Here is a 72089-nt window from a genome sequence, read left to right as displayed (position 1 = left end):
TCCTCAAGCCCTCTCTCAAAAGCAGTCTGTAATTTTAGAGTCTGAACGAAGATGGCATGTGGATATGAAACGCAGCTGCAATGATATAGGAGCTGAGCAGAGATGTGTGTTTTATAGTTACATTGCTTTGTTTTGTGGAGAAGTTACAGCCCCTATGCACCCAGCTACTCCAGAGTAACTTTTATCACCAACTAATCCTCTCTGTCCCTCTCCTGTAATTGTTCATGCTGGGGAGTACCAACCAGGCAAGCATATTTTTCCCTCCTCAGATCAGATCAAGGCTCCTTCTTTGAGCAAGGATAATGAGGGAGGTGTTCCACCTCCTCAGGGCTAACAATTTATTTGATTTTACATACTTTCTATGTAAGAAGGCTCTAATTGAAAATCACAGGCCAAGCAAAAGCTGAATGAGGGTCTTGAAGGAAGAAACATGGAAACTCTAATTAACTATTTATAATTCTGAGGACTTTACAAGTTTTTATTTAATGGAGTCATTTTCTTGAAGAAGTTTATTTATTTGACTGGGCTCTCTATTCTGCTGCTGTATCAAATATTCTAGAAGTGGTACACCTTGTGAAGGGGGTGTTTTATCTATTTGCAGTTTACTTTACTGTGCACATACAGTATGTTTTGTTTGAAAGGCTGCATCTGGGGAGGAAGGCAAACAGTTTGCCTTGCCATGGGTCTTATAAATTTAGGCAGGCAAAGCCCTCTGGAAAAATGTGAAGATAGAGCCTTCCCTGGGGGAAACTGAGCAGGGAGTTTCTGGAGTGCCATATAAGCACTGGCTGAGACTCCTAGCAGGAGTGGGGTACTGATAACAGCAAGAAGTGAACCCTCAGAGGAGACTAAGAAGTGAGAGAGAGGGAATATTTCCTAGGAACCTAGGGGAAATTGTCTGAAGATTGTACAGTGCAAGAGGACAGCAAAGGTTGCTGGACTGGAAAGCAAGACTGATGAGGAAAACTGCAAGGTAGACGGAGAGAAGGGAGTTAATTCCCATATTTTTACTTAATGTCTCCTCTGGCAGATCTCAGATTCTGCTATTTTAAAAGTTTTCTTGTGTTTACTAATTTACATTTTAGGAAAACCTTGCTTGAGAGAGAGAAGCAGGGAGTATTGCTAGGAACGCTCACTGTAAGGAAAAGTTAGACAGTGTCATCTCAAGGCTCTGCTCAGCCAAAGCTTTCATCACACACTTCTTTGAGGATATTGGGACTCAGCTTCTAGGTCACTGTGTGTGCACGGGCAAGCATTAATTAGGCTGTACCTAAAGGTTTGTTCTGCAGTAAGTTGTAAAAACACTCTCCAGTTCCTTACTAACTGAAAAATTACTTTTCCCAATCCAGAAGCTGGAAGAAAAAATGAGATCAGATCTTATCTTATCTTATCTTATCTTATCTTATCTTATCTTATCTTATCGAGAATCAATTCACCTCATAATTGTTTGGCTAATTTGCCAAGCATGAAAAGGCAATACTATGTAAAAGACAGTAAACCTTCCTTAAACTAGGGCTATTTTTTCAGTAGACCATATAACCTTCGCAATCTTTATTCTCCAATCTATTCTCTTATAAAAGTTTTTACAGCTGTGAGAGTATGAGCTGCCCACTCACACTGATTTACTAACATCAGTCTTCTTCAATCTATGAATAGCTGCTGAAGAAAGTGTTAGCCAGATCTTTTCCCATCTTCTGAATGGGTGGCAGATTTCTCCAACATACTAGATTATAAGGAAGCTAACTTTGTCAGTAGAGAGAAGTACCAGACTCTCCTAGATAGATTTTCTGTCCTGCTTTTGGAGATCTAGAGCATTAGACTTACAGAGGCTTCAAGAAGACCCTCCCTTTCCCTCACCAAGGCATTTAGTGATTTCCTCTGATCTTGCTCTTTGGCAGCCAGTGACCCCAGGCAGATACCCTAGTTCCTTACCAAAAAAGCTGATTCTGTTTCTTAGACTAGTTCCAGTTACTTTAAAGGAACCTCATACTTCATCACTGAATCCCTGAATTTCCTCTGCTTTTTGGAGAACAGATGCTATAATTTTCCTTCGCCTGATTGCAGTCACACTCTCCATCAGTAGGTGGTCCCACTCCTATAGTTTGCTCATTACACCATGTTTAACAAGCCTTCAGCTGGTAAATACAAATGGTCAGCCAAAAAGCAATACAGATGTCACATTGCCTTTGGACAGCTGCACCTTGATTCAGCCTCACTTCTGAGAGATTTAATTTTCCTGAGATTAATTACCTTTTATCCCAAACTATAGGCTAAGCAGGACTGGATTTTACAGTGGATTTACAGTGTAAAACTGTTCTTTTTGGCTACAATATGTGGAACAATTTCACTCATCCTGTCCTCACTTAGCCCAAAACAGAAGAAAGCAACTTGTTCTGCTTTATAGGGGACTCAGGTAATGGAGATGTAGATCTTTCATCATGACCATTCCTTGAGGGCAGCACACATATAAAGTAGTGACAGTATTAAAGCATATGGTTCAATCTCTGTAGCTAAGAATATGAGCTACGCACTCACATTGAGTGGTCTAGCAACCAATGACAGGGGAAATGGGAACAGACACTGTTACTGAAAGCCAAGGATTTCAGAGGAGATGTGGAATAGGTCAAGTAGATGAGAAGATTTTTCAAAGATTATCCAAATCCCATGTAGAATCACTGTGTAAAGCCTATGCTATTTATACATTACACAAGGGCTTAGTGTTCAGGTCTCCATACAGTGTCAGGCCAGTCTATCAGTGGATGAGTCTTCTTTGAAGTGTTAGTATCTAGTATGATGGAATTTTTTTTAAAAACTAGCTAAGTATATGCTTTGGATATCAGTTTTGCACCATCTACCTTCCTGTATGGTACAGAGGAGAAAACCCGTCTCCTAAACTCTTGACTTTTGTCTTTTGTACCCCAAAAAAACTTCTTGTCCCCAATCCTAAGATCAAAAGATCTTTGCAATGTTTTTAAAGAAATAAATTCATTTTTGCCACTCATTTCTAATACCCTGTTTCTCTTTAATTCCAAGACAGTTCTTTTTTATAGAATCATAGAATCATAGAATAGTTTGGGTTGGAAGGGACCTCTAAAGGTCATCTAGTCCAACCCCCTTGCCGTGGGCAGGGATATCTTCAACTAGATCAGGTCGTTCAGAGCCCCATCCAACCTGACCTGGAATGTTTCCAGGGATGGGGCATCTACCACCTCTCTGGGCAACCTGTTCCAGTGTTTCACCACCCTCAGCGTAAAAAATTTCTTCCTTATATCTAGTCTATATCTGCCCCCCCTTTAGTTTAAAGCCATTCCCCCTTGTCCTGTCGCAACAGGCCCTGCTAAAAAGTTTGCCCCCATCTTTTTTATAAGCCCCCTTCAAGTACTGATAGGCTGCAATAAGGTCTCCCCAGAGCCTTCTCTTCTCCAGGCTGAACAACCCCAATTCTCTCAGCCTTTCTTCATAGGAGAGGTGTTCCATCCCCCTGATCGTTTTCATGGCCCTCTTCTGGACCCACTCCAACAGGTCTGTGTCTTTCTTATGCTGAGGGCTCCAGAGCTGGACGCAGTACTCCAGGTGGAGTCTCACCAGAGCAGAGTAGAGGGGGAGAATCACCTCCCTCGACCTGCTGGCCACGCTTTTTTTGATGCAGCCCAGGATATGGTTGGCCTTCTGGGCTGCAAGCGCACATTGCTGACTCATGTCCAGCTTTTCATTCACCAATACCCCCAAGTCCTTCTCGGCAGGGCTGCTCTCAATCCCTTCATCCCCCAGCCTGTATTGATACTGGGGGTTGCCCCGACCCAGGTGCAGGACCTTGCACTTGGCCTTGTTGAACCTCATGAGGTTCACACGGGCCCACTTCTCGAGCTTGTCCAGGTCCCTCTGGATGGCATCCCGTCCCTCTGGAGTGTCGACCGCACCACTCAGCTTGGTGTCATCTGCAAACTTGCTGAGGGTGCACTCGATCCCGCTGTCTATGTCATTGATGAAGATATTAAACAGTACCGGTCCCAATACGGACCCCTGCGGGACGCCACTCTGTGGGGGTGAAAAGCGGCACGGACTCCGGCAGACACGGCAACCAAAGACCTTTATTGGTTTTTGTTAGCATCTTTTATAGCAAGCAGAAGTGTACACGCGCTACCTGCAGCTTGCAGATAGGTTATAGCCTTGTGTTCACGCGCATCTATGCTCTAGCAGATTGGCCCATTCTTCCTGATCATGCGAAATGCCTTCATGGTCTTTATCTTGTTTTTCTCCTTCCAGCTGCACATTCCTTTCTCCGTTATTTTGTGCTTATGTGCCTTGTCATGCCAGGTGGTACAGTGTTTGCTCATTAAAATCAAACTCAGGAATGTCCGTTAGTGAGATTCCCATCCCCACATCTCCCCCTTTTTGTTTTACTAGAAACACTGCTGAAACAGATCTTTCAATCATTTTTCGCATACCTTGTAACAGACGCAGCACACAAACCAGGATGCAAAGGAACATTACTAAGCATAGCCCTCCTAGCTTGGCTAGTCCTTTTAACCAGCCGCTTAGACCCCATTTCCCGAATAATTTATCCAACCAATTCCACGGGTCTTCCACTCTTAGCTTCTGTACTCCTTCCTTCAACATCTGAATGCTGCGGTGAATTGATTCCGAATGATCAGATAGGTTCATACAACACATTCCCTCCAACTCTTCACACCCATGGCCTTGCGCTAAAAGCAAAAAATCTATCGCTGCTCTATTTTGCAAAGTAGCATGTCGTATAGAATCTACATCCATTAGTAATCCCGTTAGTGCTTCAGAGGTTGCATTTGATTGTTTCGCTAGCCAACATCCTAATTTATTTAATGTGACCAAACTCTTTGCTGCTGCGACACCTGGAGCCAAGATTGCAACCGCAGCTATAGTGTTCCGGTTCCATAGGTCGACAGCATCATCACATTGTGAAGTGTAGGCATGTGCTCTGCGCTTACTGCGCGTCTTAGGGGTGCTCCTTCTGTGGTCTAGGATCATAGATGTGTTTGGCATTAGTAGAGTTAATCTTCCCAACGAACACGGCCCACCTTTAATATGAGAGGGAATGCCAGGCCAGGCCCGGTCTCCACATATTAAAAAGACCCCCCTGGGTAATCCTATAGGTGCATTAGATGATTTAGATATATTGCTGCTTGTCTGGTTACACCACAGTGATTCATTTTTATAGATTCCCAGGGTAGCGTTAACTGACCAGGCTCGGGAAACATTGGCCCCTGAATAATTGAAATACAAACACCAATCCATTTTTATGGACCCTAATAGCTCGAGTTCCTGAGGTTCTATTGGCAAGTGATTAAGATGTGGTAGGCATCCATCCCAATTGTCAGTGGTGTGTCGTCCCCCCCCGCAGGCCTCCTTGAAAGGACTAATCAGGCCCAAGTCCCAATTATCTAAAGGAAGCCCCACTAGGCAGGTAGAAAAGGGGTTACCGGGGGAAGATATCGACAGGCAGATGGAATCCTGTCCTGTCTGATTGGCCAGTTACCCAAACATTTTCCTTCGGCTGTGAGGGTGCCCATAACGCAGCAACCGCACACAGTGATACTAGCCACAAGACACCCCCCCATACTGGCGTCATGGTTTACGTTCTCTTTTTGTTCCGTTTCCACCCAAGTCGTTTGTCACACTGTCCTTTGGTACTTTCCCAGTCCGTTTCCCACACAGTCCACAGCTGGGGGACACCATGTGATCTCCCACACACTAGCTGTAGATTCTGTGGTTCGGCGTTCCCGGTGGTATTCCCTTTACACCTTGTGCACCTTCCCGCACGGAACTGAGAGTGACAATACCGGTTTCTTTCGCAATTATCACATTTGCACAAAGTCCATGCGTGATGTGTTGATCCGGGACACTGGAGGCAGGGAATTCCTGTCACCTCTCGATTATCCAGTTGACTGTTCTCTGCCGCCTGGTGTTCCTAGTCCACGGCTAATGGCAACCCACTTGGTCCCCTATATACCCCGGCACGGCCTGGCCCACTAGGTGGTTCCCCAAATATCGAATGAGATACTTTGTGTAAGTCCCAGTAATCTACTTCAAACCATTGATGCATCTGTGGGCTCCTTGGGCTCCTTGTCCAGATACGGTCGAACGCAGCGGGCAGGTATCCACCGGGGTCCACGATCTGTGGAAACACAAGCATATCCTCTCCCCCATGTTATAAGATCATAAGGGCCTTCCCATTGGCTATTTTCCAATGACTTGACCCACACCCGAGCCCTTTCTCCTACCGGAGAAGCTGAGTTACAAGATGTAAAGTGTCTCGCTATTACCGTGTTAGGGGTATCAACTGCTGTCCTGTCTTCCCTTATTGTAAGATGATTTAACACATATATTGCTTTATGGAGGCGGGCTTGCGGTGATTCCCCTAGCATTCCCCCTTTTTGTTTTTGTAGTAGCTGCTTGAGAGTGAGATGAGCCCGCTCAACGATACCCTGGCTCTGAGGGGAATAAGGGATACCAGTGATATGTCGAATGCCCCATTGTGCCAAAAAGGCCTGCGTTTTTGCACTTACATACCCGGGCCCATTGTCCGTTTTGATCTGGTGTGGAACCCCTAGAGCAGCAAAGGCCCCTTTCCAGTGCCGTAAAATATCTTTGCTTTTTTCTCCGGTCTCTGCGGTCGCCCATAGAGCTCCAGAGAACGTATCGATAGAAACATGCACATATTTTTGTTTGCCAAATTCTCCGATATGAGTAACATCGGATTGCCAAATCTGTAGGGCCTTTTCTCCTCGGGGATTTACCCCTGTTTGGGGTATGGGAACTAATTGCTGACAGTCAGGACACATTTGTACAATACTTCGTGCCGTGTCCCAAGTCAACCCAAATTGTCGACGCAGCATTTGGGCAGATTGATGGAAAAACTCGTGCGACAATCGGGCTTGTGTAGAAACGTCTGGTACAGGGACTGTCCATACGGGGGCAGCGAGACGATCAGCTCACGCATTCCCTTCTGATATAAACTCTGGGAGAGAGGTATGACTCCTCACGTGGAGCACGTAATACGGGTTTACGCGGCGATTCAACAAGTCCCATACCTGTTTGAACATTAAAAACACTGGTTCGTTATCAACTTCTTTGAGCCAAGCCTTTTCCAAGCGCCTGACAACGTTGGCGACGTACTGAGAATCAGTAACCAAATTTAATGGCATCTCCCATTGGCGAAAGACCTGAATTACTGCGTATATTTCCACCAGCTGAGGACTTCCTACAACATGGTGAACTTGATGTTTCCATTCCCCTTTTTCACACCACACTATAACTGCCTTACCTGTTCGTCCTGATCCATCGGTGAATAAGGTGGGTCCTTCAACAGGTACCTCCTTACTCAACGATTCAGGAATTATACTAATTTCCTCATTAAGGGAGAATAATTTGTGAGATGGATAGTGAATTAGAATTTGTCCCTTAAAGTTTTCCAGCGCTATCTGTAGTTCTAGGCTATTAGCCTCACACCAATTAAGGTGGTCTTTAGTCAGTGGGAGATAAATTGTTTTAAGATCTGTGCCCGTTAATTCCAAACATCGCACGCGTCCCTTTCGCACAAGCATCGAAAACATTTCCACCCTTGTCACTATCATTTTTGGTGCTTGATGCGGCAGGAATACCCATTCAATGATGGCTAAGGGATCCTGGGTACCCTTGGTGTCCCATTGGCCTAAGAGGCCCACTGCTTGTCGGGACTGATTTAGGACATACAAGTTAACTCCCAATCCTTCAATTACGCGTTGTGCTTGCCTTTCGGTAAGCGCCTGTGATATTTTTTGTAGCGCTTGTTTGGCCTCTGTCGTTAATTCTCGTGGAGATGTCAACTCAGGATTACCCTTTAACAACTTGAACAGTGGGTTTAACATGTCATTATCTATTCCCAGCAATGGGCGTACCCAATTGATAGTCCCTACTAGTTTTTGCAAGTCATTCAGTGTTTTAATGTTAGATTGCAAGGTTATGGGTTGGGGCTGTATCGTATGTTCTAAAATCTTCCACCCCAAGTACTTCCACGGGGCTTGCACTTGCACCTTTTCAGGAGCTATTTGCAAGCTGTATGTCTTTAACCCCTGCAACATATCTTTCATAACTGTGACGAGTTCCTTTGGGTCTCGTCCGGCGATTAAAATATCGTCCATGTAGTGATAACAAATTAAGTCAGGATATTTGTTTCTTATGGGCGACAACGCATGCGCAACATACATTTGACATATTGTGGGACTGTTTTTCATGCCCTGGGGCAACACCGTCCAATGATATCGCAACCTAGGCCCTTGATGGTTTACAACTGGGAGAGAGAAGGCAAATCTGGGAGCATCTTCCGGCGCTAAGGGAATCGTGAAAAAGCAGTCTTTCAAATCGATAATCACAATGTCCCATTGACGAGGTATCAATGTTGGCGAAGGCATACCTGGTTGCAATGTCCCCATATCTTGAATCACGGCATTTACTTGCCGTAAATCATGTAGAAGTCTCCATTTGCCACTTTTCTTTTTTATAACAAACACTGGGGTGTTCCAGGCGCTGGTGGTGGGAACCAGATGCCCTTGACTCACTTGCTCGTCCACCAACGTTCGCAACGCGTCGGCCTTTTCCTGTGATAGGGGCCACTGATCCACCCACACTGGCTGATCGGTGAGCCATGTGAGTCGAACGGTGGGCCGAGCGCCAGTGACCCCCGCTAAAAATGTTGATGCGGATCAGCAGTGCCAATCACTAGTCCCCAAGTGCTCAAGACATCTCGTCCCCACAGGTTGAACGGCGCAGGAACCACAAAAGGTCGAATAGTTGCAACCTGTCCTTCTGGGCTTACAATCTGTATTAAGTTGGCACTCTGCCTGGACGTCGACAGGCCTCCGATTCCCACTAGCCCTGTGTTGACCGGGATGGTTTCCCATGATCCAGGCCACTTTGCAGTACTGATGATAGTAACGTCTGCCCCTGTATCTATCATTCCCTTCACTACCAGTTGTTCCGGTTTGCTGCCTTTATTCTTTAGAGTGCAGGTCAAAGTGGGCTGAGTTCTTTGGACAAGCTGAGTCCAAAAAATATTTGGTTCACCTGTGGACCCAAATCCACCAGCTCCCCGGGAAATAGGATCCCGATTACGAACCATACTCTTAAAAGGAACTAGCTGTGCAATCCTACTTCCAGCTGGAATAAATACTGGAGGAGAGGGGGCCCATAGCAACGCTTGCAGCTGTCCCGTATAATCAGAGTCAATAACCCCAGGTAACACAAACAAACCCTGTATAGTAGCACTGGACCTCCCCACCAATAGGGCACTCAGCCCCTGGCCAAGGGGGCCTCTCACATTGAGGGGCACCCTGTGCACAGTCTGATCGTTTATAGAGAGGTTGGTGGCTGTGGAGACATCCACTCCGGCACTGCCGATGGTTCTGGCCTTGAGGTGATCCAGGCCTGCTGAGACAGCGGTCTCATGGGGTTTTGGGGTTGGGGATTTTGGGGTGGCATTTGTGTCGGTGCGCGCCCCCACCTCGCGCTCGACTTCCCGTTTCCCGACAAGGGTCGACCGCGGAGATCGTATTTCGACCGGCATTGATTAACATAGTACCTCCCCTTGCGGCAGCGTGGGCAAATACCAGGGGGCTGCTGAATTCCTTCCGATCCTCCCTTTTGTACAGGATTCTCAGGACACTGCCGTTTAAAATGCCCCGAGTTTCCACAGCGGAAACACGCTTTGTTACCGGGACGCAAGGCAGCGGCTAAACAGGCTGCAAAAACCTCATTCTTATGTGTAATTGAACCCACACGATTGCACGCGTCAAGCATGTCTATTATGGTCGGATTTCGCAATGTCTGTAAGACTCTTTTACAGTCCTCATTGGCATTCTCTATAGCCAATTTCATAAGCAATGCCTCTTTGGCTTCAGGATTTTGTATTTGTTTTTGAATAGCTTCTTGGAGCTTGTCGATAAAATCCATATAAGGTTCGTTGGTCCCTTGCTTAATGCTAGTAAAAGATTTTACCGGTCGTCCTGTATCAGGGACCTTTATCATTGCTTGAAACGCAAGGTCTGCTGATTGTCTTAATATTTCAGGCACCAGCCGTGCCTGCAGTTGCGGCGTATTGACAGGGTCCTCCCCCATTAACTGAGCGAGTCCCGCGGCCCGTAGCGCGTCTCCCGCTCGCCGCTCCAAGTTCTGTAAAGCTGTATGATTACAGAGCTCTCGCCAGTGGGCTTGCCAGAGCACTCTTTGTGTAGGGGAAAATATTACATCAGCTAACGCTTTGGTATCGAAAGGGGTTAACAAGTGTCCCTTCACAATATTTTGCAATAGGCTCTGTGTAAAAGGCGCTCCCAATCCACATTGCATGATGGTCCGCCTTAACTCCTTAACCAAATCCCATTGAAGGGGCTGCCAACTGTTAGGACCTTGTTCACTAATTATGACAGGGTATGCCACAGTAGAAAGGTCTCCTTCTGCCAAGGCTTGTTGTCGAACAGCCTGCCAGTGAGCAGCCGGATCATAGTTTAAGGGTTCATTGTCGTGGCTTGAGACCCCTCTGCTCTGTTGTTTAGGAGACTGTCCGAGATCACTTGATATCGTCAGGGCTGAAAGAGCCTCGGTCAGAATTTTTTCCCCTCCCTCAGGCTGATCTGTCCCACTCGGACCAGGCAAAGGTTCCGAGGGAGCCTGGTCTGGAGTGGCCAGAGTCAGTGGATCAGGAGCAGTGGCTGCCACCACAGCTTGATGGGCAGTACGATCACACTTCAATTGTTTTAACGTATCTGAGACTAAGCGCCATGTAGTAAGGACCGTTTTTGCAGTCTCATCTCCCCCGGTAGCTGCATCCCACAACAAGTTCCCTGCTTTATCCCAAGTTTCCTTCTGAAAAGCAGTAGCCGAATCAGGGGGAATTCCCTTTCGTTTTAGCCATGAAAGCAATAGGCGGAGGGTATGGTCATCATACTTAATTCCACGCTTTTCTAACAGTTTCTTAATAATACATAGTATAGATTCCTCCTCCTTAGTTAGTTGCGATCCCATTTTAAGTTTCCCAGCTGCTCACCTCTGCTCCAACAAGGCGATGATTCAAAGTTCCGGCTCCAGCTCTTTCCTGAGACTGCTCTGTCTCCCGCTGGCTATGACTCGTTCAGCTGGCTCCCCACCGGTGCTCTGTTCCAGCATTTTCGCCCCACGTTGGGCGCCATTTGTGGGGGTGAAAAGCGGCACGGACTCCGGCAGACACGGCAACCAAAGACCTTTATTGCTTTTTGTTAGCATCTTTTATAGCAAGCAGAAGTGTACACGCGCTACCTGCAGCTTGCAGATAGGTTATAGCCTTGTGTTCACGCGCATCTATGCTCTAGCAGATCGGCCCATTCTTCCTGATCATGCGAAATGCCTTCATGGTCTTTATCTTGTTTTTCTCCTTCCAGCTGCACATTCCTTTCTCCGTTGTTTTCTGCTTAAGTGCCTTGTCATGCCAGGTGGTACAGTGTTTGCTCATTAAAATCAAACTCAGGAATGTCCGTTAGTGAGATTCCCATCCCCACACCACTCGTCACCAATCTCCATCTGGACATTGAGCCGTTGACCACTACCCTCTGGATGCGACCATCCAACCAATTCCTCACCCACCGGACAGCCCACCCATCAAATCCATACCTCTCCAGTTTAGAGAGAAGGATGTTGTGGGGGACCGTGTCAAAGGCCTTACAGAGGTCCAGATAGACGACATCTGTAGCCCTTCCCGTGTCCACTGATGTAGTCCCTCCGTGATAGAAGGCCACTAGGTTAGTCAGGCAGGACTTGCCCTTGGTGAAGCCATTGTGGCTGTCTCGAATCACCTCCCTGTCCTCCATGTGCCTTAGCATAGCTTCCAGGAGGATCTGCTCCATGATCTTCCCAGGCACAGAGGTGAGGCTGACTGGCCTGTAGTTCCCCGGGCCTTCCTTTTTTCCCTTTTTAAAAATGGGGGTTATGTTTCCCCTTTTCCAGTCAGTGGGAACTTCACCGGACTGCCACGACTTCTCAAATACGATGGAGAGTGGCTTAGCCACTTCATCCGCCAGTTCCTTCAGGACCCGCGGATGGATCTCATCAGGTCCCACAGACTTGCACACCTTCAGGTGCCTTAGATGGTCTCAAACCTGATCTTCTCCCACAGTGGGCGGCTCTTCATTCTCCCAGTCCCCGCCTTTGCCTTCTGCGGCTTGGGCGGTGAGGCTCGGGCACTTGCCGGTGAAGACCGAGGCAAAAAAGTCATTGAGTACCTCTGCCTTCTCCGTGTCCCGGGTAACCAGGTCTCCCGTTTTGTTCCGGAGAGGGCCCACATTTTCCCTCATCTTCCTTTTATCCTGACGTACGTATAGAATCTTGTTGCCCTTGACGTCCCTGGCCAGATTTAATTCTATCAGGGCTTTAGCTTTCCTAACCTGATCCCTGGCTGCTCGGACAATTTCTCTGTATTCCTCCTAGGCTACCTGTCCTTGCTTCCACCCTCTGTAGGCTTCCTTTTTGTGTTTGAGTTTGTCCAGGAGCTCCTTGTTCATCCATGCAGGCCTCCTGGCGTTTTTGCCTGACTTCCTCTTTGTTGGGATGCATCGCTCCTGAGCTTGGAGGAGGTGATCCTTCAATATTACCCAGCTTTCTTGGGCCCCTCTTCCCTCCAGGGCTTTGTCCCATGGCACCCTACCAAGCAGATCCCTGAAGAGGCCAAAGTCTGCTCTCCTGAAGTCCAGGGCAGTGAGCTTGCTGTGCGCCCTCCTCGGTGCCCTAAGGATCTTGAACTCCACCATTTCGTGGTCGCTGCAGCCCAGGCTGCCCTTGAGCTTCACATTCCCCACCAGCCCCTCCTTGTTGGTGAGAACAAGGTCCAGCGTAGCACCTCTCCTCGTTGGCTCCTCTACCACTTGGAGAAGGAAGCTATCATCGATGCATTCCAGGAACCTCCCGGATTGCTTATGCCCTGCCCTGTTGTCCCTCCAACAGATGTCGGGGTGGTTGAAGTCCCCCATGAGGACCAGGGCTTGTGAGCGTGAGGCTGCTCCTATCTGTCCATAGAGGGCCTCATCCGCTCGGTCTTCCTGGTCAGGTGGCCTGTAGCAGACCCCCACCGTAATGTCACCTGTCCCTGCCTTCCCTTTAATCCTGACCCATAAGCTCTTGGTCAGCTCCTCATCCATCCCCAGGCAGAGCTCCATGCACTCCAGCTGGTCATTGACATAGAGGGCGACACCCCCTCCTTGTCTCCCCTGCCTGTCCTTCCTAAAGAGCCTGTATCCCTCCATCCCAACACTCCAATCATAGGAGCCATCCCACCACGTCTCCGTGATGCCAATAAGGTCGTAGCCCTGCAGGCGTGCGCACGTCTCTTAACTCCTCTTGTTTATTCCCCATGCTACGTGCGTTTGCATAGAGGCATTTAAGTTGGGCCCCCGATGAAGCTGTCTTACTGGCTGGAGTTCCTTTGTGCTGCTCTTCAGGCGGTCTCCTGCTGACCTGTGATCCTTCTCCAGGCTCTGGGCATCTATTGCTGGCCCTGGCATCAAACTGGTAGGAGTGGGATGGATTGAGGTTCCCCTCCCCCGGCATCTCTAGTTTAAAGCCCTCTTCACCAGCTTGGCAAGCCTATGACTGAAGATGCTCTTCCCCTTCTCTGACAGATGGACCGTGTCAGCCCCCAGTAGACCAGGTTTCTCAAAGCGAGCCCCATGGTCTAAGTAGCCGAACCCCTGGCTGTGGCACCAGTCCCGTAACCATTTGTTGACTCGCCAGATTCGACTGGCCCTTTCAAACCCCTTCCCTTTGACCGGCAGGACTGATGAGAAAACTACCTGCGCTCCTGAGTCCCTTACTGCCGCTGCCAGGGCTCTGTAGTCCTTCTTGATAGTCCTCGGACTGCTCCTGGCTGTGTCACTGGTGCCCATGTGAAACAGCAGCAGCGGATAACAGTCAGTGGACTGTACGAGGCTTGGTAGCCTCTCGGTGACATCCCTGATGCAAGCCCCCAGTAAGCAGCACACCTCTCTAGAGAGTGCGTCCGGTCGGCAAATGGGTGCCTCCGTACCTCTCAGAAGAGAGTTGCCAACTACTACCACCCGTCGCCTTTTCTTAGTTGCGCTGGTTGTTATACGGGGGGCAGATCAGGCTGCATTACTCAGCTCCAGCGCTTCTCCTGGTGTGACAGAACTTTCCTCTTCGGCCTGCAGAGCGGTGAAGCAGTTCTGCAAGGGCACCTCAGGCTTCGGGGGAAGTCTCTTCCTCCTGCTGGTCCTTGCCTTTGCAACCGTCCATTCTTCTGCATTATTGCCCCCCCCGCTCCCTTCTGCGTGTGCCGGTGGGGGAGGTTTTGGCTGTTTGGCTGTGGGCTGCGGGTCCGCTGCAGACTGCGCTTGGAACCAGCTATCTAGCTCCTTCTCTGCCTCCCTGATGTTACACAGTCTTCTCACCGCCTCCTGCAGCTCAGCCACCTGCTGCAGGAGGTCCTCGACCTGGGCACACCTTTTGCAGGCAGGTCTGCTGCCTGTCCCTACCCCAGGAGAGAGGTCTAGGCACTTCCTGCAGCTTGAGGTCTGCACTGCAGCCTCTCCCTTCAGCAGTTCCATCTGCGTGGAGGCATAGGCCACCGCTGGGGTAGATGGTGCAGACCCCCCAGCTGGAGCCACCGCCTTTACCCTCAGACGAGTGCCCACCATTCTGCCTTGAGGGTCGGGTAGGATGAGTGCCCTTGACCTGTGCCCAGTTGCTGGGTTATGTGTACGCCAAGTCCCCCACTCGGCCCGTGGAATGCCTCTCCTTCAAAGAGGCGCCCTCCCTGCGCGCCCTTCCGCGTGAACCGCCGCGCCACGCCCTGTTTGCCCGTCCTGGTCTCTAGCGCTCCCTGGGGCTGCCTTTAGTGGGAGTGGGGGGTGGCAGCCAGTTACTCCTGGCCCCGCCCACGCCTCGTCAGCTGCCCTCGTGAGAGCTGCCAGCTCCCGGCGGGTCTCTGCGCTCCCCTGTGGGTTCCCTGGCTCTGGAAACCCCCCTGTACGCCGCGATCCGCCGCTCCGCTGCGGGACGCGCCTGCATCGGAGCTGATCGCCTCTGCGAGTCCATATAGGACTCCCAATAGGGAGCAGTGTTTTTCCACTTATTTTGCTGAAAAAATAAGGTTATTGATAGTGTGGTTTAATGATACTGGTACTTTACAGCTAAAGATGCTGCTAATGTCTTAGTACTAATTTATGTAATTTACTTAACTGGTAGTTGTTTCTATTATGACTGCTTTACCCCTACTTCCTAGGTTATCTGCCAGTGTGAGAACACAAAACAGGGCTAGCTATGAAAAAAAAAGAAAAAAAAAAAGAGCTCATGGGGGTGACTGTAGTCACAAAGAAATAATGAGTAAAGGTCCTCTGAGCTAGAAGAAGCCCGAGTGTAGTGTCCTCAGAGACAGAATTATGGTGGGTTGACCTTGGCTGGACACCAGGTGCCCACCAAGTCGCTCTATCACTCCCCCTCCTCAGCTGGACAGGGACAGAAAATATGACGAAAGGCTTGTGGGTCAAGATAAGGACAGGGAGGTCACTCAGCAATTACCGTCATAGGCAAAACAGACTCGACTTGGGGAAATTAATTTAATTTATTGCCAATCAAAAGTCAGAGTAGGGTAATGAGAAATAAAACCAAATCTTAAAACACCTTCCCCCCACCCCTCCTTTCCTCCTGGGCTCAACTTCACTCCCAATTTCTCTGCCTCCTCCCCCTGAGCAGCACAGGGGGACAGGGAATGCAGGTTGCAGTCAGTTCATCACACATTGTCTCTGCTGCTCCTTCCTCCTCACACTCTTCCCCTGCTCCAGCGTGGGGTCCCACCCACGGGAGACAATCCTTCACGAACTTCTCCAACGTGGGTCCTTCCCACGGGCTGCAGTTCTTCATGATCTGCTCCAGCATGGGTCCTTTCCACGGGGTGCAGTCCTTCAGAAACAGACTGCTCCAGCGTGGGTCCCCTGCAGGGTCACAAGTCCTGCCAGCAAACCTGCTCCAGCATGGGGTCCTCTCTCCACAGGGCCACAGGTCCTTCCAGGAGCCTGCTCCAGAGCAGGTTCTCCACAGGGTCACAGCCTCCTTCAGGGCACATCCACCTGCTCCAGCATGGGGTCTTCCACGGGCTGCAGGTGGATATCTGCTCCACCGTTAACCTCCATGGGCTGCAGGGGGACAGCCTACCTCACCATGGTCTTCACCATGGGCTGCAGGGGAATCTCTGCTCTGGCGCCTGGAACACCTCCTCCCCCTCCTTCTTCACTGACCTTCGTGTCTCCAGAGTTGTTTGTTTCACATAGTCTCACTCCTCTCTTCCAGCTGCTGTTGCACAGCAGTTTTTTTCCCCCCTTCTTAAATACGTTATCACAGAGGGTCTACCACCGTTGCTGATTGGCTCAGCTTTGGCCAGCGGTGGGTCCGTCTTGGAGCCAGCTGGCATTGGGTCTATCGGACATGGGGGCAGCTTCTGGCATCTTCTCACAGAAGCCACCCCTGTAGCCCTCCCATAGCTACTGAAACCTTGCCATGCAAACCCAATACAAGAATTTAGAAAGAAGGCAGGCCATAGCATTTAAGGCATAAGTAAATCAGGCAGTCTGTAATAGAGGTCACGGACTTTTTAAGGAGAAACCTCTCAGTAAAGTAGACAAGACAAATGCAGACTTAATTAGTGGGGATAGATGAAGGTGAGGAGGGAGGTTGTGAGCAGTTCATTGAAGAAACATGATACTTCATATAAGATGGCAGAACAGTGAACAAAGGACAGATGCTTGTAATTTATTTGGGAAACAAAGTCTATATCACCTCTACCTTCAAGGCAAGCTATGGACAATAGAAAAGAAATCCAGTGTTGAATGCCAAATAAACATGCTATAATAACCTAGCACTATCAAATGTGTGAATCAATGTTTGGACAATTTAGGGGGAGGGATCCTCGTCCCAGTCGTCGTTGTTTTTAATGACTGCAATATGGTGGAAAGTAGTAAAAAGCTGCTTTTATCACAAGTGCCATATGCTGAGAGAAGGAATGTTTTATAAGAGAATGTTAACAGTCTTAATACAAGAAACCAACCATCAAGTGCCATCTGAGAAGAACAGAAAATTTAAAAGGATGTCAGAAGAAAACGAGGGCAAATAAAACACCATATCCTGGTTTCAGCTGGGATAGAGTTAATTTTCTTCCTAGTAGCTGGTACAGGGCTGTGTTTTGGATTTAGGATGAGAATAATGTTGATAACACAACGATGTTTTAGTTGTTGCTAAATAGTGCTTACACTAGTCAAAGACTTTTCAGCTTCCCATGCTCTACCGACTGAGAAGGCTGGAGGTGCACAAGAAGCTGGGAGGGGGCACAGCCAGGACAGCTGACCCAAACTGGCCAAAGGGATATTCCATACCATGTGACGTCATGCTCAGTACATAAACTGGGGAAAGCTGGCCGGGGGGGCCGCTGCTCGGGGACTGGCTGGGCATCGGTCGGCAGGTGGTGAGCAATTGTACTGTGCATCACTTGCTTTGTGTATTATTATTATTATTATTTTATTCTATTTCAATTATTAAACTGTTTTTATCTCAACCCATGAGTTTTCTCACTTTTACTCTTCCAATTCTCTCCCCCATCCCACCGGGGTTGGGGGGAGTGAGCGAGCGGCTGTGTGGTGCTCAGTTGCCAGCTGAGATTAAACCACGACAGGCCATTTTGGCACCCAACGTGGGGCCCGAAGGGTTTGAGATAATAACAGAATAACCAGAGCGCATTAAGGAATTTATATCTGTTAACAGTTGTGGGTCATAATATTTAATCATCTGTTCTCAATATTAGTTTATCTGATCTGCATCATGCTTTTTTTGCTGTACATGTTAAAAATTAGTGTTGGTTTTTGCAGTTTGCTGTGGTCTGCAGTGATTAGTGATGTTTTGCCTGGGAGGTTTGTTATTAAAACACTGGCCTGGAGCTTAATCTGGTATTTGAGCTTTGTACTGAAGCCATTACTTTACTTCAGGTACCACTTCGTGGAGACAATAAGCAATTAGAGTCCTTCCTCTGAGAGGTTTTTTTATGGAGGAAATACAGAATGGCAGCGTCGCTACCTTCTTCTATGATGTTTCCTCCTTCATTAGAGTAACTTTTCAGTATTTTGAACATCCTTGGGCAGTTAAGATACTTCTATTGGCATTTCTTGGGAATATTGTTTAGGTTTTGTCTAAAGTTGGTAAGCAATTTAAGAATAGCACCCAGAGATCTGCCCCAAGGCTGAATAATTATGAGTGGCAGGATGTGTGGGACAAGATGGGCAAGTACCTAGGCCAATGGGCACCCCCAGTGTTTTGGAACTTCACCCCTGAGCAAGTGCAGAATCCTGAAGAGTTAGTAGAATATTTGGACAAAGTATGCTGTCACCCTGGCAACTCCAGAGAGATGCAGATCATTGCAACGTGCTGGGGCCTGGCCCATGCCGACCGAGACCTGTTCAACACTATTCAGTACCCTCAAAGGGAAGAGAAGGTCTCTGGATCTGATGATAAAACAACAGGCCCTGCGGCCACTCATGCCCCGGCAACAGGCCCTGGGGCCACTCAGACCCCAGCGACACGCCCTGTGGCTGAACCAAAGAACCAGCCTGTGCCGGTATCAGTCGCCCCTGTACACAAGAAGAAATCTTGGAAGCAGAAGTCAACTCGTTTAGTAAGGGAGGAAGAAGCTGCTTCTAAAAGGGAGCCAGAGGAAGAGGTGGAAGAGGCAGACTACCCTGGAGAAGGGCCATCACGAGAACAGGAGGAGGAGAGACGGCCGCTGACTGGGGAGGAAGAAGAGGAAGAACTCATAAACGAGGCAGTGACCACCCGATCTCTATCCCTGAGCGAGCTGCGAGATATACGAAAAGATTTCAGCCGCCGTCCAGGCGAGCATATTGTCACCTGGCTGCTCCGATGCTGGGATAATGGGGCCAGTAGCCTGGAATTAGAGGGTAGGGAAGCCAAGCAGCTGGGATCCCTTTCTAGGGAAGGGGGCATTGACAAAGCAATTGGAAAAGGGACACGAGTCCTCAGCCTTTGGAGGCGACTCTTGTCAAGCGAGAAGGAAAGTTATCCCTTTAAGGAAGATGTTATATGTCGCCCAGGCAAGTGGGCCACCATGGAGAAGGGTATCCAGTTTCTGAGAGAATTAGCTGTGCTGGAGGTGATTTATGGTGACCTGAGCAATGAACAGCTATCCAAAGATCCAGATGAAGTCAAGTGCACACGACCCATGTGGCGGAAGTTTATAAGGAGCTCACCATCGTCATACGCCAATTCATTGGCAGTGATGACCTGGAAGGACGGAGAGGGACAAATGGTGAATGAATTGGCTAGTCAACTCCGGCAATACGAGGAAAGTCTGTCTTCCTCCCTCATCACGGCTGTGGAGAAACTGTCCGGGGAGATCCAGCAACTCAGAGAGGATAGGTCCTACTCCCCACCTGTACAGACCAGTATCTCGGCTATTAGAAGTAAGCGTTCTTTTGCTCAAGAGAGAGAATATAAAGGGTACACACCACGGGGCACCCTATGGTTTTACCTGCGTGACCACGGAGAGGACATGAGGAAGTGGGATTTAAAACCAACCTCAGCCCTAGGGGCACGGGTACGTAAATTGCAAGGGAAAAACATCACAGAAAGAGGTTCTTCCAGGAAAATTGCTGCTCCAGTTTCCAGCGGGCAGTTCCCCAGACAGAGTAGAAGGGCCGATCTTACTTCCGATCTTAATGAAGAGACTTCTGACTCGTACGTACAAGAAATGAGAAACGAGTACTGTGATGAGGACTAGAGGGGCCCTGCCTCCAGCCAGGGGGAGGAAAGGGACAACCGGGTTTACTGGACTGTGTGGATTCGGTGGCCTGGCACATCGGACCCACAGGAGTATAAGGCTCTAGTAGACACAGGTGCACAGTGTCCCCTAATGCCATCAAGCTATATAGGGGCAGAACCCATCTGTATTTCTGGGGTGATGGGGGGTTCCCAACAGCTAACTGTATTGGCGGCTGAAGTGAGCCTAACTGGGAACGGCTGGCAAAAGCACCCCATTGTGACTGGCCCAGATGCTCTGCGCATCCTTGGCATAGACTACCTCAGGAGAGGGTATTTCAAGGACCCAAAAGGGTACCGGTGGGCTTTTGGTATAGCTGCCTTGGAGACGGAGGAAATTAAACAGCTGTCCACCTTGCCTGGTCTCTCGGAGGACCCCTCTGTTGTGGGGTTGCTGAAGGTCGAAGACCAACAGGTGCCAATCACTACCACCACAATGGTGCACCGGCGGCAATATCACACCAACCGAGACTCCCTGATTCCCATCCATAAGCTGATTCGTCGACTGGAGAGCCAAGGAGTGATCAGCAAGACCCGCTCACCCTTTAACAGTCCCATATGGCCAGTGCGGAAGTCTAATGGAGAGTGGAGACTGACAGTAGACTATCGAGGCCTAAATGAAGTCACGCCACCACTTAGTGCTGCCGTGCTGGACATGCTAGAACTTCAATACGAATTGGAGTCAAAGGCAGCCAAGTGGTATGCCACAACTGATATCGCTAATGCATTTTTCTCAATCCCTTTGGCAGCAGAGTGCAGGCCACAGTTTGCTTTCACGTGGAGGGGCGTCCAGTACACCTGGAACCGACTGCCCCAGGGGTGGAAACACAGCCCCACCATTTGCCATGGACTGATCCAGACTGCACTGGAACAGGGTGAGGCTCCAGAACACCTGCAATCCATTGATGACATCATCGTGTGGGGCAACACAGCAGGAGAAGTTTTTGAAAAAGGGAAGGAAATAGTCCAAATCCTGCTGAAGGCCGGTTTTGCCATAAAACAAAGTAAGGTCAAGGGACCTGCACAGGAGATCCAGTTTTTAGGAATAAAATGGCAAGATGGACGTCGTCAGATCCCAATGGATGTGATCACCAAAATAACAGCCATGTCTCCACCAACTAGCAAAAAGGAAACACAAGCTTTCTTAGGCGTCGTGGGTTTTTGGAGAATGCATATTCCAAATTACAGTGTGATCGTAAACCTGTTGTTGTGGTTTAACCTCAGTCGGCAACTGAGTACCATACAACTGCTTGCTCACTCCTCCCCGCCCCCGCCCCCGCCGTGGGATGGGGGAGAGAATCGGAAGGGTACAAGTGAGAAAACTCATCGGTTGAGATAAAGACAGTTTAATAGGTAAAGCAAAAGCCGCGCACGTAAGCAAAGCAAAACAAGGAATTCATTCACTACTCCCCATCAACAGGCAGGTGTTCAGCCATCTCCAGGAAAGCAGGGCTCCATCACGCGTAACGGTTGCTTGGAAAGACAAACTCTGAACATCCCCCCCTTCCTTCTTCTTCCCCCAGCTTTATATGTTGAGCATGACGTCATATGGTATGCAATATCCCTTTGGCCAGTTGGGGTGAGCTGTCCTGGCTGTGCCCCCTCCCAGCTTCTTGTGCACCTCCAGCCTTCTCAGTCTGTAGAGCACGGGAAGCTAAAAAATCCTTGACTAGTGTAAGCACTACCTAGCAACAGCTAAAACATTGGTGAGTTATCAACATTGTTCTCACCCTAAATCCAAAACACAGCACTGTATCAGCGACTAGGAAGAAAATTAACTCTGTCCCTGCCGAAACCAGGACAACCCTCTATATCAAGTGACCCGGAAGAAGAACGATTTCAAATGGGGCCCTGAGCAACGACAAGCTTTTGAACAAATTAAAGAGGAGATAGTTCATGCAGTAGCCCTGGGGCCAGTCCGGGCAGGGCAAGATGTAAAAAATGTGCTCTACACCGCAGCCGGGGAGAATGGCCCTACCTGGAGCCTCTGGCAGAAAGCACCAGGGGAGACTCGAGGTCGACCCCTAGGGCTTTGGAGTCGGGGATACAGAGGATCCGAGGTCCGCTATACTCCAACTGAAAAAGAGATATTAGCAGCATATGAAGGGGTTCGAGCTGCTTCAGAAGTGATCAGCACTGAAGCACAGCTCCTCCTGGCACCCCGACTGCCGGTGCTAGGCTGGATGTTCAGAGGGAGGGTCCCCTGTACACATCATGCAACTGATGCTACGTGGAGGAAGTGGGTCGCACTGATCACACAACGGGCTCAAATAGGAAACCCCAGTCGCCCAGGAATCCTGGAAGTGATCATGGATTGGCCAGAGGGCAAAGATTTTGGAATATTGCCACAGGAGGAGGTGACGCGTGCTGAGGAGGCCCCAATGTATAATGAACTACCGGAAAATGAGAAGCAATATGCCCTGTTCACTGATGGGTCCTGTCGTCTTGTGGGAAAGCATCGGAGGTGGAAGGCTGCTGTATGGAGTCCTATGCGACAAGTTGTAGGAACTGCTGAAGGAGAAGGTGAATCGAGCCAATTTGCGGAAGTAAAGGCCATCCAGCTGGCTTTAGACATTGCTGACCAATAAAAGTGGCCAGTGCTCTATCTCTATACTGACTCATGGATGGTGGCAGATGCCCTGTGGGGGTGGTTGCAGCAATGGAAGCAGAGCAACTGGCAGCGCAGAGGCAAACCCATCTGGGCTGCCGCATTGTGGCAAGATATTGCTGCCCGGGTGGAGAACCTGGTTGTAAAAGTCCGTCACGTAGATGCTCACATACCCAAGAGTCGGGCCACTGAAGAACATCAAAACAACCAGCAGGTGGATCAGGCTGCGAAGATTGAAGTGGCTCAGGTGGATCTGGACTGGCAGCATAAGGGTGAATTATTTCTAGCTTGGTGGGCCCATGACACCTCAGGCCACCAAGGAAGAGATGCAACATACAGATGGGCTCGTGATCGAGGGGTGGACTTGACCATGGACACTATTGCGCAGGTTATCCATGAATGCGAAACATGCGCTGCGATCAAGCAAGCCAAGCGGTTAAAGCCTCTTTGGTATGGAGGACGATGGCTGAAATATAAATATGGGGAAGCCTGGCAGATTATATCATACTCGCACGAACCCGCCAAGGCAAGCGCCACATGCTTACAATGGTGGAGGCAACCACCGGATGGCTGGAAACATATCCCGTGCCCCATGCCACTGCCCGGAACACTATCCTGGGCCTTGAAAAGCAAGTCCTATGGCGACATGGCACCCCAGAAAGAATTGAGTCAGACAACGGGACTCATTTCCGAAACAACCTCATAGATACCTGGGCCAAAGAGCACGGCATTGAGTGGGTGTATCACATCCCCTATCATGCACCAGCCTCTGGGAAAATTGAACGATACAATAGACTGTTAAAGACTACACTGAGAGCAATGGGTGGTGGGACAGTCAAACATTGGGATACGCATTTAGCAAAGGCCACCTGGTTAGTCAACACTCGGGGATCTGCCAATCGAGCTGGCCCTGCCCAGTCAGAACTTTTACGTACTGTAGATGGGAATAAAGTCCCTGTAGTGCACATAAAAATATGCTGGGGAAGACAGTCTGGGTTATTCCTGCCTCGGGCAAAGGCAAACCCATCCGTGGGATTGCTTTTGCTCAAGGACCTGGGTGCCCTTGGTGGATAATGCGGGAGGATGGGGAAGTCCAATGTGTACCTCAAGGGGATTTGATTTTGGGTGAGAACAGCCAATGATTTGAACTGTATGATGTTAATTGCTACATAATATTATATGCCATACCAATGATATTACAATAAGAATCACCCAGATTAATGAAGAATGACCTTCGTTGAAACCAAGCAAAGCACAGTGATGATGGAACCAGAACTGACTTCAACATGAAACAATCCAACACCACATACCATCTCCGTCTTTCCTGCCCTGGAAGATTATTATGACAGATGGAACCCAAAGTCATGGACTAAATGAACTCAACAAACATTTTAGAGGGATGGCCCACAGACTAAGGGAATGATATCTGTGTGTGTGTATATATATCAAAAAACAGGAAAAGGGGTGGTGATTAATGGAAATGTATTTGAAAGTGGGGGACCTGGGCATGACGTAGATGGTATAGAATAAGGGGTGGATACTGTCCTGGTTTCGGCAGGGATAGAGTTAATTTTCTTCCTAGTAGCTGGTACAGTGCTGTGTTTTGGATTTAGGATGAGAATAATGTTGATAACACACCGATGTTTTAGTTGTTGCTAGGTAATGCTTACGCTAGCCAAGGACTTTTCAGTTTCCCATGCTCTACCGACTGAGAAGGCTGCAGGTGCACAAGAAGCTGGGAGGGGGCAGAGCCAGGACAGCTGACCCAAACTGGCCAAAGGGATATTCCATACTATATGACATCATCCTCAGTACATAAACTGGGGAAAGCTGGCCGGGGGGGCCGCTGCTCGGGGACTGGCTGGGCATCGGTCGGCGGGTGGTGAGCAATTGCACTGGGCATCACTTGTTTTTTTTATTATTATTATTATTACATTATTATTGTTGTTGTTGTTGTTATTATTATGATTTTATTCTATTTCAATTATTAAACTTTTTTTATCTCAACCCACGAGTTTTCTCACTTTTACTCTTCCAATTCTCTCCCCCATCCCACCGGTGTTGGGGGGAGTGAGCGAGCGGCTGTGTGTTGCTCAGTTGCCGACTGAGGTTAAACCATGACACACCGCTTCCTTCTTTTGGCAGTTTTATGAAAAAGATTTGCAAACAAACTAAGATTTCAGGTTACAAGTCGTTTTTTGTAACAATCTGACTAGTAATTGTTAGGTATTAGGGGAATGTGTGACACATAGTGAATTATATTTTTTTTTTGTTGTCAAATAGAATAAATGTCCACAGCTTGCTCAGTTTGCTTCTCCATCTGACCTCCTCTTAATTGCTGTCACTGTTGGAAGCCTCTGCAAATGCCAAGGACAGACTGAGTCCAGAAATCAGCCCCTACTATTCAGTCCCTCCAAATCACAACTGTAGCATATCGTTAGTGAAGGAAGACTGTTGCCCTGTTGCCAAGAATAAAACTATTCAATGCAGAAATTAAGGAATCTTCAGGGATGCCTAAATAGCTCTGTTCTTCACATTAGATTCATTTTAAAATATCGAAGTCAGTCTTTAAGGACAATACATGTAGCAAGAAATTTCTATGATTGTGAAAAAGTGCCTATCTGTAAATATGAGATTTTTTTCTTTTACTGAAAAAAAACAAAATAACCTATTTAACTCAGTATTGTCTTCCAGTACTGCTGCCTATTACCATAGTATGTGAGTTTCTTCTTAGGGAAAAATTGCTAATAATGGCAGGGTTTTTTTTATTTGAATATCTGGCTCTTTTCCATTTCTGAGCAAAAACTTCAAGTAGAATTTTATGGTTTAGTTGCTGTTGTTTATTTAATTGCATTATTTTCCTCCAGTTTTAAAGGTTGAGTTGATTTTGGGGGCAGTGAAGGAAGCAAATGGTTGCTTTTAGGAGATTGAAAGGATTGTCAGTTTTGTTGTGAAAAAACACTTTTAAAAGAAAAAAAGTTTTATTTTCTAAAGACAGGTAGATGTTTCAGTTAATCTCTTCTGGAAATTTGATGGATATTATTTTATCTGGTGCAGCAATAAAATTAATATTTAAAGGAATATTCAACTGATACTCCATAGAATGACCAAATGCTGATTTCTGGCCTAGCAAATATTTGTAACTCTGAACTCTATCAGATATGAGGGAGTAGAAGAGGCAACGCAATTTTCTTACTCATAGTTTTGTTAAAAATACTTCCTTCCGCCACTGAAGTTAACTCACCCATTCATAGCTGAAATAAGGTGTTATGAGTCAGTCTGTTGGATAGACTCTCACTTTTCTGTTGGATGTCATCCTCAGAGACAAACTGCTGCTTTCATCCACTTTGCAAAATCATAAATACACAATCTGAATTTCTAAATGTATGCCTAATACATTTTTAAATCTCATAAATGTTTTCAAAGTGCACATATTAACTTTGAAATCATTACAGACTGGTCCATACTTCTCATCTCTAGTGAGTTTTCTGGATTGCACTTTAAGGATTAAAGATCCTATCCTGTTTCTAGGGAATTCTGTGGAATTCTTGTAATTGGTTATGCCCTAAATCAAGAGATCTTACTGCATTAAGAGAAACACTGACCTTACAAAATCACCTCTAGCTCAGAAAGTGAAGTTCTTAGGATGTCAATATGCCATAAGGAAGAGTCATAGCATTATATCTATCTAGGGCAGCAAAGTTTAATACACTATGGCTTTACATTTTAACCCTAAAATAAAAAATGTCATCACAGTATTGTTCGAGATTTGTAAAGGTTATATAGTTCAAAACATAAAGGTTTAATTAAATGAATGCAAAGAAAAGTAATCATAAACATATCTTTGGTATTTCATTTTTGCACCCCTGTAATGTATTCATTTATTTGGTTAATTATTAAATACATAGTAACAACAACAATAATGTTGTTATGTCTTGCAGTAACTCGGGCTGAGAAAGTGAATGTCTAAATTGCAGACTATAGCTCGTTTTATGAGGAGTTTATAAATATCTGGAAAACTTTGGGATGGTCAAAACTAGATCTAAGAATGGGGGAGGGGGGTTGGTCCAAGCCCTATAACCTTTAACCTCAGTCGGCAACTGAGCACCACACAGCCACTCGCTCACTCCCCCCACCCCCGGTGGGATGGGGGAGAGAATTGGAAGAGCACAAGTGAGAAAAGCTCATGGGTTGAGATAAAAACAGTTTAATAATTGAAATAAAATTATAATAATATGATGATAATAATAATACACAAAGCAGGTGATGCCCAGTACAATTGCTCACCACCCGCCGACCGATGCCCAGCCAGTCCCCGAGCAGCGGCCCCCCCGGCCAGCTTTCCCCCAGTTTATGTACTGAGCATGACGTCACATGGTATGGAATGTTTCTTTGGCCAGTTTGGCTGTGCCCCCTCCCAGCTTCTTGTGCACCTGCAGCCTTCTCAGTCAGTAGAGCATGGGAAACTGAAAAGTCCTTGGCTAGTGTAAGCATTACCTAGCAACAACTAAAACATCGGTGCGTTATCAACTTTGTTCTCCTCCTAAATCCAAAACACAGCATTGTACCAGCTACTAGGAAGGAAATTAACTCTATCTCTGCCGAAACCAGGACATAGCATTATAACATTTAGTATCTAACATTTACCTCTAGTGTTCTAAACACAGCAGGAAAAAAAAATACTGCTACAAGTTACTTCCAGCCATTTTGATCTTACTCTTTCAAAAGCCTGTAACTCAGAGAATGGACTTCTAATTCTGTTTTATGAATTGTCGATTTTCTAACTGGCAACATTATACAATAAACCCTTTGATACAGTTCAGTAGAAGTAACTGAACATCTAACCGTTGTATTTAACAACTGTTAAACATGAAATCACAAAGGAAGATTATTGTACCCATATCCATGGAGGAAGAAGAGTTTAGTTCAGAAAATAATCTTGACTGCAGCAATACTTAGGCAAATGAAAGATGTTTTTGTTTTTCAATAATTTAGAGCTTCCTTTTTATTTTACTTGGCTTCTGAATTTCAGTTGTTGAATACCACAGAAAATGTTTTTCATGCTTAGAAGTTTTGAGGAAAAGTCATTTCTACTGAAAATTTAGACAAAACAAAAAAAAACCCAATATTTTATGAAGAAAAAAAATATTTCTTCCCATATTTTGGAATGAGTAATCACAAGGAAAGAAGAAGAATGATGGTGTGGGAGGCAGGGACCTGGCAGCAGAAACAAGATCCCTGATTCTTAATCATAATCATAATGAATAACAGCTTTGAAATAGACAGCTGACATCTGAAATAGCTGCTGCTGTTTTCTGCTAATATCACAAACTTAGTGTTTTACTCTCAGTAGCAGTAAGTAGCAGTTTACTCTCTCTGTCACTGAGAGGGGCCTGTTACATTTTGTATAGTTAGTCTCAGTCCATTAATACATATGAATTTCCCTTCCCTTTAAGGATTAGTTTTCCTTATGCTTGCTGATCAAAGTAGGAGTAGGTGATCAGTGACAAAAGCAATGGGTGAGGGGAATTTACCCATGAAGTTTTGTTGAAGAGCTCCATTCTGGAAGAACAATGACCACGGATTATAATCTAGACATCTCTAACGTATGGAGAGCTGAATCTTCAAAATCTCACTTCTTTGTGTGGGGAGGATTGAGCCTGGGGATTTGAGTAGCAAATTTTCATTGAGAGACATCTCCTGGCAGTTTTTCCAAACCTGGTTCTGCCCTACCTGTAATGGGTGAAAAATCAGGGGAGGGGGGTATTGCTTTATAAATTAAGGTTACAATAAAGCCTTGTGCTCAGAAATTGTCTAGGATGTTACAGAATTTACAGGATTATAGACCAGACTAGATTAAATTGACCCTTTAAGTTTTTGGCAATTACCTTTAAAGAGCTGCCCAGTCAAGGGTTTCAACTTCTCTTTTGAGTCCCACCTTTTTAAATTGCTGTACAAGATTTTGAGAGCTACATTCAATTGGTTACTTAACCTCACTTTTTCACAAAAATTTCAACAAATTGTGTACTGCCATTGCAACAAATCCTGCCTTGGCCATAAGCGAGCACTAGCTGGTGAAGGCACTCTCTGGGATGAGCTGATTCTTTGGAAACATATCACTAGTTAAACAGGGTGCATATAGCAAGGCTCGAGAAATTCTGGAGCGAACAGGACCCACGTAGGTTCCCCTTTTGGCTGGGGCTGGCTCCCGAGAATAACTTTCCGACACAGGGCAGGGATGGGGAAAGGGGCTGATGGCAGATGACCTTCCCCAGCCTCGGCCAAGAGCTCCCTCCCTTTGGATGTCCCCAGCCGCCCTCATGAAATCTCAGCTCACCACTGCATCGGGGCAAAGCACGCCAAGAGGGAGAAGACCCCAGAGCTCAGGGCGAGAAGGTGTGAGGCTGACCGGGAGCAAACGTCCCCCCAGCCCTCCCGAGGGCAACTGACACGAGCAAATTTTGAGGAAAATATAAATTCCGGTCCTTGTCCACGTCAAAATTCAATCCTAGCACAGTTGCCCTCGAAGTGTGGGGTGATTTGATCCCGCACAGCCTTTCTGGCAGGCGAGGCTCCGGCAGTGCCTGCTGCCCAGACCGGCAAAACGACCCGGAGAGCCCCGACCTCAGGGCCCCGCTGTTCTGCGGGGCACTGCCCACCTCTAACTCCGTGCCCGCGTTAAAGGCTGCCGGGTCTCGCCACTCTGAATCAGCGCGCACAAAAACTCCTGTGCCAGCAGTTCCCGATATCCTAATATCACTTGTCCTGGGAGGGGAAATAAAAACAAGTTACACTGCAATTGTGCGCGCACAGGAAGGCAGGCAGGCACACCCAGCCGCCCTCCGCGCACACCGCCTAGCTCCGCGGCCTTCCGCGCCTTGCCCCGCGCGGGGAGACCTCCTTTGCTGCCTGTAGTTCAGTGCAAGTTTGGTTTCTCTGCTGAAGACCGACAGCTGCAGAGTAAATGCAGCAGATATTGCTTAGCTCCTTTAGGTATGGGAGCCCGGGAGCCGTGTGCCGCAACGCACGACGGGCGCAGCGGCTGCGGGTGCAGTGGCTGGCGGCCCCCTCGCCTCGCTGTGTACCGCGGAAAATCCGCGCCCTCACCCGGGACCTCCGCGAAAGTCCCGGGGGGAGTATGAGTGCGCGGTATATCTCTGCCCCGACTGATGGAAATTCTACTTGCGTTGAACAGAAGATAAAAATCCAACAAATAAAAGACAATAAGGAATGAGAAAGCTGCCCTTTCCTCCACTCTGGGAGATTTTTCACATTTCTGTTTCACGTCTTTCTCTCCCTGCGTTTCTTTCCATCATATCAGTCAGTTGCTTCATTGTCTCCGTAACTACGTTTGGTTCCGGACAGTGATCCCTTTCGCCTTGGTTTAATTTCCCTGCAGTGAAATTCTCTAAATGCTTTTGTCCCCATTCCTTACTCCTCGGATCCCCCCTTTTACCCGATGGGGTGAATCCTTGTCGCCAAGGGCTCCTCTCCACGCTTCCGGCGCAGCCATGCCAGGGTGCGGCAGGGGCGCTCCGCGAGCCGCGCCGGCAGCCGCGCCTCTTCGCACACTGTCCGCCCTGCTCCAGGCAAGTATTTATGTCAGCTGAGGGATGTTGTTAGCAAGATTTCCAAGTTTCTTCTTTTTTTATACTTCTTAGTTTTGAATTCTTGCTGCGCCAGCAAGGCTTTGCGGGATTTGCGTGAACCTCATCCGTGGGACGTACCAGCGCCCACTTCGTGCCCCTATCTTGTTCTTATTTTTACATTTCTCGATGTTTTTCTGAAGTTTCTGGCAGCTCTTAAGAACCAAAATGCCTCCTTTAGTTAACGTTTTAGAGTTATTTCGATTTAATTTTTTTCCACAGAATATTAATATTGCCGAGTGCTTTTTGTTTTTTTTCCCCTGCGTTATCTGTATTGCTTTAGAGTTCCTTTTTTTTTTTCTGCCTTTTCTGATATTTATCTATTCCACGTATTTCTTTCTGTCTTACGAAGCTCCAACACTTAAAACAGTGGGTAAAAAGGTGTAAATCTAGGCTATTTGTACAAAGTTTGATATTTAGAAAGAGCTGGTAATTAGGCTTAGCTTTAAACGAACTAGTAATTTTTTACTTTGTCCCGCAGCTGCATGATACTTATCTTTGTGAAACAATATGAATAAAAACAAAAGGGGGAAAAATGCCGCTATGTTTACGAATCCAAAGAACCATTAATACCAGCCTCTTATGGTTTCTTCTTTGGAGCCATTTCGCTGGTCCCGTCTAGATCCCAGGACGCCCCGGCGGCCACTGGGCGCCTCTCGGCCCCGCGGGGAGGAAGTACCGGGGCCTCGGCTCCCCTCTGCAAAGGGTGGAGTGGCCGTGTCCCTTTACGGACCACGCGTACATCCTGCCCCGCCGTGCTGCTGCACTGACTCGGGCCAGCCTGAAGGTGGAGGCTGAGGACGGGGGCCAAAGGCTGCCCCTGCCGTCAGTACCGCCCCCGCACCGCGGGGTTCAGGCCGGCGTTTTAGGGCAGAAATCACTTTGCCTGGTGCTGCGGGCTGAGGGCCTCCAGCGCTTCTCTGCGGGGGTTGTGCTGCTCGAGCTGCCCCGCGCGGGGCTCCGCAGGTTGCTTATTCCCTTGCACGGCGCGCCGGCAGGACGCAGCCAGCACTGCGGTGCGGAGCAGATCCCGGTACGGCACGGCACGGCACGGCACGGCACGACAAGGCACTGCGCGGCTCCGCCAGGGGGCAGCAGCGCCGCACTGCACCACGCCTCCCCCCCCCGCCCGCGCGCTCACCGCTTCTCGCTCAAATTAGCATGGCTGTAATTAACGCCGCGACCGTTCTTGGACTCGTGTAGCTTAGTTGGTCCCGGTGCGTGCGCGTCTCCGTACACACCACTCGCTACAGCCCGTCACACCCTGCAAAGTGGGAGGCGCGCACCTGAGCGATCGGGGCAAGATACAGTGTCGCGGCTTGCCTATGTCTCCTCAGGGCTGCGGCGGGGGAGACCGGCCCGGGCCCCGGCCCTGGCAAGGGGGGCTCGCCCCTCCCGGCCGTAGAGCTATTCGCGGCTGGCAGAGTCCCCGCGTCCCGGCGTGGTGCCCAGGTCCCGCCCAGACACTCCGGTGGGGCAGGCCGAGCCAGCGGGGCGGCAGAGAGAGGTTCTCTGCGTGCGTGCGTGCGTGCGTGCGTACGGTGCGGTGGGTGCCTGTGTGTGCAGTATTCCTGAGCTCTCGGGGGGCTCGGTGAGAGGTTTAATCCGTTTGTTCTCGGGGGAGCTCCTTCAGCCAGCTGTCCAAAAAGCGTCTTAAAGTTGGTCTGGGAGGAGGCTGCCCTGCGCGCAAGGGCCGTGTGAGTAGAGGAAGCGGTAACAAGCCGCCGCCCGGGATGACAGTCCCGGCGTGGTGCTGCTTCCCACGCCCGGGCAGGTCATTTCGTGCCGCCCAGGAGTTTATCCTTTTCGGGAACGGTTTGTACTTCAGGGTCAGCGAAGAGGCTCAGTACGGGGCAGGCTCACAACTGAACGTGGAGAGTCGGGGAGGGGTAGGGGGGCTTTTATCCGGGAAGGCCCCCAGACGTGCGGCCGGGGCAGCCCCGGTCCCACCGGGCGGCCCCGCAGGGCCTGCGGCGTGCCCATATCTCTGCGCCTCTTCGCCCCACCCCCAGCGCTCCGACTGCAAGCCCGCTCCCTATGAAGTCAGTCGTGCTGCTTGTCTCCTGCCCTTCTCGGCAGCCAGGTACGGGGCTGGTTTTGACTGTCGTCTAAGAGATGGGTCTGATTGGTTTGACGGGTTTGTTTCTTTTTTTTCTTCTTCTTCTTTCTTTAATAAGTGCGTCGATCTCTTTTCGCTTCTTCAGGAGTTGTCTGGTGCGAGGCATTTACTGGAATTGAAGTGGGAGGTTTTCATAAAGTGAAAGTCCCTGTCTGAGCAGATAATTATTTAACTGCCCCAAAGGAAGAGACGTGTTTAGACGGGTCAAACATTGATCTGGTCTTGGGAACTCAAAAAATCAGACAGAAACACTCTTGCGTCAGAATTTAAAAAGCAGTATTAACCCAACTTTTAAAAGTGCTTATTTTTTGCTTCCTTGACGTTATTCATTTCACTCTGCTAAAGTTTCCAAAGCTAAGCCTAACTCTTTGATACCTCTGCCTCTCAGTCTTGGAGGCAGTGAGATAGAGGTATAAATACGTAGGTATAAACGGTTTGACAGTAGCACCTAACAAGCTCTTTGCAGCATGTGTGTATGGAGATGGATGTACCGCACATGCACATTGGTTAAATGGTGTTTTCTCCGTTTTGGAAGATCTGCCTCGCAGATCCAACACATCCAAATGAAAGCCAAGCGTGAAAGGAGCTGGGCGCTCTCTTGCGCAGGTGTCTGCTCTGGATGGCACTGTCTCCTGGATTTGCCACTCCAAGCTCTTACCAAACGAAACAAACGATACCACCACCCCCGGAAGTTATGTACCTCATTTTCAGCAGTGTATTCTGCGGTCCTTCCCATCAGAGTTGCTTGGGAACCTGTGTGCGAGAAAAAGGGCCTTTTCTTGGACCAGGAAGAAATAAGCAAGTTCTGACTTCTGATACAGTGTATCTCAAGAGAAGCTCACAGCGCAGAATGCATGGGTTTCCTTACTTAGCAGGAACTTCTGCAAGGAAGTGCCTGGAGTCCTTTCTCAATATAGCTTTGCATTTTATAATCCAGGTGCTCAGTTTTTATTATATATTTTCATGTTTGTATGATAGCATCTATGGTTAATAATATGTAATCATAGAGATTATATGCATACTATATTGCATATTACACATTATATGGGTATCTGTAGATCTATAGACACACACGAAATTCCTGCAGTGTCATATAACATCTAAATGTGGGTTTGCGGGCTCGATCCTACAAATTGTTGATTACATCCTCCAGGTGGATCACTGCCCTCAGGTCCAAGTTCAATACACCTGAAGGCTTTAAATACTCTTTAAGATAAAAATTGTTTCCTTCGATGTTCAATAAGTCTAGTTGTTCATTTGGGAAAGAAAAAAAACATGCAGGAAAATAGTGGACTATCTTCTGAAAATTACTCCTGTCATTTCTGCACCACTTGGGGGAAATGATCCCCTTTAAACGTGTCTGGAAAGTGCCATCACCCCAAAAAAACCCACCTCCATTATGTCAATTCATGTAACTGTGCATTTTCCTCCTGTAAGAATAATGATCTCGGCTAAAATAGGACAGTGATGAAGCTCATGAAAGAATCGTATGATTCTTCTCACATTTTTGCTTAGAAGGAATCGGTTGATACCGTTTTAGTTGTTTTTCCAGTAGTTGCAGTTGTATGAAAGATAATTTTTAGAAGTCTTGCCAAGAGGAGGTGCCATACAATCTAATAAATTTTGGGAGTAAATAATTTTAAATTCAATAGTTTCCCCCCCCCTCCTTAAATTCCTGTGAAAACACTACTGAATAGCTTGCTTTCACCTTTATATATAAGTCTGTAAGGTTAACAAGATGGGCTTGAGAACTACATTTTTATACCAATAACTACACACCCTTATAACCTGATCAACTGGGCCAAATTCTGCCCCTTTGAAATAAATTCCACTTATTATAATGGCTTTAGAACCAATTTGGTGATTATTCCATACTTCATAATCCACTTTTTTCTCTGCTTGAATTATTAGAGCTTGACAGCAACTCATGCCTAACGTCACTGGAACTGACTTGCCCAGAGGGCTTAGCTGATTTCTGAAGGTCAAAAGCAATTTTCGTGTATACCTATATGCATGTTGACATTATCGTATATCTAGTAATTGCTTTAAAGAAGATTAAACCTGAGTGTGAATACATTCTGAAAGATGTAGACACCAGATAATGGATGGTCCATATGAGAAAGTGAGTACATGTAATCACATAGCAATGTTTATAGACAGTGTAAGAAAAAAAAAATTGCAAATTCCAGAGCTTGCGTGTTTGTATTTATGTGTTTCAGGTAATGGCACGTTATAGAAAAAATATGCAGACAATTGTTCTAATATTAACTTTTCTGATTTGAAAGGAAATCAGTTCTAATATGTTTTAATGTCTGTTTTGAAAATAAGTAAATTAGAAGAGAAACATTTCCATGCTCATTAGAATGGAAAACATTATTTGATGGATTTTATTTTGATAATTTAAATAATAGTAACTTTCTACTTAGTCTGACTCAGCTGTTTCTATTTATTATATTAATCATTTTATATAACACCAAAATCGATACAAAATCAAAGATAATTTCATGCTTCTGAACAAAATATAGGATTTTTACAATATATATTGGGGGGGCTGTTTATCCTAAAGCACCAAAGACATTTTTATTGTAGTGCAACCTATTTTTTAAATATAATTTAATTCTCATTTATTAATTTTACTTCAACACCATTAATATGATCTCTCATTAAATTATTTTATTTATTAGGATATAGTATGTATCAGGTAAAAGCATCCTAAAACACGTTGTCAAATTCGCCATAATTAATTAATGTTTGTTATTTTTCACTCTGTATAAACATGAAACTTACATAACCCTATAGAAACCACAGTCTTGCTGATGTACTGTTCTTTGCTCCTATTAGTTATATGGCAAATCATATTTTGCCGTCATTTGCCTTACAAAGGAAGGGAATTATGCCATCTCTGGTGTGCAAATTGTTAACAATTTGTTGTATATGTAACAATTACAAATGCGGGGATTTGATTTCAGACGAGGTCTACTCGGGCATTTTTATTCTGCATCATCTCTGGCGGATATAAATGCAAACATATTTTCGTGTGTCGATGAATCCTTTGGAAAAAATTGCAATTCGCCAAATAAATTTTTAACAAATAAAATCAGAAGGACAATTACTGTGTCTGCAATATCGAAACTTTCGACTGAGTCCACTGTCAGCCCCCCACCAACTCCAGCTTCTCACAAATATGTGTGCTGCGAGTATGTCTGCGAAAGAGCGAGGGAGGGACCTCAATTCATAAAGCCTCCTGTATAATTAATCACGAGGGCCTGCGTTATTGTATTTAGTCGGGAACTGAAGATGTTACTGTGCTAATAAGCAGGCAGCAGACCTCACCTTTGACGAAGCAAAAAGTCTTCATTCCCTGCGGAGACACTTCCTAGTGTTCCTAATCTATTGTTTAAAACAGCTACTCTTGCTCCTCAGCCCCAGCTGTCAGTTTGCATTTGCAAAGATTTTTAAAATTAATTATCATTAGGAATAATAATATTAAAAATAACAACAGGAAGGAGGGGAAGCGATGCCCGCCGGAGCCGGCAGCCCATTTGTATCCCGGGCAGTAGCCTCGCACGACGAGGCTCTGCGCGCCCCACGTGTGGCATGTGACCCCCATCCGGGCAGGCGGGCGGACATGCCTCGGGCAGTGCTTCAGCCCCTTCCTCCCCCTTTTCTTGCCAAACGCTGCGCCCCACAGGCAGAGTCCCCGGGGCGCCGCGACGGGACCGAGGCGTGGAGGCCGGTGCGCGGGTGCGGAGGGAGCGCCTCCGCCGGAGCCCCAGCAGCCAGCGCGGATCCGTGTGTCGTCCCTCCCTCCCGCGGCTTTCTGATTTGGGGCGGGAGGAAGGAGGTGAGTGGGTGGGAAATGCCAGGGCGAAGGAGAGGGGGGAGCCACGTTGCAGCCCAGTGTGAGGCAACACCCGTGGTCACCCCTCTCTCCCTCCATCGCCCCTTATGTTTTCCTCTCCTGCCTACCGTTGAATGAGCAGGGTTGGGCTCGAAAAGTCACAACTAATCTCTGCGAGGATGTGTGTGACGTATGTGCCTTGCTGAGGGGCTGCCGACGGGAGCAGATCGGTGTCAGGCATCGCGGGGGTAAGTACCGGGGCGCGGAGCAGCCCTGCCACCCTGCGCCGCGGCAGCCTCGCCGCTCCTCCACACACACTCTCGCGGGAGCTTGGGCTTTGCTGGGGGCTTGGTAAGGCCAGGCGATGCCCCGCTGGGCTCTGGAGGAGGCCACGCTGTGACACCCACGGGACAGGAGGGTGTCCGGGGAGGGCGACCCTGCCCGCAGCCTCCCGAGGGCTCGGGGGGCAGAGGCAGGGCATCAGCAGGGACAGCTCCCCCCTCCCGCCGGCCTCCTTACACCTTGTCGCCCTGCGATTCCTCGGATCCCTCGTTGACTTTCTATGGCACTTCAGTCTTCTGAAAGTTTATGCTGGGCTGAGTGGGTTGCGACGGACGCAGTAACCCCAGACGGCAGCAGAGCGAGCTGGCAAGGCCATCTCTCCTGAGCAGGGAGAGATTTCTCTGTGCCCCCCCCCTTTTGTCCTTACTCCCCTTTCCCTAATTTTTTACTCTTAATGATAAATCTTATTTAACCGAACAAAGACTATTGGATTACAAGCTTGATCACCTGATAGCGGCTTACCTATTGGTTTGTTAAACACACACACCTATCAGGGGCTGCATTGAGCTTGAAACGGTAACACTTGTAGGGAAACTGGTATTCACACCGGTTCGGGCAGAGCTGGTACACATACGGCAATACGTACACACACACATGTTCGTATCACATCACATTTGTGTGTGAGAGAGAGAGAGATCGGGTGCGAGCACATTGTCAAGTTCCCAGCTGGCTGCCTTTTAACAAATAATCAAAATAAATAAGGGCTTGCTGCTGGTTAGGGTGAGGTGGGACGGTTTGGTTTTTTGATTGCTCTGGGTGTATAAGGCTGACAATTGCTTTTCCCAGGACCCTCTGTCCATTAGTTGGAAAAAAAGGAAATGCTATCGGGAAAATAGTACTGTCTATGTGAGGGAAACAGGTGGAAGGAAATAAATAAAAGTTCTGCTTAGTTAGGTTGGCAGAGTAGGTTAGCTTCAGAAAGTCTTTTATAATGAATATGCGGGTTTTAAAGCCCATAGATACACTTCTTTCTACTCTCACTGAGTTTAATTTTGGAGGTGTGAGGGGAGGCGCCCTGGAAAGGTAGGTGACCTTCCTTTTATCCCACTCTATGAGTCTGTTAGTCGGCTGCAAACTGCACTCCTTTGCCAGCCATTCCCAGGTTTTCTGCAATATGCCTACTGCTATAGGCTACCGTCTCAGCCTTGACGATTCTTCAACTCGACGATTGAAGATGATAGGTTTACATGTCCTGATTCATTCGTATTTGAATATGCTGTTCTAGTTCTTGATTCATTCATTGCTACTGAAAAGCTGGGAAAGAAAAGGGGGGGGGGGCACGCACACACTTGTAGGGCAAGGGGCTATAATGATTTTGTGCGTTTCGACTGTCTAATACCCTGTGGTGTTTTGTTAAATAAGTAGTCCTTGTGTTATCAGACACGAGAGAGAAATATATTAGATGTCTGACACTTTTTGCCAAATAGACATACGCACAGCTCTCAGCAAAATGGCAAGGTTTTAATGAAGGTGCTGCAATTCTCTCTCAGGGGGTTCTCCTAGAGCGTGGGAACGTGTCCGAGCAGCGGCGTCAGTCAGCCGCAGGGCCGGCGCCCCGTCGATCCGCTCGTGCGTCCTGCCGGCACGGCACGGAGGTGTGCGACCGCCAGCCCGGCCCGCTGCTCTCTCTGGGTTTGGGGGATGAGGCAGGATGGGATGGGAGGACGTCGGCGTGTCTAGGGCAAAATGAGAGACACCCGTTACTATTATTTTAGTGTAAAAATGATCATCAGCAGTTCCTGGAGTTACTAAAAGAAGATAACAATACCCTTCGGAGAAAAAGAGCCAGGAAAATGTTAGCGCTGTGTCTTATTCTTGATTTTGGACTAGGAGTGATCAACCAGTATTTAGAGACCTCTTCAGTACTTGAGGATGCAAGCTGATTTTTCGTTGATTTTAATTTATATTTTTCCATCACTTTAAGCGAGATCGTTATTCAGATGGTATATTGGTTCCTTTTAGTAGACGTACATTTTCTAAGAACGAATCCTCGGTCTTCTGATGCTACTAGCGACGAACTCATTTATTCTCAAGTTTTATGACCAGGGAGATTTAGCGAAGTTTTGCTCATTTACCTTAATGCACATTTAGAAAACGCACTCGAAGAGTTACTTTGAGTCCCTGCATTTGTGTTCACGGTACCAAAGTTAAAATCTCTGAAAGGTAGTTGCCGCAAGTTGTGCCACACCCTTTCCTCACTGTAAAAGAACTGCACGTTGTTATTTTTTCGGGCAAGAAGAAAAAAACTCCTGCAGGTGCACAAAAAATGTCCTTCGAAACAACCAAGTTATTCTTTTCTTCAACTATAGCCCGTTGAGAAAAGCCTATTGAGATACGAAACAACCAAAATTCCTAGAATGAGATCTCGGAAATCAATTATCAAAGCACACCCGGCTAATGAACTACTAAAATAACAACAGCAGAAAGTGGCGGTTAATCCAATCAAATGTAGCCTCCAACTTCTCGGATGTGTGTCTTCCTCCTAAAAACCTAACACGATTAGTGCCCCTTTGCTGCCATTTGTACTTGTAAAAACTGCCTTTTGGTAACATAAATCTGGCCCTTTTATTTTAATTATTTTTTTATTATTATTAAAAAGAGGAAAGGAGAATAGGGATAAGGTAAAGAGTAATACGATCAGCTAGAAAGTGTTCCCAAGAAAAAGTTCTTTCCGCACAGCATCAATACAAAAATTAAATAAAGAATAGGGCCATTCCGCAGAGGCGAATACTATTATTATTATACTCTTGCTTAGGATATTATTGTCGTCCCCCTTCCCACGGTTTGTAAGCCATGCTTTTCTTCAAACAGGAATCCACAAAGTGAGCCCATTTTTTGATCCTGGCAATTAAAATGCAAAGCGCGGAAGAGGCGGCGATTATTTCTGCTGAAATGTGTTTGTGGAATATTACCTTTCCCGGTGTATATAAGACAATACAAATAAGGGGAGAGAGGCTGGGGTGAGACGGTAGCGACAGGGAGAACGCACAGGTGCTGCCCTTCGCTCTCTGCGCTCAGCGTGTCCTTCACGAGCTTCTCTGGGAAGACTTTGCTCGCAGTGAGGCGTTTATCATTATCCCGATCAGGTCTCTAATTTTTGTAGGATACAGCCCAGATCTGGAGGCGGGAGCATGTGTATGCGGGGGGGGGGAAGCGGTATTTCAGCCGCTGTAGCTGGGGGCTGCGGTCCCAAGGAGGCGACAAGGGCAGCATCTCCACCTGTTTCAGAAGGTGCGTTGCAAAGACTAAAAAACACACTTGTTTTTTCGTGGAATTTTGCTGATTTCTGTCCACTGAAACGATTGCTCTAGTAGGGTTGAATTCTTGCTCTAGAGCGGGTCACGCAGAGGGGAGCGCTGCCGTGATGTCCTCTCCCCAGGATGCGCTAGGTTGGGCAAGGGAGTGCGGTGCGGTGTGGCCCTTCCTCGCGCCCTAGCCCCGCCGATCGCCCGCGCTCGCCGGGGGCGTGCGGAACACCGGTAGGTGTCGCTGTCTCTCTGTCGGACGTGGCCTCCGCGGGCGCTGGAGAGCTGCGCTGTCTGGGATACCCCGGCCTGGCTCGGGTCACCTGAACCGCAGGCAGCCGGCCTCGGGCTGCGGCATCCCCCTCCTGATCTCACCGCCGCGCAAAGCTTCCACAGAGCCGGCCACAGAGCGGAGCCAAGGGGGACACTTTGGGTAGGAAACACCCTTTCGAGGAGTCATGGAGCTGAGGGACGCCCACCCCCTGCCAACCTTTTCCACTTGGTCTGTGCTGGGAGATCAGAAGTGGGCTCCGGCAATCCAAGCTGATGTAAAGGGAAAAATAATCCAAACCGAAACAAAAACGGGTTTAGTCCCATCTGTGAGCCAATTATTATGGAAACCAGTGAAATAACGGTTCATTTCAAACCTTAATTTATTGATTGCTTATTTTATGCCAAGTTATGAAAATAGAACAGAAAAGCCATCAGGAAATTTGGCTAAGTCTGTTAGTTCTAAAAGCCATAAACATCTCGTGTATGGAAATTCAACTGCATTGGCTACTTATCCTAGATTGATGCTGAAGTTAACGTTTTGAATGCTCACTAAAACGTTTAGTTTTAGTAAATAGAGTTTAGTAAATAGAGTTTACTGTACGTCACCCCTTCGCTCTCCTCCACGGAAATCTAACAATTTATCAGTTATTTTAAATATGCATGAAACTCCTGGATATTAAAATTCTCACCCCCTCTTCCCCTGCCGTTCCTCTTGTTTTCTATCTTTCTACCTCTAATCAGGGGAGACATTATTAATCAGAGAGAGATTGGTATGGCTTTGTATTTTTTTTCCAAAGGATGTGTATTTTGAGGTGTATTCACACTGGACGTGTAAGGACGTCCAAATTATGAATTTTTGTGAAGGCAAAAACCACTAAATTCAGCCTTTTCCTTACTAAAAAAAAAAAAAATCAAGTTCTTTCTCATTTCAAGTTTCGGTTATTTTACCTAAAATTACATGGTTGTAATTTTACAATTTTTCGTTCAAGGGTTTAAATCTTGCGGAAAAAAAAAAAAAAGACGTTTTTCTGTGCCTGTATCTCCCTTCTTCTAAAACAATCTGTAAATAATGCCAAAACATGTATGTTCACGCGTAGAGCATATCGGCGCAGATCTGATTATGTACGGTTTGATTAAAAGATAGATAGAGAGGGCTGAAGAGAGGGAAAAATCTAAGTGTAAAATGTTGAATATTTAGATGGTTCTAGCCATTAAAAGCGTTGCAAAAAAAGACGAGGGAGGGGATCTATTTCATGTATTTATTTTCAACCCGACGCCCTCTCTCATCTGTAACGATCAGCTGTAACGATTACCCCAAATTTGAGTATTATTAATGCTACTTTTTTTTTCTGTCTGAAATCCGTGAAATCGTCACTTCAGTGGCATTTTGAAATCATATATGAGTTGTACGCGCCTTTATTTTTAGTTTTAAAAGGCTGAGTATTAGATAACGAGTTGGGGGGGAGGTATTTATTGTTCATATTCTACCCGTCAAATTAGCGTTAAAGTGGCAAGTGACTGAGGCAAGACAGCTGTCCCCACGATGCCTGTGGCACATGCAGGGGCGGGGGAGTGGGGGAGGGGCGGACGGGCTGGGGAAGCGGCCCGCGCAGAGCGCTGCCGCTGCAGGAGCTAGCACTGCTGCCGGCTGCGGGGCTTATTCAAATGTCGCCCGCTGCCCCTGTGATTCGCGGGGACCCAGCCTCCGTATGGTAATACGGGGCGGGGGGGCAGGTGTGTGGCTGCGGCGACGGGGGTAGAGGCGGAGGGGAGCTCGTGGGGGGGAGCTCAGGCACTGCTCCCGCGGCAGCCCAGCTGGGGCAGAGCACCGGCGACGGCGCCTTCCGTCCCGTCCCGCCGGGTGCTGTTCCGCCAAGTGCGGTGCCGTCGGGGGCAACGGCGGCGCGCAGCGAGGCGGCGGCGGGGGTAAGCAGCAGCGGCAGCACGGGGAGTGGCGGGGCGTGGGGTCATTGCCCTGCGCCATCAAGGGAGCCGGGGGCAGGGAGGCGGCCAGGGCCGCGCTGCCGCGGGAGACAGCCGCACCGCCGCACACTTGTGTCGCGGGCAGAGGGGCATTATGTAACATATCCGTATACCCCCGCTCACCAACACCTACACACACACACCGCTCTCCCTCTGTGCCGTCTGCTACCTGTGCACACACCCGAACTTGGGCTAGGCACTCACCTCTGTGGGTCTGTCTGCATATGTTACTACAGATCTACAGAGGAGCGCGATTCAAGTGTGCTAATTAAAAAACAGTGGAAATAATAGGTTTCCTTTCGTTGGCTAAGAGTCCCCAACATCACTCGTAAATGGGCACCTGCACACAGATGTGTAGTCCTACCACTGTTCATAAAAATGTGTAAAAAAAGTACTTTCCTATATGAATTATTGCTCTATATGGTAAGGTAAGAACTAACCTAATGGATGATAGTATCTGTTTCCGGGATTTTTTAATGTTTTATGGGTAGCCATCTGACCACTTTTTCTTGGGTGACATATATGAGCACTTTACCATAGGGCTTGTACAACTGGAGGTAGAGGTAGCGCTGGAAATACCATAAGAAATCCAAAGAAAGTATACGTGTTGTGAAATAGGTACTGAGTAATACAAATCGAGTATGACATTCTGATCTTTATTTTTAAAAATATATGTGCATGGCAGTCTTGGAGGGGAGGTAATTTTTGCCTTATACGTTTATGCAGGTAAGTCATTCATGGTGTAACTAATTATCTATGCATGTACTTAGACTTTTTTTTAAAGAAAAAATGTGTGTATGGGTGGGCATTGTTCTTATGGAAAACATTACTTGTTTAAAAATATAATATTTCTGGAATATAAAAAGAGAGTAATCTTCTGGTTTTAATCAGGTTTAGACTACTCTTTTTTAAATAAGAATTTCCCCATTAAGGTAAATCGAAATGAGCTAATATTGGTTTTAAATGTAATTCAAGGCCTGTGGATTTTCAGATAAAGAAGATGTAATGATAACGGCAATATTTTAAAATAAACTTTAAAAATGCCTTTTCAGTAAAGACTTAGGTAGTTGGTTTAAAACTACACATGTTAACATGAATTGTAATACATTTAATAATGTAGCAGTTAAGACAGAACGTACAAAATGTCTTCCTTAGAGAAAGCACTCCATACCTGGGTCTACACATTTTAAGATAATATTCTGAAATAAAACAATAAATAAATCAATAGAGATATAAGTGCGTTTATAGGTCGTAATTCTGCAATGAAATATTATAAATCCTTTGAATCAGTCCCATTACGCGCATTATCTATATTGCCTTATACCTTAAAACAGTATTTTTTTTCCTAATATGAAGTTAATTAGGCGATCAAATTTCCAGGTTCGACCTATTGGTATTATAGCTGAACATGGCAATGATATGTGCCTCTCCTCTTAAGATCCAATAAGCATGTTGTGCACCTTTGTTTGTTTTATTAGCTTTGTGCATATTTTGTAACCTTATACAAACAGAAGCAGGGAGGAAACTGCATGTAAAGGCACATATACAGCAGAGTCATGCCAAAAGGGGAGGGGAGAAAAGCGAGAGGTAAAGAAAGGAAGGAAAGATCAGAGAAAAAGCGATAGCTTCTAACTTTCGGATAATTTAAAAAATGCAAATATAGCTTTACATATGCATCAGTATTAAAAATAATACACGGTGGAACCAGGAGGAGGAGGAGGAGGAGGAGGAGGAGGGAGGAGAGGAGAGGAGAGGAGAGGAGAGGAGAGGAGAGGAGAGGAGAGGAGAGGAGAGGAGAGGAGAGGAGAGGAGAGGAGAGGAGAGGAGAGGAGAGGAGAGGAGAGGAGAGGAGAGGAGAGGAGAGGAGAGGAGAGGAGAGGAGAGGAGAGGAGAGGAGAGGAGAGGAGAGGAGAGGAGAGGAGAGGAGAGGAGAGGAGAGGAGAGGAGAGGAGAGGAGAGGAGAGGAGAGGAGAGGAGAGGAGAGGAGAGGAGAGGAGAGGAGAGGAGAGGAGAGGAGAGGAGAGGAGAGGAGAGGAGAGGAGAGGAGAGGAGAGGAGAGGAGAGGAGAGGAGAATGGCGCAGCGGTGAAGCCCTGATTATGCATAGGAAGCAGTCTGGAGCAGCCTGCTCTGAGCCAGGCTCTTTTCCGTTGCCGCGTCGCAGCCGGCCCCGGCCGACTCAAAGCCAGCGTGCCCCAGCCTTCCCGTGCCTAACTAATATTTGTTATTTCGGGTTTTTTTGTTGTTGTTTATGATGTTTGGGGGGGGGGAGGAGGGGAGAACCGATTGTTTGTTCCATTAATTGCGATCTTCATTAATAGGGGCGATCGCTCCAGGAATCTTCGGTCTCTTCTCCAAGCAGTAGGATTTGCATATTTTTTAATGCCCTAATTTCCTTGATGTATGTAAATGTAGCCGGACGTACAGTAAACCTCAAGCTGACGTCAATGAACATGACCTCGCTGTTAAACCTTGAACGTGAAGCGAGGATGGGGATGCGGCGGGGGCGCAGAGCCGGAGCCGCTCCGCGCCAAGCCGAGCCTCATCGGCCCGCGCCGGGCCAGGCCAGGGGGGCGGCCGCAGCGGAGAGGTGGCCGGACCGCCAGTAGGCACCGTCCGCAGCTGCGTTGGCTGCTTGGCTCCGCTCGCCGCTTTGCCACACTGATCAGAGCCCCTGCCCAATAAAATAATCATTAACAAAAACATTAACCCGGCTCGCCCGCCCTCTCTCCCCGCACGGCGGCAAAACAAAGCCCACCCTCGCGGTGCGCTATCACCGTCCCCGGGAACGCTGCCGCTCCTCTTCATCAGATGATGAGCGGGAAATAGAAAACACCGATCAAGCCACAAAAAATCCCCCCCAATATTGCACGACACACGCAGTGCAGGTAAATCATAATTTCGAATGACTGTATCGATACAGTGTTAGCGGTTTGGTGTAAGGGATTCACTGATATCAGTGCCGGTTTAAGGAAGAAGAGGTAGAAAACGGAAAAGTCGCTAGGCTGTAGGCAAGCCGTTCGCTCCTCCAGCCGATCTGATCTGCAAGTCAAAACCACTCTCCTGTCTTTGCACTGATTTCTCCCATTTGGAAAGAGAAGCGGTATTAAAGGGCTCTCGGATATCTGACTGCAGAAAGTTGGCTTTGTTGTTGATACCAAGGTAGAAGAGGGTAGATGTGAGCAATTTTCTAAAGCTGTCTCCTCTATATCTTTCCCTGTACCCTTTCTCCCTTTAGAAACACCTCGGTTTATAATGATGTTTGGAGAACTTTTAGCGCTAGGGGAATTTCTACTGGTGAGGCTGTAGAATTAAATGCAATCGATGTTTTGAAAATGAATGGTATTCTTTATTAGGATCTAAGTTTTTCTTTTTCTCATGTTTGTTTGTTTGTCTGTTTTGTTATGTTCCAGAGCATCTCTCTAGAACTTGGCACAGTCACTCTTAGAGAAAATCAGCTGCAAGCTAGCGGCTACACACATGCACACACACGCTCACACTCACACACACTCACGCGCTGCTTCTCTATTCAAAACATCTTGACTAAACTTAAATGGCCAAGCCAGGGAATGGAAACACGAGTGTATTTCTGATTGAGAGACTCATCCAGACATTTATAAATCCTCTCAGCAGTTTTGTGTAGCCAGGGTTTACCCTGAATTTCATTAGTTTAGTCTGAGATTGCATTTTTATTCTTATAGAGCTCTGTTGGTCTGCCTTGTCCCCAGGGGCTGTGTTGGCAGGAGGATCCACGAGTGCTGTGCGCGGCTAGGCTGCGACAGGGGCTGTGAAGGGCCGTGGCCAGGACGGGGTGGCCGGACTGCTGTCCTTGGCAATAGTTGGCGGGAAATCCGCGCCTCTGCGGACCAACTACCCTCTCCCTGGAGCCGCACTCTGGACGGGACTCCCATATGACATATATATAAAAATATATATATGCGACATACACATATGGCATAATATGTATATATATACATTTTTAGTATTGCCCCTCCCCCCCTCCCCCAATCCTCGCACACACCCCCTCCAGACACATTTTTCACACATGCTCACACTCCTTGATACCTGCCCACACGGCTACAACACAGCACTCTATGGAAAACACCGTGTGCGGATGTTGTGCAAAGTCGCCCCAGACAGGGACAGGCTGCCTGGCAGACTCCCAAACCCCTGGCCCTCCCCGAACCCCCTCCGAGGCTCGCCTGCCAGCACCGCTGCCCTGCAACCACCCCCCGCCAGCCCACCTCCTGCCCACCCCAAACGGCGAGCACAACCCCATCGCTGCGTCCTCCCGGGCACATACCAGAGAGCCGTCCTGCCTCCCTACCTTGCCGTGCACCACCTCCCTCCCTCCTTCCCCACACGCCTCCCGTGGTCAGGCACACCCCCAAACTTCTCCCAACGCACCATGCAGCTCTTTGCCCGGCTCCTGCGCCCTAAAACGAGCTGGCGTTTTCATGGGCGAAATGTTGGTTCTGTGCCACTGGTTTTGAACCTGAAGCGTTGAATGAGAAGGAAAAGGAGGAAACCACAAAACTTTAAGAAAGCCTCCTTCCAGCAATCACTGTGTTGACGAGAGGTCACGCTACAAGTTTCATGATAACAAATTGGAAGGGATTCTTTTTGTTGTTGTTGACCGGTTGATCAATTTTGACAAAAGTTACACAAAATGGTAATACCTCCCAAAAACAGGACCCAGAAGAAACTCTTCTTCAGAACTTAGCTGGAGGAAAACACCTTAGAAAAACTCAACCATTTGGTGCATTTTTTTTTTTGTTTCTAAAGAAATGTGCGCTTTCCTTCTTCTCTAGGAAAATGTAGCCATTGCTCTTCTTTAAACTAGGCATTTCTAATTTGTTCCGTCTGTCAAAATGGGACTATGAGAGGTTTTGGTGTAAATTCATTATCTCTGGCAACGCATAACATATAGTAGGAACGGGAAAAGACCGTGGCAATGGATGAACAAAAGGGCTTCAGTTCATCAGCAACAAAAGCGTTGGGAAAACTGGTTGAATTTCAGAGCACGTCCTCCTCAGCAGAGAGGGCTGGACTAGACCTTGGCCAACCCCCCCCCCCCAAAAAAAAAAAAAAAAAAACTTGCAGAGCCTCACATACAACACTTCACTTTCTACTCTGGGGCTTAGGAAGCAATATGGAAAAAGGAAAAAAAAACCCACACCCTTTTGCTTTTCTCCCCTCCCCCCCCTCTTTTTTTTAATGGAAGCTTTCTAACTATTTTAGAACCAATCGTGCAAGAATTACACCATGGAACTAAGCGGCACTTTTAAATAGAGATGACGAGGGGAAAGATCTGAATTTCTGGAGATATGAAAGAACCTGCTTTCTGTGCTTTAAACGGGTCTTGACCGTGGTGGGAATCTTTGTTTTCTACTGGAGATTCACCTAACCATTTAGATCTGGGGTCAAATCTTTATTTTATAAAGAACAAATGTAAGTATCGCGAGGGGGATATACAGAACCTGAATTCGTTATAAAAGGGAGAGAGCTGAACTTCATTGCACATCCGCGTTTTCCGATTGAGGAAGTGGGTATATATGAACCTGAGCTCGGTTAGCAGCTCTGTGTCAGGTTCAGGGGTAGGGGCTGCCTCGCCCAGCGTCAGACAGAACAGGTCGTCTTGGTAGGGTTACAGGAACTTCCACTGGCGACCGCGAGGGAAATTTGATTAACAAGGCAGAGTTTTATGAGTTAACACGACGGCTTATATTGGTTAGCTGATTTTGTATGTCTTATGCTAAATTTGTTGGTCTTGTGCGTGGTTAGGTGTGGGAACTCTTAATTATCAAGCAGATTGCCAGTAAAAGCAGAGCCATAACGTTTAAGTATGCAGAGAGGAAGCTTTTTAGCAGTACCTGGGTACCTTTCGAAGGTGTATAGACATAGGAACAATCATTCACTGGGTTTTAAATTAGCATATGGGAACTAGCTCCTGTTGACTCTACATTTTTGTAGAAAAAAATAAAAAAAACCCCTAAAAAGTCGAACTCATATTTTTGAGATTGCCAACGTGGAGGAGATTATTCACTGTAGTTAGTAAATCCGTCTGCCTCTGTGCTTAGTGGGTCACTTCAAATAAGCAGCCATCACTTACTGGGTTGTCCAAAATGCAGCCTGACCAAAATATGTATCCCTTTGAGCTGGGGTGATTTAGTAAATGTTTCATGAGGTTGCAATTATTCCCATCTTGGCCGGGGCAGCTGCGATGTGTCTGGCATAGGCTCAGCCCGACTAAAACGCACACCTTTTTGAGGGGGGGGAGGAGGGGGAGGTGGCCTGCGCCATGCCGCGGCTCTAGGTGCCGCTGCCCCGGGAGTCCGGGAATGGCTGCTGCGGCGCGGCATGGCACGGTACAGTCCCGGCCGCCGCGAGGTCGGGCCTGGGGCGCGGGACTGCCCCGGCAGCGGTCCAGGCCGGGCCACCCGACGCTGGGGCGCAGGCTACCTCCAGCCCTGGCGCGGGCCCTCCGGGGCGCCGGTAGGCAGAGAGCGTAATTGAAGCAAGGGACTTATACAACGGTGCTTCTATTTTAGTCCTCCGTCTCACCCACCCATCAAAACACCCACTCACCAAGTAGCATACCTCTCCAAGAACAACTCTAGCCCAGGATTCATGAAATGGGGGAAATAACTTACCATGAAATAGAAGAACACAGTTACTTTGTAAGAAATAATATGCTTTTAAACTAAGGCTGATGTAATCGATATGATGCAATGGCAGTGATTAGATTGTTATATTTATTTACGCATACAACTATTGATATAGTAACAGTTTTGTAAATATAGACCATGCCTTTCTAATGATCCTGATTTCAGAACATCGGTGATCTGAAAGACACGGAAATTCTATCGGGAAAATACTGGCTTAATGTGTTTTGCATGTTTTGAACTGAAGGGTAGATGGAGCCTCCATCCTTTATTAAATAACTGGCAGCTTACAGTATGCAAATATTATATATGCCTCTGTAGCTTTCAGCATCTCTATGCAGCAGCCCCAAATATTCTTAAACTTTTTTTTATCATAGATCTCTACAAATAATTATGGAATTTGGTTTTATTGTTCATAATTATGTCCTGTAAATATTAATTACCACATTTAACCCTGCAGATACCGGAGTACATTACTCGTATGTGTTTTATGTCATATTAAATCATCTGCAGGAAATGTGGCTAGTTATTTCCCTGTTTAATCTAGAGTCAAGCGTTTTAGTAATTTATTCAATAATCTCCAAATGTTGATATACACAGCACCTCCTGAACACACATGCATTTATCTATTTACATGCATTTCATGAACAAGAACAGTGAAATTGTTTAAATTATGATCCTTTGCCTTTTTTGTGGCTATTTTTCAGATTTAATCAATGCAGGAAGACCACAGGAAATGACAATCACGACAAGAGATGGTATTTTTATTTTTTCGTTTCATAATAAAAGTCAGACGATAGAACATGTTCTTTAACAGCACGCAGCGTATCCATGTGAAATTACTGAGTGTGGTTTTCTTTTTTTTCCCCAAGATTTTGAATTCTCGATAGTCTGCCTTTTCTTTTTTCGTAATTTGGATTTGTATTAGATATCCCTTTGCATACCATATGTTCAACATAACAGAAATATAATCTGCAGTTGCCTGTAAAATTAAATTGTGGTCACAAAAGAAATGATAAGACACTTTTATTAGAAGGCAAGCCAGTCAAGTGACTTACCTGGCTGAAAGGAAAGGGATATTATGCAGGAAATACTTGCCTGGATTGTATTGGTGTGACATGTTTTACATCTATGTGAATTCTATTCTAATTTAGTATGAAAAGAGGATTCATATAATGTTATACAGTTATGTACTTCATAGCAGTTTAAATAGGGTTCCTATGTGTATTCCATACAGAAGATGGGGATACTGGCATTGGAACAAGTCTCTGTAATAATTAGAGAATCATAAGTATTCCTCTTTAAAGTAAATAGAGACTATTCTTAAAAAATCCACAGAGGATGTTTCGTCTTTACATCACAGACATCTGGAGACCTATAAAAAGATTAGAAAACAAGCATGGCAATCACATACCAATTTAAAGGCCGTTAATGGGAATTTATTAGGGAGGCAGGAGGAAAAAAATAAATGTTTGGATTCCATATCTTCCAATATGCAGGTCATTATAAAGTGATTTTGGAAAAAATTAACAACTGCTGTATAGATTTTTTTTTCTGTGATATTCACAATAAGCAAATATTTTTGTGCAGTCTTACTGGGCACCCCTCGATTTCAAGGCCCTACTAGATGACTGATAGTTAGAAAATTTAATTGGCAATATGGCTAATGAACAGCTAGGTTATAATTGTCATGTTGGCTCTGACTTTCTGAGGCTCTAATGATTAATCAGCAAAATGTGACAGGTGTATTGCAGTTACTTCTTAAGTCAGTGTGTGAGTAAGGTGGTCTTGAGAACAGAGCTTGATGTTTTAAAGGCATATTTTGCATCTTTGAAACATACTAATTTACAATAAAATGTCTTGCATTTAACTGCAAATCCTGTAACATGGCGACATGCTTTAATGCATGCGTTAATGTGTACATGTGTCTGTGTTAATATGTATTATATATAGAAATATCTATGTAAGCATATACATACACACACACAAAAGGAATACCTGAATTTTCATGCCTCTGACAATGTAATGCATAAATTCACAATCCTATTGTATGTAACACATGCCTAACCACTAACACTGCTGCCTCTAGCTATTGCAAGAAAAAACATCTTTCTGTCTAACTGCCAATTCAGAGAAGCTCATTAGAATTTTACATAATATCAAAATGATCATGTGCTTTTAGATATATCAGATGTCTAATTGTCATCCTTGTTGTGCTTGAACAGCCTGAGAAGTAACAAAGAAGCACAGTAATGAATAGTACAGTGTTATAAGAATTCTAACCATTTTATGCCAAACTGTATAATCCGAAAAGAGCGCTGGCACAATTAGCTCATACATCTCATATATACCAAGCACTGGTGGCAAATTGCAGTGTTTCCTTATACCAGAGTATCTAACACACATTTAAAAAAATAATGCTCAATTTCAGAGGCTGATAATCTGAAAGTACAAAGGCCTCATTAGTAATATCACTACTGAATTCAGGATTTGGCACATTAGTAATGTTTATGTGTTACTTCTTGGTGGCAGTATTAATTTTGGGCCTTGTCTGATAAATAATATTGCTTTCCCATTTTCATGCTTTTGTAATATGATTAAAAATGGACTGGTTTATATAGTTGTAATTTTACAGTGTAACCACATATTATATATATATTTAAATGCAAATACATATACACACATGTACTTAGTCCTACACATGTATACATGGTTCCCCTGTGTACATACAAGCACATATATGCTTTATTATGTGAGCAGGCTATACAGTCAGTATAGAACAACAAGAATTTCAGTTTAACTCCATGCATTTAAATATTTCCCCTTAAAAATAGTAACAACGCAAACAGCTTAATTTGCAAGGAAATCAATTTAAATGCAGTGAGATGTATTCCCTATAACTGTACAGGAACATAAAGCATGATGCATTATGTTTTATTTTACACCTTAAAAGAATAGTAGCAGCATGAATTTTAAGTAATAATTCCTTTAGAAGTGCAGAGCAGTCCATATTCTGTCTGTGCTGAATTTTTCAATATGCATCTTATACTAACCACAGTATGTATGAGCTGTTGAAGTACATTTATTAATTTCAGCAGTAAATATTGTAGATCTCAGTCCGGAGTTTCATTGTATCACGTATAGTCGAGAGACCTTTATTTTTTGTACTTTAGACTTAGAAAAATTCTATAAAAATTATAATGTTAAATAATTCAGAGTATAATGTGTGGGAGGGGTGAATTAAGAGACTTAAATCCTAAAACTGTACATAATGCATTCTAACAGTTTAGAAAGACTTGCCTTCATCGATTTCTTGAGTAATGTAAGTATGCATTTCTTCACTCTAAGTACAAGGTTAATAAAAATAAACAATAAATCAGCATTTTTATTAAGGCATTTCACCATTTGCTGCAATGTTCACCTGTGTTGCATTCTAACACACCCCACCCACACACCCCACCCCACACACACTGGGAAATGGGGACGGGGAGAGAGAGAACAGATGCTATAGAATACACTGGAGACAAGCCGGAGCCTACTGCTAGCAGCATTCCGAATAAACATATAGAGGAAAATGCGTTGCACAGTCGTCCCGGTGTAAATACCTGCAAATTACTATAGACACAAAACATGACCGAGCTGTGAAGCCATTAAAAACACATCACAGCAGGGCAAATTGTCAATATAATTACACATCGACTCACTGTGTAACACAGATCTGATCCCCAGTGTCAGAAAGCAAGGCCCTACTTTAAGCTATAGCAAAGTACCTCACATCTCTCTGCACAAGCAGAGGCTGCCAAAAGAGAAATGCAGGCAAAGACGTTCCGCATATCTGAAACGCTTTTATCTATCCTTAGAGAGAGAATTCTTCCAGTCTTTGGATATTAGAGCGATCTACGCTAGCAAGAAGGAAGGTAAAGGCGGCAGTTGGATTTTCCTGCAGTCGGGAGCGGTAGAGGAGTCAGTATTGGGCTTAGTCCCGGGCTGCCGCTGCTGCCGCTGGCAGGGGCAGATCGCTGATCACTCATGCATATCAATAACCGTGTGTACTTGAAATTTCTCATGACATCATCATTACCTTGGTTTCCCGCGGTCCAGGACCTCTGACCTTGCCGGGCTGGTCCACATTTTGGCACTGAAAGCCCTCCAGTGATGCCCCTTTTCTCTCCTTCTTTCAGACCGGGGGCAGCAGCAAGCCAGCAAGACCGCATCTTCTTCCCAGCTCTAGGAGCCCTGAGAAAGCGAGGATCTTCCCCCCCCAAAACACACATACATGCAAGATATTTGCAATCAAGCTGCCACCATTTGGTAAAAAGCTCTATACTATGCATAATCTAAAAGGATCAGGAGCTGGATCCTCGAATCATCTTGTCACTTTCTACTGAAATGGGATTTTTTTTTTCCTCCTTACATTGCGCTGAAAATTGCTGATGGCTTTACATCTTTACAGAGTCTAAAGAGTCTTTCGTGAGACTGAAGCAATTTACAATGCAAATAGAGGCTTGTGAAGGGATGGATGCTTTTCAGTCTTATCACAGCTTGATGCACCTTAATAGCTGGGTTTATTTTCTGATATTAACAGATTAATTGTTGGCTATCGCTGCCGGAAATTACTGGCTGAAAGAAAAAGTTCGGAATAAACTTTGAAGGCAACAGATCTCTTTTGGATGTTATTAGCTGCGCGCGCACACATACATATCAGGTCACAGTTGCATAAAAGGATGACTATTTTAAAGCAGCATTAGTACTCTTGGAGGAAACTACACGTCTATCAGAAAAAAAAATCTGGATTCTAGCAAGGAAAAAAAAAGCAGCTTTGAGGGAAGCGAGTTGTTATCTTTGGTTATCTAGCTGTATGAGTGTTTTGGTCTTCATAAAGCTAGATAACCGAAAGTAAAAACTCCTTCAAGATCATCGTACACCGTGTGAAAATGAAAGACTACTGCAAGAGACAGTAAAAAAAACCCGAGAAAGGTCAGGAATGCTTATTGAATCTAACATTTTTACAGCTGAAGGTGGGAGTGGAGGGAATTAAATGGCATACTTAGTCCAAAATATGAAGTTGTCAGATGCTAAATGCTGCAACGAGGAAATGGTACTGATGGTAAACAGTGCATGTGAAACTATTGCTGTTAAATAAATAGAGAAACCCAGACCAGTTAATGTTTAACTAGGCTGAGACGATTTTTTTTGAAAGCTATTTGGAAATGCTGTTTCAGTTTGCAAAATGATTCATTGCAATGAAATGGCTTTAAAAATAAAGCTGGTAGTTGGTTAGGATGAAGATGGTTATTGGTGGTGATGATACAGTGTGGACTAAACTGGAAAAAAAATCAGTCTACATTCATCTTAGACAAAGCATTGAGGAGTTTATTTCAAATAATATGAAACCAGGCTTTCAAAAAAGTTTACACTGAAGTGTAGGCAAGCTTAACAATTTATATCTACTGAGAACTCGGTGGAGCTGCACAAGGATGAAAAAAGTGATGGCTGATTTTTATTCTTCTATTCAAAATGCGAGCACAGATGCTTCTCTGTTCCTAGAAGGTTTCCTTGAGGAGGCTATTGAAGCAGAAAGACATGATGGAGACGAGATCGCCTCCCCCCTTGTCAGTGTTAAAAATGTTCTGTGTCTTACTCTGCGCCTAGCATTGGAAATGAAAGTGACATTTACTCCAAAAATCCACGTGTGCGCCTCCTCTCTTTTTGTTTAAGGATGATCAGATCTATCCAGGAAACAGCTCTGGCATCCCAAACTGAAATAATTAGGACGTATATAGACCTGACAGAAATGGAAAGGGGGTGGGGAAGCTGACGGTCTGTCTTGCCTAATTGATTCCGTTAAACGGCGTGCAGGAGATGTGAACGGCTGGGCGCTCCCATTCCCACGCTCGGGGCAAGTGGCAATTCCATGCCCCGGCAGCCCGTGACAGACAGCCCTGCTGGGGGCTGGAGGATAAAAAAACCAAGTGCGCTATACCATACTCATCTCCATCGCCTCCATAAGTGGAGGCATTTCCCACCCACAGCCATCTGCAGGCTCCCAAATGAGAACACCAACTGCTCTGTGGCTGCACACTGTCTCTGTTAATTCTGCAATCTCGGTACAAGCTCCTCGGGAGCAAGTTTCACTTTTCTTCCGTGGCCCAAGTCTCGCAGATGATTTAGGAGAGGCAAGGCAGAGGCAAGGCAACCCGGGAGGTGCAGCTATGGAGACTGTGCCTCTCTTCCCTGATGGAAAAAATAGCAGACATCACGTGTTGACTTTGCAAACATCTCACGGTTTTTAATAAACACTTGTTTGGATGCTATTCATCTTTATAATTATTGCAGTTTAGGCACCTTTTACAGTGAAATTGAGCAGGATTAATTTTTAAGGGTAACATTTTCCTTTGGACTTGACCTAAACATCTTTCCAGAGGCACACTAGTGTATAATACTATCTTAGAAATTTAACATCTCTAAGGTAGATTAAAATAAGATCAGAGATAAGGGAACAATTCTCAACGTTCTTCATAAATTAAAGGTCTAACCTTGTACAGGCTGGGGTTTTTTGTTTGTTGGTTTGTGGTTTGGGTGGGGTTTTTTTTTCAATTTTAGCTTCGGAATAGGACAGCTCACATAAAATATTGTTTAAGGGTTTATAATGGAAATATTTACCTTTACATCACATACTCTAAGAGGAAGGAAGCAGAGAACCATCAAACAGGTCCCAGAAACACCACATGCATTGTTGATTTAAAATAAAGAATTAGCCTCCAAAGTCATCTCATCTTCCCTGTAGTTCCAAATATATTCTATAGGATTTTCAGTCTAAAGGGCTTACTCGGTGGCTTTTTAACTGAGATTCAGCTAGTATCCCAGCCAAACTGTATTTACATAAATTCCTACTTTAGCTGCTGTACACGTGCCAAAGTTTTACTACTGTAGTGACCGATAAGCCCCTTGTTTATTTACATTTGAAGCACTGTTTGTGAGACCAATCTTTCATTGTTGAGTGCCTGTATGCCTTTCATTTACTGAGTGTCCAGGGGTGCTATTTACCTAGAGCCATTGTCTATTACAATTAACATTTACATTACAAAGTATGTGGTTTTCTTTCTCAAAGAGCTTCAATTAAGGCAATAAGCTGTTTTCTGGGGAAACCTATTGTTTACTTAGGCATTCAATGGAGTCAATTTACTTAAGCTTTTGCTTGAGTCTTGGTCTTTTATGTAAATTTGTTAAGAAAAACACCCAGGAAAAATATCAATATTATAATCGTGTTAGCCATTGTAATATTAAATTGATTTGTACCTTATTGACGTTACATGACTATCAATTAATAAAATACATTTGATATTATTATTATTATTATTCCTTCATTGCTTAGAAGCAAAATGCCCCATTTCTTCCCTCTTTTGTCCTGCAAATCTGACTTGGGAAAAGAGAGCATGTTAAAAAGTAGTAGCATGCCCTCCAAGTTTATGCTTGCCTCACGTAGCAAATAATGTTCTATAAAATTATCTATCTGTAAAATGCTGTTTCTTTAAAACTTGTAAAAAATCAATCAATATACAGTTTTAAATAAAAAGAAGTGTAAATATCAGTTGAGCAGTCCTTTGAAGGCTAGTTTTAGCACTGGGAAAAAACAGATCATGTTTATTTAGCGTACCACTCCATTGTAAAACAGTTGGAGTGAAGTTGCAGGTTGTGTGAGTATGCATGTTAACTAGTAGGAACCCAGGCTTATTCTTTGTGAAAAGGGAGCAGAAGATTGCTGTGCAAGGCCAATGTTAAAAAGGCAGCTGAATTTAACACCATCTGGAAGAAAAGATCCCTTCACAACTTTCTCACACCGTCAGACAAAACTAGTGTCTCTTGTTCTGGGCCCTTGTCTATGCAACCATACAATACTGAGTCATTATACTTTTGCTGAGAGAAAATTTGAGAACACAATATGGATAACCAGTGAATGACCAAGTTTCATTGTGCCTGCTTAAGTCAATTGAAATCTAGGTCTACAGCTATGAATGGCAGTATTGTTTTCCTCACCGGGGCTGTACTAAATGTCAGCACAGTGTAAAGAAAAACTTGAAATCTGCAAATAACTTGCCAAATCTCAATTATAATATTTTCCCACACTAGAACTAATATCATTGCTAAGGTCTACAATGCCCAAAATACAAAAAGAATTGGAGAAAAATGAGTTCATTTACAAGTTATTTTAGTCAGATAAACTTTAATTTTCTTATGGGAACTTGAATTCAGCATGTAGAGCTGGCTTATCGTTTCCTGAGAAGTTCAAGTTACAAACCTGCTTCTTATGTAATTAAGAAAATAAACTGTGTCAGCAAGCTTGTATCTTGCATCTTGCAACTATTCCAACTCTCTAGCTTGGGACTGATAAAACGTAAATAAGTGTACTCCATATTACACGGGTTGCTTCTGAGTTGAGCCTAGGGAAAGATTTCCCCTTGAATATTTAGAAGAAATAAGGCTGAAGTTGATAAACAAAGTAATGGGTAATATATTTCTATAGGTGTTGGCGAAATCTATTAATACATCTCAGTGTAGATCCAGGTACCAGAAGAAATGTTTCCAGTTCTCTCCATTTTTATTACCCTTTTTTTTTGCTTGATAATAGTTTCTATTATAAGTGCTATTCAGTTTAGTCCTCTATTTAGCATTCATATATCAATTGGCATTGTTCACAATGCAGACTAAGAAAAAGAAACAGTCCAAATGCATTACAAGGAGTTAGTTATATATTTTATTAGAATGACTGTGTTTTTAATCTAATTGACTGTGATTTTGTTAGTTTCATAAAATGTCATACAGTTCTTAGCATAAAACTGCAAAGCAATGAGTAACTACACTTTTGATGAATAATACATTTGTGCCAACCACATTACCTAGAAAATTTCTAAGCAGGAACAATATCTGCAGCATTTGACATTTGTAATACTGACAGAGAGACCACTCAGAGTGGCTTGTGAAAAGTTAATGTTAGAAAAGTTGTATTTTCTTAATTTCTTATGTAACAAATTGTAAGTTAAGAACAATAATAGCAATTAGAATAATCCAGACTTGAAGTACAAAGAGCAGAATGACACTAGCATACGTTTAAATTCCATTCATGGCAGGTAGAAAGAAAAGTCAAAACTCTGTTAACCTTCTGTAAGCCATAGTGCTAGTGGGGCTGTTGCACTGACAGTAACAAAAGCTGAGTATTGTACAAAATATGGCAGTTAGGGAAACTATATTTACCAGTCCAGAAATTGGTTGTATGAATGGACATATTCATGAGTGCATCTACCCCTTCCTAAAGTTGCCATTAATATGCATTAACATAGAAGAAATTCATTATTTCTTTCAATTAAAATTGAAATATTTCAATTTCAATATGTGAAATATTTCATTTTATAATGAAATTAAGAGTGTGCTGTCTTTTAGGGCAGATCTGGCCTTTCCTGTGCGAATTAGAAGTTGTTTTCTCATTTCTGTTGGCTAGCTCCAGAAGGGAGGGTGAAGTAGCAGTCCCACAGAGACACAATCATAGAATCGTTTAGGTTGGAAAAGACCTTTAAGATCATCGAGTCCAACCGTTAACCTAGCACTGCCAAGTCCACCACTAAACCATGTCCCTAAGCACCACATCTACACGTCTTTTAAATACCTCCAGGGATGGTCACTCAACCACTTCCCTGGGCAGCCTGTTCCAATGCTTGACAACCCTTTTGGTGAAGAAATTTTTTCCTAATATCCAATCTAAACCTCCCCTGGCACAACTTGAGGCCATTTCCTCTCGTCCTATCGCTTGTTACTTGGGAGAAGAGATTGACACCCACCTTGCTACAACCTCCTTTCAGGTAGTTGTAGAGAGCGATGAGGTCTCCCCTCAGCCTCCTTTTCTCCAGGCTAAACAACCCCAGTTCCCTCAGCCGCTCCTCATAAGACTTGTTCTCCAGACCCTTCACCAGCTTCGTTGCCCTTCTCTGGACATGCTCTAACACCTCAACGTCCTTCTTGTAGTGAGGGGCCCAAAACTGAACACAGTATATGAGGTGCGGCCTCACCAGTGCCGAGTACAGGGGGACAATCACTTCCCTACTTGTCGTGGTTTAACTTCAGTCGGCAACTAAGCACCACGCAGCCGCTCGCTCACTCCCCCCCACCCGGTGGGATGGGGGAGAGAATTGGAAGAGCACAAGTTAGAAAAACTCGTGGGTTGAGATAAAAACAGTTTAATAATTGAAATAAAATGATAATAATAATAATATGATAATAATAATAATAATACACAAAGCAAGTGATGCACAGTACAATTGCTCACCACCCGCCGACCGATGCCCAGCCAGTCCCCGAGCAGCGGCCCCCCCGGCCAGCTTTCCCCAGTTTATATACTGAGCATGACGTCACATGGTATGGAATGTCCCTTTGGCCAGTTTGGCTGTGCCCCCTCCCAGCTTCTTGTGCACCTTCAACCTTCTCAGTCGGTAGAACATGGGAAGCTGAAAAGTCCTTGGCTAGTGTAAGCATTACCTAGCAACAACTAAAACATCGGTGCGTTATCAACTTTGTTCTCATCCTAAATCCAAAACACTGTACCAGCTACTAGAAAAGAAATTAACTCTATCCCTGCCGAAACCAGGACACTACTCCTGCTGGCCACACTATTTCTGATACAGGCCAGGATGCTGTTGGCTGCCTTGGCCACCTGGGCACACTGCCGGCTCACATTCAGCCAGCTGTCGACCAACACCCCCAGGTCCTTTTCCGACAGGCAGCTTTCCAGCCACTCTTCCCCAAGCCTGTAGCGCTGCATGGGGTTATGACCCAAGTGCAGGATCCGGCACTTAGCCTTGCTGAATCTCATACAATTGGCCTCATACAATGAAAAAGTCCATTTAGATTTTTAAAATGCACAACACTTTCATAGATTGCACACCCTGGGATGAGCACATTAATTAGCCCTTACCTCCTCCATTATTTTAATTTAGAGGAAAGAAAATGCCAGACTTCTGACAAATAAATTTTCCCACTAAATGGTAAATGCATGAGATAAAAATTAATACATTTTTATGGACCTTTCTGGGAGAGAATGGGAAAGGAGAAGGAGAAAGGAGCCTCTTGGCTTTGCAGTTGTCTACTAACAATAACCTATTTTGTTCTTCTTGAACCTGTCACACGTATTTAGCTATATACATATGTACATGTATATATAGACCTATATTTATAGTGTGTGGTGTAAAGCAGGTGTGAAGATTACCTGCAAGGGCCGGAGTCTAATCTGGATGAAATTGTGCTATTAGCTTTGCTGGGAGCAGGACCGAGTCTCATACCAGAATGTTGTCTAGCAGATTTATATACATACATACAGTAGGAGAAAGGAAGGGGAGTGGGGTGTTCAGTCTGTGTCATTAAAGGTAATGCAATTTCCCCCCTAATTCAATATGATTAAGACTAAGCTATTAATGGGCCAAATCTTGCAGTTCTTGTTCTTAGAACTGCCACTGAAAGAAAGATTCGGGACGCTCTGGCCCCGTTCCCCCAGTCTGTTGTCTACAGTGGACAAACACATGGGGCAGGGGAGAAGAAAGATTCTTTGGGACCCCAATGAAGGAAAGGCCCTGTGCTTTGGCCCTGTAGAATCCAAGCATGAGGATTCCCTTCTAGAAAATGAGGAAGCCATGGGCAGCGCTGGCAGAGGACCTGAGCCTGCCACCCTCCCACCCCAGCTCGCCCAGCGTGGGGCCCGGCCACCCTTGGCAAGCTTGAGGGTTACCCAGGCCGCTGGCCTTCCAGGGAGGGGGCACTTCACCCTTAACAGCTTTTCCAACTGAATTCAACCAGAGATGAGCTGAAACCTTGGCGTTGGAACCCGCTTGTCGCCCTGGTCGCCTCAGCCTCCAGCGAGGGATGTGTGGAAGGCACCCCCGCAGGACTGAAGACAACCCCCACGACCTCCCACCGCCGAGGGCCGCTGCTCTGCCGAGATGGCAGTCCGCTACCGGTGGAGCGTTGCACGCCTCCCGCAACTGGGGCGCTGATTAGCGTTTCCCGGGAGACCAGCAGCCGCGGCAGGGCTCTCCCAGGCACTGCTGGGCCAGGTTAGTCGTGCCGGGGATCACCCTCCCTCACGCCCCCATGGCTGCTAACCTTTTTTCCCGCCATAGTCTTATATATAGTTACGTGCATATGTATTTAGCTTATATACTTATATATAGTTATATACGCTTGCAATTAATAATTTATGTTCTTCTATCTGTTGGGCTACAAAGTGTGCATTATTAATTACAGCTATTAATTGTTGTTAGTGATTATTATTAATTAGCACTTCCTTTACTAAGAGGCAGTCATTTGTGTCCGCAGGCTCACGTGAACAAGCTATAAAAGCAGTGAGTCCCCTCCCACCAGGTATCATATTGCAAAGTAATCGAGTTATTATACTGATTTGTCATTATGTCAAGTGCTTTCATTTGCATGTGGAAAGCTCCTCCTGTGAATAAAGTGAAAACTCTCCAGGCGGGCGACCGTCCCTCGGCTTGAGGGTTGCCTTGCGGCCCCTCGCCTGGCGCACCTCGCTGCCCAGCCGCGGGGACCGCGCGAACAGCGCGCCGAGGGAGACACTGGCGGCCGTTAACGGTTCCGGCGTGACTTTGTGCAAGTTTGCGTCATCGCAACGTGACGATGGGGGCGGGGGGGGGGGCGGGCTGGGAGCCGCTCCCTGCCCCCCTTCCCTCCTCGCGCCTCAGGAAAGCCTCCCGGGCCGTGGAGAGTTACCTCCTGACCGGCGTGTCGTCAGAAGACTGAGCTCTCCCCTCTCGGTAAAAGTTGACCAGAGGTTGTTTATAAAAAAATTATGGGTCTTAAGTACTTACTAAAAGCCAGTTAATAACATCATGTATGGACATTTAAACTTCTTGTAAATTCCGGAAAGGATTAGAGAGAAATCACGCTGTGCGCAGCTAATGATACCATCTTAACTCTTCAATTCTTTAAGGTGGAGCTAAATCCACCTCGGTATGGCGCACGGCCGCTTTCCTTTTTGCCTGCATGGAGGCCAAGGAAGACGAGGAGTAAGGGCAAGTACGATACAAGGACACCTGGTCAGACAGGGACACTCCTCAGTTCCAGCTGCCCGCTATTGCCTTTTCTAGTTCAGTGCTCTATCAACAGTCAGGGTAAAGCTGCGTTTCTAAAATGCACCTTAACTACTAATGTTGCCTCCCCAGCATCAAGGCCTTGCTAAGTTTTTTCTTTCATAGGTAAACAGCAGCAGTTCCAACAGATCTCAGAATTGCTCTTTCCTAGGACTCTGCCGTAGTGTCGTAGTGTCGTGTTTTAACCTCAGTCGGCAACTGAGCACCACACAGCCGCTCGCTCACCCTCCCCCCCACAGTGGGATGGGGGAGAGAATCGGAAGAGCACAAGTGAGAAAAACTCGTGGGTTGAGATAAGAACAGTTTAATAATTGAAATAAAATGATAATAATAAAAGTAATAATAGTAATGAAAAGTAAAACAACTAGAGAGAGAGAGAGGAACAAAACCCGGGGGAAAAAAAAAAACAACAAACAAGTGATGCAACCGCTCACTGACCGACGCCCAGTCAGTCCCCGAGCAGCGATTGCTGCCCCCCCCGGCCAACTCCCCCCAGTTTATATACTGAGCATGACATCATATGGTATGGAATATCCCTTTGGCCAGTTGGGGTCAGCTGTCCTGGCTATACTCCCTTCCAGCTTCTTGTGCACCTCCTCGCTGGCAGAGTATGGGAAGCTGAAAAATCCTTGACTTAGTATAAACACTGCTTAGCAACAACTAAAACATCAGTGTGTTATCACATTATTCTCATGCTAAATTCAAAACACAGCACTATACCAGCTACTAGGAAGAAAATTAACTCTATTCCAGCTGAAACCAGGACACACAGGCTGATAATTTTTCCATGCTAGACTGTTTCACTTTAATTAACTCTGAGGCAATATTTGATACAATGGAAATGCTGCTGGTTCTTCACTGCATCAGTAGTAGATTTCCAGCGTCTTATAAGAAGTAGCATTTTGAAAACGATTTTTTGCTATCCCGACTGTTTGTAATGTTATTCAATTTTATATCTATAACCTCTTGCCTTTGAATTTTTTTGCATCTGGGCTACACCTAAATAGAGGTATTTGTAAAATAATTTATAGTAGAATGGTAAACACACACATATTTAATGTAGACATAATCACGGGATGCACAGAGTTCAGGGCAAGATCGAGGTTGTTCCTCTAGGTGTAGGTGGTTTCTTGCCCGTTGTGAGAACATCTTTTTCAGTTCCTTGAGCTCTTACAAAAATCTGAGGCATGTAACATTGGAAGGTAATGATGAACTGATATTTATTCACTTATCCTAAATACTGATTATTTAAATATCTATGCTAAAGTGCAATGTGATAAGAACACAGGTCGTCTTCATTTGCTTAATGTTTTGTAGAATATTATGGCTTTGATGATGCTGAAAACCATGTGAGTAAGGTCACAGCAGTGAGCAGGATCACCAGCCTCCTCTGATACAGAAACTAAGGAAACTGCCGATATAAAAGATTTAGGTAAGGAACCGCCTTCTGTTTAGCCTTTCCACTTCCAGTTTGTGCATCAGTATGGAGAAAATAGAAACTAGGTCAAAACGAACTTCATAAATGAATGACTATGAGAAATGATCAGTAATTTGTCTTGTTTAAAGTCTAAGAAGAGTTGTTTGGGAAAAATAAATGTCCCATGCTTTGGGTCAAAGCTTGGTCAGTCTATCTTTGGACTTGAATAGTACTAGCATTTGGCCCTTTGTAAAGAACCTGTATGGTCTGATCAGGAACATTTTAATTCCAAAATAAACTCTGTGCAAAGACAAAGTGGCATACAGTTGTTTTTTAAAATTAGAATTTTTAAGAGACATCTTTTCAAATAAGTTACATTTATTCTGTTAATAATGTCAGTTCTCTGAAAGGGACATTAACGTAAAAATACTCCACTGTTATTGTCATGTAGAATATTATCTTTAGGAAACAAGAGTTTGGGGTGTTATAAAATAATATCATTATCATGATAATATCGGTAATAGTTTAATGTAATTGGAATCTAACACAATAACCTTGTATGAGAAAGCTGAAGTCAGTAACAGAAAACCTGCACAATAAGGATAGAATGTACATGTGTGATTTCTTCTCACCTCAGCAGCAGTTGTGGTACATCAAAAAATGTAAAATTAACACTCTTTTGTATAAATATAAATTACTGTCTTTAGCTGTTTTCTGTCACAGAAAGCAATTCCTATTGAAGAACTGTAGAATTCTCTGTAGGTGCTACCAACTGAAATGGAACTGGAGTTAATTCTTCACTGATTTTTCTGTATTAAATATTTGCTTCAAAAAAGACCATTAAAACCTCCTTTTATATGGCTATAATCGATGTAAGCATACATTATATAGGTTACTGTTTAGTTGAGTACTGAGGATTTTATGAGGTACCAATATTTTTCCAGTAGCCATAAATATATTGTTGGAAATATATGAATATTAATTTCATATCTTTCTCTAAATCCACATAATTCTCAAATGGCATAAATTAGTTTCATATGACAGCTATGTAGATTCTCTTTTTATTTTAGAAACATACATGAACAGAATTGACATATGCACTCAAACTTGTTTGTGTGTATGTGTATGCATATGTAAGTTTAAATCCTTAAAAAACTATGATCTGTATCTGCATGTGCACTTTCATGAAATAAGTTCACTACACTCCCAGTAACCATAAGCTCTACCACATTTGCCTCAAAAAGACTTCATGTGCTAAGGGAAGATTCATAGTACAACTGAATTAACAGGAGTGAGTTATCTCTATCACCAGTCTGTCTACGCTGACAAGTCAGAAAACTTCCATTTCTTTCCTGCATTGTTGTTTACCATTGATTGCCAATGTGATAATCTAAAATAACTAAATGTAACCAAATAACCATTTAGTGATATTATGGTAATAAAATCAATGTTTCTTCTGATAGTTGCAAAAGAGAGACTCAAGGATTTTATTGTAAATTATACTTAAATTCACTTACATTCTACTAGGAATAATATTTTATTTGCTATAGAATATTCTAATCCTATTCTGTATTTAAAAGTTGTCTTTTTCATATAATGAAACTAAAAAGAGAAAACAGTATTTATGCTTTCATAATTTAAAAATAATTAAATATAGTCATGTTAGATATTATAACATCTTGCACACCGCTACATTATTAAGTAAATCTAATGCCCAGAGTCATTGTGCACATTCCTGGGTGTCTTTCTGATATCTCTCCAGTCCACTGGATTTTGAAGTGTGATTATGTAAATTTTCCACTGATAAATAAATTACTATAATTGTAGTTGAAATACCATTCAAATTCTTAAGACCATTGCATCTAAATAATATATTATGCATTACTTAATTATTTATCAAAACTAATGAAAAATAACTGTAGGGCAAAGCATAAATTTATTTTCAAATAGTCCTTTTTTTGCACCAGGTACAAAAATGTTCCAGATGTGTAAAAAAAACCCAACCGAAATAATCCCCCCCCAAACCACCCCCCCACCCAAAAAACCCCCAACCCCCCAAGTTTCCTTCATTAAATGCAATATTTTTGTTTGGATTAATAATATTGTTACAGTGATGCCATTCTTATTGTGACCATGCTATCAATTCAAATATATGTCGATTGATATATATAATTTCTATTAACAGGAATACAAGAATGGAAGAATTAATGTGGGTGGGAGGTGAGTGTATATAACAATAAGAATAGCATTTTTAACTTGCACTGAGAAATAGTGAGGAGCTGGCAAGATTTTTGTGGCTATAGATTTATCAGTGAGAGTCAGAGATATATAAAACATTGCAAAATTAAAAACATGGGCTATGTGTATTTTAAACCTAGCATTCAATACTAAATGTGAAAAGTCTCAGTGAACTGCCTGGTGGTTATTAGCAGTACTAGACTGCTTTCAGGGAGGCCATTTAGCTGTACTTCATAGAAGCATAGAATGGTTTGGGTTGGAAGGGATCTTTAAATGTCATCTAGTCCAACCCCCCTGCAATGAGCAGGGACATCTTCCACTAGATCAGGTTGCTCAGAGCCCAGTCCAACCTGACCTTGAATGTTTCCAGGGATGGGGCATCCACCACCTCTCTGGGCAACCTGTTCCAGTGTTTCAACACCCTCATCATAAAAAAATTTCTTCCTTATATCTAGTCTGAATCTACCCTCTTTTAGTTTAAAACCGTTACCCCATGTCCTGTCGCAACAGGCCCTATTAAAAAGTCTGTCCCCATCTTTCTTATAAGTCCCCTTTAAGTATTGAAAGGCCGCAATAAGGTCTCCCCGGAGCCTTCTCTTCTCCAGGCTGAACAACCCCAGCTCTCTCAACTTGTCAAGGAACTTTAGTTTTAATCTTGTGCAAATTCTAATTCTAGACTGGGTTCTAATCATCATGTAGACATCATAGGTATCATAAGTTTGCAGTGTATACACAATAGTTTTTCCTTTTCACAACAGACCTTTATCTAGTTGCTAATGAAATACAGGATATTGATTGCAGAAAACCCGCGAGGGCATATTTACTGTACCATATATCGTAAGCCCCATTTGATACATTAGCATTTAGCCATTTTATGCAAATTTAGTGAGAAAATGACTCATGTATATGATTTAATATGCATCAGCAGTAACTCATAACATCCTTATAAGAGGAAAGAAATTAAAAATTCATTAGAAAACTAGACTAGTGTCGCTACATGGTTAAAACATTATTAAAGCATTTTTCAGTGTTTTGCTTACACTAGTTTTCTCATCCTGGTGCCACCATTTCATGACAAAGAGCATAGAGGAGAAAACATTCAACTTAAAATGTCTGCTGGCACACATCGCTGAATTTGTATGTCGCTAAACAATGGATGAGCATAGACTTGAATACCAACTATCTAATTAGCACTTTAACCATTCATACATAGAAAATAGGTCATTTACATGCACCATTCTTAGCTATTATTCCCATAAAAAGCTACCAATATTTTGTCTAATGTATGTAGCATTCTAGTATGCCATCATAAGAAAATCAAAACATATGTTATTATTTTTAAAACCTTGACACTCAAAAATGTAATTAAAACATGTAAAGTCTTTATATTTCTCTTGGAAGTTTATTTTAATTATGTAGTTTAACCTTAAGTCTACCATAAAAGTCTGGATACAACTAATAATTAAGAACTTCAAAGGGCAACAGAAACCCTCTAACAGTCCCCAGTTTAATTAAAGGCTATTATTACAAACCTCTTGAACATACAGTTACATTTACTGACAAATGGTGACTTGCAAATGCTGCATTTGAAAGATACTGCTCTTATTCTAAACACTGTTGATAGATGATGCTGAAACAAAAGTTCCCCCAGTGAAATAGTCTATTTTGAACATAAATGGGATACATTTGTGAAGCATTTTGCTTAGAAATATTCATTAGTTTTGTCCATGCTTCTCAGTATCTGCACAACAAATAGAATATCATTGAAGGAAAAAAGGTATGCCAGTTAATATAAAATGAAAGTCAGCCACTTGAGCACATTTTGCTAATAATGTACAGTATACAAATACACACACTTGCTGTACACATGATAAACATAAGATACTATATTTAACACAAATGTTTAATTTGTTACATTTAGCTTATAATATTATTCCATGCTGACCTAAGAAAAATTAAGTTTCAGTATATTTAACCCATGTTTTTGCAAACAATATACACCAAAGTATCTGTAGGAATGTAGGCCAAAATATCTGCCAAATCAAAAGACATTGTACAAACTGTTACTTATGTATAGAGCCCAATCCTGTAAGCTCCCAGTTATTCAGGTAGTCATTACTTACATAAGGTGTTTCCCTGATTTAAATGAGGCAGGTCCTATAAATAAGAACTAGGTTGGGCCTATCATACAGCAAATTAAAATTGCTCATTAATGGATACAAGTTTGTGTATGCTGAGTTTTCAAACTGATTTTGACCTGTTCTTTCTGTGTCTTCATCCCTGTGGTTTTGCTACCTGAAATCAAGTCCAAGCCTGTATTTAACTAGCCATTAATTAAACAGAATGTTAAAGACCAGAGGATATGATTCTATGAGATATGATTCTATGATTCTATATTTGAAGTCTCAGGTGTAATATGTCCAGTTCACCTAAAAATGAACAAAGGAATATGTAATTTTAATGCTCTAATAAATTTACAAATGAACAATGTCATTTTTTCAAAAATGCTTGTATAATTAGAATCATAGAATCATAGAATGGTTTGGGTTGGAAGGGACCTTTAAAGGTCATCTAGTCCAACCCCCCTGCAATGAGCAGGGACATCTTCCACTAGATCAGGTTACTCAGAGCCCCGTCCAACCTGACCTTGAATGTTTCCAGGGATGGGGCATCCACCACCTCTCTGGGCAACCTGTTCCAGTGTCTCACCACCCTCATCGTAAAAAAATTCTTCCTTATATCTAGTCTAAATCTACCCTCTTTCAGTTTAAAACCATTACCCCTTGTCCTGTTGCAACAGGCCCTATTAAAAAGTCTGTCCCCATCTTTCTTATAAGCCCCTTTTAAGTACTGATAGGCTGCAATAAGGTCTCCCCGAAGCCTTCTCTTCTCTAGGCTGAACAACCCCAACTCTCTCAGCCTTTCTTCATAGGAGAGGTGTTCCATCCCCCTGATCATTTTCGTGGCCCTCTTCTGGACTCACTCCAACAGGTCCGTGTCTTTCTTGTACTGGCGACCCCAGAGCCGGATGCAGTACTCCAGGTGGGGTCTCACCAGAGCAGAGTAGAGGGGCAGAATCACCTCCCTCGACCTGCTGGCCACGCTTCTTTTGATGCAGCCCAGGATACGATTGGCCTTCTGGGCTGCAAGCGCACATTGCTGGCTCATGTCCAGCTTTTCATTCACCAGTACCCCCAAGTCCTTCTTGGCAGGGTTGCTCTCAATCCCTTCATCCCCTAGCCTGTATTGATACCAGGGGTTGCCCCGACCCAGGTGCAGGACCCTGCACTTGGCCTTGTTAAACCTCATGAAGTTCACACAGGCCCACTTCTTGAGCTTGTCCAGGTCCCTCTGGATGGCATCCCGTCCCTCTGGCATGTTGACCACACCACTCAGCTTGGTGTCATCTGCAAACTTGCTGAGGGTGCACTCGATCCCACTTGTCTATGTCATTGATGAAGATATTAAACAGTACCAGTCCCAATACGGACCCCTGCGGGACACCACTCGTCACCAATCTCCATCTGGACATTGAGCCGTTGACCACTACCCTCTGGATGTGACCATCTAGCCAATTCCTTATCCACCAAATAGTCCATCCATCAAATCCATATCTGTCCAATTTAGAGAGAAGGATGTTGTTTAATGATTTTAGGGAAATTTATTACCTTTTTCTATGAATATTGAATTTATAATCTAATAATTTGGAGAGTACAAATGAAACAACTCAAGTTACTGTATTTGGAGATGCTGTAAGTGCTCGTGGGAAAAAGATAAAGAATAAAACTAACCAAGACAAGTTAGCAATATTGTCTAGAAATCAAAATATAAGATTTAACATGGAAAAATATACAAGGTAATGGATACCTGGGAGAAAAAAAAAATCTGAAACACATATATTCAATGAAAATTGATGCTAAGTAATAGCAAGAGACCTGAGGGCGAAAGTGGGCAGAAAATTGGATACAAGGTTAAAATATAATTTGTTAAAAAAGTAGCAGCAATGTTTTTTATGCAGGATATAAAAGCATCATATTGGGAACCGATAATCTCCACATGGCAATATTAGACAGTACCGAGAATACAGCATGTAGTTCAAAAAGCTGTAGTGAGTCAAATTGATGAGATTCAAAGATGTATTGGGTGTACGTGGCAAGGTTTTGGCAGCAAGGGGGCTGCAGGGGTGGCTTCTGTGAGAAGAGGTCAGGGGCTGCCCTGTGCCAGACACAGTCGGTTCCAGCTTATTTGGCAACAGACTCACTGCAGGACAAAGCTGAGCCAATCAGTGGAGTTTGTGGTGCCTCTGTGAAAATGTATTTAAGAAAGGGCAAAAAATGACAGACAGAGAGAGGAGGAAGGAACAAAACGAGTGAGAAACAGCAGAGGGAACACCAAGGCCAGAAAAGGAGGAAGAAGACATGCTCCACAGTGCTGGAGCAGATATTCCCTGCAGCCCATGGAGGACTCATGCTGGAGCAGATGGATATTACCTGAAGGAATGCAACCAATGGAGAGCTCACGCTCGAGCAGGGAAAAGCATGAGGAGGAAGGAGCAGCAGAGAGAGAAACCCCTATGTACCCCACCCCCAATCCCCCCTGTGCCACTGGGGGAGGGAGTAGAGGAGTCCGAAGTGAAGTTGATCATGAGAAGAGGGGGAGGAAAAAGTGTTATTTTAATGTTTGTCTTTGCTTATCACTACCCGAATCTAATTTAATTTGTAATAAATTAAATTAATTTTCCCCAGGTTGAGTCTGTTCTGCCTGCAACAGTAATTGGTAAGCAATCTCCCTGTCTTTATCTCAGCCCACAAGCTTTTTCATCCTATTTTCTCCCCCATCCCACTGAGGAGGGGGAGTGAGCAGCTGGGTGGGAGTTTGGCTGCTTGCCAAGGCTAACCCACTACAAAATGGAAAAAAGGAAAACTGGTAACACAGAATGGAGGGATTGATTCAGGAGGAAAGCTTGAGAGAACTGACTGAGATAACTGGTAATCAAAAGCATGTCTGTATTCAGGTAGGGAGTAATCCAAGCTGCCAAAGGCTTGCATAGTGTCAACTGCTCCTTTGTTGTACGTGTCCAGAGTTTTCTGCAACATCAACCAAAACCTGGTCAATATAACTGAAAATAGAATGTAATATTAAAGCAGTACTGAAATGATGGTCTGTGTACCTAGGAAAAGTAAATTAGAAGAAACTGAGCACAGGAGTTTGTAGGCTGTAGAGGTAGATTGGAATAGATTAAAAGGAAATAATGGTGATTCCATTGTCTGAGTCATTTAAAACTAGAGTGTAGAATACTCTAGAGTAGTGGTCTCCAAACTTTTTTTATCATGTAAATGTATCAAAATGATCATGTATCAGTAAAAATTTTTTGAGTGTGCACCCCAATATATGTATATTTATTTATTTATAAATTATATACATGTACTGTACATTAGAAATCATACACAAAAATAGAAATTAAAAAGGATGAGATAAAGATGGTATAAACAATATTTGCAATTTAAAAAAAATTATTTTATTTATTAACAGTACAAAAAATTTTTTGGTTTCCCCAAAAATATATTATTATTAATAATGTTTTCTTTAAAGTGAGAGCTATGTGATTATGCTTCATTATTTTTGAAAATCTTGGTTTAACACTTTGGAATGCAGTGATTCAAAGGACTGTTTCTAAGTTCAGTTTATTTTGATACTGATAATTTCAAATTTTTTGGGCCAAGTTCTTGTCAGATCTGATTAGGTCATCATTGTTTTTACTTTGACAAAGAACTCATACTAGAAGTAGGAGAAGTGTCAGCTCTGCCGTTTTCTTGTTGTTCCCTTGTGCTTGCATTATCAGTATTATCTTCAATCCACAGTTTCTTTGCGGGAATCTTTTTAAGCCACTTGTCCATTTTGAGAGGGTTAGCTTAGTTAAAACTAGATACTATAATCCATAAATCCACTTAACCGGGCACATGTGAACTGCAATACATTGCAATATGCTGAAAGCAAACGAATGAGTGAGGGCGCCACTGTCAACCCCTCTGCGTTGTGGAACACCCACTCTTCCCTCAGGGTACCTTGTGTACCATACGTCACGTCTGACATATAGACCGAGTGAGGGCGCCAGTGTCAATCCATATATTAAATATTAGTAAAGCTTAATTTATTTCTTATTTTTTTAGATAAAAAATAAATATAAGTAGAAGTTTTAATATTTTCTTCCTGCACTCCAATGGATCATCTTGCGTACCTCCTGGGGTGCATGCATCCCACTTTGGAGACCACTGCTCTAGAGAACCCATTGTAGGTTACTTAAGAGGATTGACTAAATCAACTTTTAGATCTTTTTTTCATCTCTAAATTTTTATGATTATATAGTCATTTGATTCCAGGTGTTTCTTTTGCCTGGAGTTAAATCTTCAAATAAAATGTTTTCTAAAGATAAATCTTGATAGTGCATTTGCACACTGGTTTTGAGAAACATACATGATAGAGACCTATTGTGATAGTATTTCCTGCTTAGGTACCATCATGGGAGTAATAGGAATACAAACATTGGCTTGAAACATAAATTTAAAAATCAGAAATAAATGTAGCTAATGTAGAGCTAACAGATTTTTTTTAATATTAAATGTTCTAACCTGCCTATTATTGAGGGATTCTTGCTTTCACTGAAGGCATTTATTATGCCCTTTCAGAATCAGGCCAAAA

The 72089-nt window shown here is 44.7% G+C and overlaps 1 long non-coding RNA gene across 1 annotated transcript; it reads left to right on the top strand.

The window, feature by feature from the left end:
- Window positions 1-49299: 49299 nt before the first annotated feature.
- On the top strand, window positions 49300-53243 carry LOC143171927 (uncharacterized). The gene is made up of 2 exons (XR_012997240.1): window positions 49300-49345; window positions 52769-53243. It is a non-coding gene; the product is annotated as an uncharacterized LOC143171927 (long non-coding RNA).
- Window positions 53244-72089: the final 18846 nt, after the last annotated feature.

Source organism: Aptenodytes patagonicus, chromosome W (assembly GCF_965638725.1).
Source record: "Aptenodytes patagonicus chromosome W, bAptPat1.pri.cur, whole genome shotgun sequence".
NCBI classification, from domain to species: domain Eukaryota; kingdom Metazoa; phylum Chordata; class Aves; order Sphenisciformes; family Spheniscidae; genus Aptenodytes; species Aptenodytes patagonicus.
Note: the sequence above shows the minus strand (reverse complement) of the source record. Positions and strands in the feature narration are given on the sequence as shown.